This window comes from Parus major, chromosome 1A, assembly GCF_001522545.3.
Source record: "Parus major isolate Abel chromosome 1A, Parus_major1.1, whole genome shotgun sequence".
Lineage (NCBI taxonomy): Eukaryota > Metazoa > Chordata > Aves > Passeriformes > Paridae > Parus > Parus major.
The window spans coordinates 71,004,970-71,070,173 of NC_031773.1; the positions used below are offsets into that span (position 1 = coordinate 71,004,970).

The following is a 65,204-nucleotide window of genomic DNA, read 5'->3' on the forward strand; positions in this document are numbered from 1 at the left end:
AAATTTGCCCTAAACCAGGATACACCCCCATCAATCTCTCCCCCTGTACTCATGAAGTCATAAAGTGATTTGCTGGGGAAATGTAAACTTGGAAACCCCACTAACTGCTCAACTACAGGGAAAAAAAAAAAAAAAAAAAAAAAAAAAAAAAAAAAAAAAGCAGTGGCAAAGAGCAATAGCACCTTTTAAAAGTTATTATGATACCAAATGCAAGGCCAGTGTAGAAATGTGTGTTGGTTAAATTATCCTGCAGATGTCAAAATATTTCAGACCATGTCAGCAAGGAAGCAGAAGAGTTCAGAACTAAGTTCCCCGGGAGGGCACACAAACAATTATTCAAAAAGGAAGCTTGGGAAATGTGGGGAAATGCTCAGTAATTACTTTTTCATTTGCTTTGCTTCATTCAAAACAATTCAACAAGGGAACATGACACACAAAAATTAGATCAAAAAGTAATTAGCTTAGTCCAGACTACGTTCATTATTTATGAAAACCTACTACCTGTGCAAAATAAAACCAACAGATTCCATGCAGACACATGAGATTTTTCTGGTGAAATACAGGAAGGTGCACCTTAAAAACTATGAACAAAGGGGAATGGAAATAATGGGGATTTTTAAGCAGTAGCCTGACTCACATTAAAATCAAGGAATTTTGACTTCAAAGGGAGATGGATGGAGAACAGTAGATTAGAAGGAGCTGCAGGCCAAGGTTCTCCTTCAGCCTCTTTGAATAAATTCCTCCAGCCCAAGGCCTACATTTCTTTATATAAAGCAAGTGTTTTGGCATTAAAGAAGGAGTAGAGCCCTGCAGAAGTTGTCCCAGGTAGTAGGTGTCAATCCAAACTGTGAGGAGCAGGAAAGAAAAAAATAGGAGGAAAATGAAGACCACCAAGATAAAATTTTCCATCGTAAAGGTGGGGGCAAGCAGCCACCCTCCACATCAGGAACTTTATGGCTGGGTGCACAGGTACCATTATAAAACCAGAGGTTCTGTGGAAGTGATAGCTCGAAGTGTGAAAAAAGGGATTTTATGAAACAGAGGAGAGAGGTTACAAGGAGCAATGCAGTCTGTATTCCTGAAGCAGGAATTGGCCCAGTCAGCTCTTCCCTCCTGTGGGGCTGAGGGTCAGACCAGTAGTAAACTGCAAACCAGTCTTAGGACAGAGCTCTTGGAAGAAATGCTCTTGGAACAGTGCAGGTTAAAAGTTGATAGCAGTTGTCTTGCTTCACCCAAGCCAGGGAACCAAATGAAAATACCTTTTCTAGTTTATTTTCCACCTCCCTCCTCATTTCTCCACAAACAGTAGCAGGAGGATCTTGCCACTCACATTTGCACTGTCCTTAGGAATGTGTGTGCCTATTTTAGGACAATTTGGAAGCCCTTGGGAACATTCCTAATTAGTAAACATACTTTCTATTTTCTTTTCCAGTATTCCCTGTGGTTTTCTATCATCTTCCTTTGCCAGCCATTGTGTACAGAGCCATTCATGATCCAACAGCAAGGCAATCCCTGGAACTCTGGGAATCCTAACATGGCATTACCATTCAAGGGGGTAATTATTCTTCAAAACTGAAAAGCAAGAGCCTCTACAGCCAGCTCTAGGCCTTCTGTTCCAGTCCAGCTGTTTTGCCTGGAAGGCAGAAATAAGAGAACTTCAATAGATTCTGCCCTGAAAACTCTCCAGTCTGTTGTCCAGGGGACAAGGAGGAACAAGTTCACATGAGTCTTTTGCTGTTTACTAAAAATACTGCCAACATGATGCTTCTGATAATTTTGTTTGCAGTACTGGTTAAGAAAGAAGAAGTGCAGATGAGTGAGGAGATATAAAAAGACTTTGTTTTTCTTCCCCTTTGTGACATATTGTGTAACTACAACCCTGGAGAGAGCTGCCAGTGAGAAGCATCAGGGTCAGCTGTGCTTTGCCTGGGTGGGTATCCAGGGAGAAAGCAATGCTGCTTACCTCACTATCCCTCCCACCTGCCATCCTCTCTGAGTAGGATGAAGTTATAATTTAGTTTTCTTGTCCATGGATTGTCACCCTACCTAGTCAGTTAACAAATTACACTCACTCAGTAGTCTCTTGTCAGATAGCAAAACTGTTTTGCCCACTATGATCTCGTGCTGAATGTAAATTTAAAAGATAGGGCTTCACTGCATAAGTAGCTCAGGTGATCTGATTTAGTTTTGCTCAAGAGTTACACTTTCCCCCCCAAAAGGCCTTATCCTTTTGAGATATTCAAACCCAACGGGATGAGGCCCTGCACAACCTGCTTGAGCTGACCCTGCTCTGATGTTATCATCTGCTGGGACCAGACAATCTCCTACTATAAGCAAAGAGCAGGTTCAGGAGCACCTGATGAAATTGGACAGGCACTATGGGACCTGATGACATGCATCCCAGGGTCCCCAGGGAGCTGGCTGATATTGGATCTAAGTCATTCTCTATCACATTTGAAAAGGTGTGGCAGTCAGGCAAAGTCCCTGATGAATGAAGTTCTTCCCCCATGGGCTGGTGGGCCACTGAAGAGGCTCCCCAGGGAATGGTCACAGAATCAAGCCTGTCTCAGTTCAACAAATGTTTGGACAGTGTTCTCAGGCACAGGGTGGGATTGTTGGTGTGTCCTGTGCAGAGCCAGGACTCAATGATCCCTGTGGGTCCATTCCAACTTGACATAATCTGTTGATTCTACGAATAGAAAAAGAGAAACATCACTCCTATTTTCAGAAATGGCAGAAAGGAAGACGTGGGGAACTACAGAGCCTTGCCCGTGTGCCTGGGAAGGTCATGGAGCAGAACCATGGTAAGGGCAAACTGTGCCTGACCAGGCTGGTGGCCCTCTGTGAGTGGGTGACTGCACTGCTCAACAAGAGAAGTCCAGCTGGTGACATCTAAGTAGACTTCTGCTTAGGCCTAGAGCCTAAGGCCTGTGACACAGTCCCACATGACATCCTGGATTCTCCCAACTGGAGAGACATGGATTTGAAGGGTGGACCATTCAGTGGATAAGGAATTTGCTGGATGGACAAGGCCAGAGAGCTGTGGTCAAGAGCTCCATGTCCGGGTGGATGCTGGTGGCAAGTGGTGCCTCTCAGAGCTCTCGCTCAAGCCCAGTGCTCTTCAATATTTCTATCAATGACACACACAGTGCAAGTGCACCCTCAGCTTCTAACTGGGACTTCTTCTTCTCTCCTCAAACATGGAATCAAAAATTACTCCAACAACCAACAATTACAACAGTTGCAACAAAAAATATCCCGAAATCTTAACACCAAAGAGACTTACTGAAGGGGTTTGAGTGATGTCCAGTAGATCATTTGGAATTCATACAAGAAAGCTGTTAAACTCTGTGATGCACTCAGGGTTTGTGTGGATTTTAGGCCTTTCTAATGATGTTGTCAGGATAAATATGCTGTGTCACCCACACATCTCTGCTATATTTATCCTGAAAACACTCCTGTGAGGAAGGGCAGTCCTGTTTACCCATTAACTCATGGGGGACAGAAACTCAGATGTCTAAGTGACTTGTCCAGGATCACACTTGGATTCTCCAGATCCAACGCTCTTGTAACTATGCCTTCTTTCCTCTTGCCTACACAAGGGATTTGTGCCTCTCCTGTCCACTGCAGCTCCATGAGGGCAACATTGAAAGGCAGACAAGCAGAGAGGCCCCTGTCATGTAACCCTTCAAGCAACAGGACCTCAGTCACTCTGCCAATGGAAATTTGCAGTATGGATACTGAACAACCAGTTCATACTGAACTGTATACCAGCCCTCTCATTCAGGTTTTAGTCTCCTGCTCTACAACAAGGAGGTGATAACAGGGGCAAAGTACAGTGCTGTGTGTGACTGTGGCACTAACCAGGGTAAGGCCTGAACAGAGATGACTGGTCTGAGAACTTGTGCCTTGCCAAAAGGTTCTTCTGGGATTTGCATTTATTAATACTATTGGGATTGCTTTTCCCATGGGATCCACAGCGACCTGAGAGGATCATGAAATAGGAGATATAAGGCAAGTGCCATGCAACGGATTTCTGGAGGAAACATCAGTGGGCCAAGTGGGTGCTCAGAAAGGGATGGTCAGTCCCTTGGTTAAGCCTCTACTCTCCATGAGGCCAGGATCTGTCTGTGGGAGACTGCCTTTCATGCTGGAAGCTGCACACTGCATAAGCAGGACTCTGGAATCTCCTTTTGGACAAACTGGTGCTTCAGCAGCCCCACAACATTCTCTAACCCAGCCCTGAGCACTTTGGTCCCATGGCTTGCCCTGCTTTGGCACCTCACTGCGGGGGAGAGAGGGAGAAAAGAATATTGGCAGTGAATTAAGGGCAGGGAGTTCTCCATCAGCTGAGTCCAGTAATTTGAAGGTGGCTCACTCCATTTTGGAAACTCTCAGGCATCACCACTGAAGTGGTCCACCATTGGGAAAGGAGTTGAGGAAGGCAAGGAAAGCTCAGTGGAGGAATTGAATGGGTTGCCATACACATGGCCCGAAGGTCTGAGTGCCCAAGGGAGCTCTCAAGGCTTTCTGTACGTCAGGTGGAGGCACAGCATCATCAGTATATCTGTGATCCTTCTGTGATTCCCAAGGCCACAGATGTGCTCATGGAAACTGAGCTTCAGTCAGCTCCTAATGCAGATTGTTCTCAATACAGGACAGAGAAGGGATGGGTCAGCAAAGAAGGACTTTTTTCAACAACAGAAAAATTTGTAGTTTGACAGGCTTGTAGTAAACAAATTATCAGGAAGGTCATGGCTCAGATCCTGAAACTTTACAGCGGCAGCTACTAAAGAGTAATGGTGGGGATTCCCCGAGTATGCTGAACTGGAGCTATAATTAGACCATTTAGATATTATCTTCCTAACACAAAATTGCTCAGCTTGACAATGCCCACTGCTTCTGCTGATTCTGGAAGTTCGCCCACGTATTTATTTACACTAAAGGAAAGATCTGAACTCTGTTTTCTTTGCTGCAGCAAAAATCCCCTTTATGTCAGGGGATCCCTACCCCAAGTACCCCAAGTATCCAGACACTGGGAATGAGAAAATATCCAATTATTTACAGTGTTCTCCTCTTACCTTCCCGCTCTGCTCTGATGAGCTGTAAACAATACAACACACTTTACAAATTGTGTGTGCAGAGGATGAGTAATTGTTTTGAAAATAATAAATACTACATAACCTGTCCCTTCATGTCTACCAAGAATTGCCTTCAACTCCCAAACAAGCTGCCAATCACTGCATTTACACATAGGGGATGGACCAGACCTTCCTCCAAGCTGCTTTGCCATCCCAATCTCAGTGAAACTAGGTCAATCTCTTTCAGGACAGTTCTGAAAAAACTCATGCATGTAACAGCCTGAACTCACTTCCAAGCAAAATTTGGTTTGTTTGGCATTTAGGCGTCATTCTGTCAGCTACACTCCCAGCCTGTTATTCCATCTGCCAGCAGAGAAAAAAAAATAGATGTCCATTTTGATCTGATTTTCATACTAATGAGAATTATTGGACCCAGGTGCTTCAATATCATTGCCTTGTAAAGTAAAAACATCAAAATTATTTAAAGTGGCTGTTAATTAACACCTTGCATCCCCTCTAGTCTCATCATGAAAGTTACATGGAAGGAGACTACCCCACCTCCCTGGATAGAAATGCAAGCTGAAGTCACACAGATTGCTTCAGGCCATTCTCACCTAACTTGCAGCCCTGTTCCACTGCAGGCAGCAGAGTCTGTATCTTCTTAGCAAATTCACACCTTCCACAGTTGGGAAAATAGAAGGGAAGAAAGAGATACCTTGTTTGAGAGCTGATGACAAGAGAATTTGAATTATTTTATTTTGCTGTTGTCAAAAACAGGTTTGCAGAGGCTTACTCTACAGGGCAAATCTTGAGTTCATTGCAGGATGAGAAGCCTAAAAATAGCTTTTTCCTACATCATTCTTACTCTTGTTGAAAGTGTAATTTTTTACTTTTGCAGGACAGAGGCAACCTAGGGTGACAAAGCCAGGAAGGGAAGAGCATGGTCACTTAAAATAGGTGTAACAAAAGATGAGGATATTCCTACCGTGGAACAATTCCTGGGTGAATCACTTATGAAGGAGTTGAGATTTCAGGTCTCTCTGACAGACATTTGCAGTGAAGCTTTAAAAGGATGAGTATGACCCCCTGGGCAGAGAAGGAACCTGTGGCTGCTGCTTTGAGGAAGTATTATTTTGAGCTGTCCTCTGTAGTAAGAGACCAAAAAAACCCAAAAAACACCCAGAGAGAAGTGGGCTCTCTCTTGACTCTCCCATGGCCTGGCCAGAGCAGCTTATGGCTATAGCATCACTCTCTGCCTATTCTTTTAGTTGTCCCTGACCTCTTGGTGATGGTTATAAACTGCAGGGGAAGTTTCTCCTCATTTGACATCTTCTGCCCCCTAAAAAACACCTGCCAAGGTGTCTGCAGGAGTGGACATGGCTTACACCTTACCTCTGGATGGCAGGAGTAATTTTAAACCTTTCTTCTGATTTTATTTAGTCATCTGAGGAGTCCAGCTGGATGTATAGCAATGGTACTGTTAAGAATAATTAGAAGATTGTTAGCCATGTTACAGTTACTGTTTGTAAACCCCTTACCTTGTACCCCTGTCCCAAATTGCTTTACCCGGTGTTTCTTGTTCTGTGTTCAGCCAGGCCCTGCCCCCACTGCTCCTAGACTCCACATGGCAACACTGTACCCCTGCCCCAAGTTGCTGTACCTTGTTCAGTTGGGCCCTGAGGAGGAGGATGACATAAGGACTTTTATGTAAACGAGAGAAACCAGAGACTCATGGGACGCACACAGACTGATAAAAAACCCCGAGACAATGAGCCACACAAAAAGGAAGGAATAAAAACAGTACCATCAAACAAGAAAGACCCAGAGGAGTCCGCTGACTTCCCTCCAGAGGCCGACATAACCACGACTCGACTAGGATGACACCTTAGACTACAATAGTGAGAAAATGAGTCTTCCTGGGGACTCCTGTGAGGAAGGAAGGCCCAGCTCTGTCTTAGTGTCGAAACTGCATGGATCCTCCTTTTCTGCAGTGTCCAGTGGGAGCAGTGGCGTGACCTCTCGGGCCCCACCCCAGAGCTGTCCTGTTCAATAAAGGCCTTTTTAAAAGGAGCTGGTCTCCTGGCCCATTCATAACAGTACCATGAACAGATCCGGACACTTGCTAAGTGCAGCCTTCAGCCTGTGTACGTAGCCTTGTGCAACTATGCTTGTTTAAGAGATTACAACAGCCTGTCCCAGCTGCTCTTCAGTCCTCTGCCAAAGCTGCCCACCACAAGGTGAGGCTGATTACCTATCCATGAGCAGCTCAAAATGCTTTCCAGCCTGAAGGAGAGAGACCAAAAAGGACTCACTGCTTAGACCACTTCCATTAACCTGGCCTGTGTCAAAGCAATCCAAAACTTTGTTTTACAGATACCTCAGTACTTGGTATAAACAGTAGACCTCTGAGCTAAATCTGGTTTTAAACCCAGAGAGATTGAGCCATTCTCACTGATAAACTGGAAAATTGCTTTATAAATGCTATAGCAAAGTTTGTATCATGGTGTTTCCAGGCTGACTGCAATTATCACATTTTCCTAAAATTTTCAGCCATGAGGTGGATGAATGAACCAATTCTTCCCGTTTTTACGGGAAGTGCAGATCAGTATTTACTACACTGGAAGGATACAAGGTAGGGTCCAGCACACAGGATCCCAGACATGACATTCACAGGTTGGCACAGATTCACCAGAGACGTGGCCTGTGCAATGTGGGTCACATTTCCAGGCAGTAAACTCATGTATGAACTGCAGGTGACAATGGCACTTCCCAGATAATGCTGGGAAGAGTCATGCAAGGAGGTAAAACTCACATCTACCCCACTAGTGACACATCACATGGCTTGTGTCACACAGCTGGAGGCATCAGACATCCTCTGCCATGGGATCTTACCGTGTTTCCTTGCTGCTCTTGAAGGTAACTGACCAGTCTGATTTAATGAAATGTAGGAAAACCCAGTCAACTTGGTTCGCCACACCTTTGCCTTGTAGGACTCTTCCAGCTTTGTATGAAGTGGATGTAAAAGAGCTTTTCCTTGTTATTAGGTCTGGTTTGAATGCCTTTCCATGCACCAATTCCATTCCTTTATGGGAAATTATTTGGCTCCAAGCTTGCCAACACTTAGACTATTTGTGGTTCATTTACACACACGTGATTGGTTCCACTGAAGTTCACAAAAGACACTGGGGTAAAACTAAGAGCTCAAAATCAGGCCTTTCAGGATGATCTGCCCAGCCTGGATGAAAGACCATGTGAGATTTTATTTCACATTTACCAATGGAAGATGGGCATTTGCAGATGAATATACAAATGCACACCACCAGACTACCTGGTAACCATGGCTTCAATTTTAATGCACTTTCAGAATATTCAGATAATACCATATGGTTGGGGGCTTTTTTCCTCCTGATATTGCCTGTAGTTTCCTCAGAGTTTAAGAATCTGCTTTTTTTTTTCTCCATGCTATTTCTGCTTGTTACTCTTTTTAGTGCAAATCTGGGTGCTCAAAGGAAATTGATTCAAGCTTGGATTTCCACTCCATTTTACCTCAGCTTTACACCATTATCAGTCATTATCAGTCTATAACCTTCAAGTCACTTTTTTCTCTTGCAAAAGAGACTTGAGAGGCAAATCCTCTCAAGGATCTAATTAGCCACCGACTACTAACATAAGTTAACATTTCCAAACCCATTATCTCAGTGATTTAGGAGCCCATGTCCTTCTTTCAGAAGAGACTTAGGTAAGGATGCAACAAGGAGAAAGAGCTCTGTTTGAGCTGTTTTGGGCAGATAGTTCAAAACATCTGTCAATAAGCTCCACAGTCACAGCTGCCTTTGAACCAGGGGCAAAGGAATCAGCCTGCTCACGGTGGGATATAACTGAGATGTTTAAAATCTCCAAGACTGACAAAATAGAGCAAGGAGGAAGGAGAGAGAACATGCCGGCCTGGAGAAGGGAGGGTAGGGGCTACAGGGCAGAGCTGGGAGTATTACAGGGGAAGCTCAGGTGATGGTGATGGTATGGTGTGGATGGGGAGGAAGGTCTGGGATGGGAAGAGCACCACAGCTGAATTTTAGGACTGGAGATGCTTGAGGGAGGCCAGCTGTGATGTCATGGCATGGGAAGGAGCTGAGGAGCAGTATCCAGGTTTATGGGAAGAGCCAAGAGACTGTTGTGCTTATTCCAGCATTCTGAGTGTGCCTGCACTGCACCACAGATCCTTGGTGTGTCCCAGCCCTCCTCCTCCAGGGATCTGGAGGCCCCGGACCTACCAGAGGAGGCAGCAGCCTCCTCCCAGCCAGGCATCCTTTGCCTGGATAGCAGGGTGCAGGAAACACTCACAGGCATCCCCAGGTCATGCACTGAAATGAAGGCAGGCTGCAGCCTGGGGTTGGCCTTGTTTAATCAGCTCTGGTGGCACAATGAAATTCCTTCCTCCATATGAACTAAAATTCCTGTAAGGCGCAGAAAAGAGTGATTCAACCAGAGAATGTCGGAAGATAGCTGCAGACAGTGTTTCTGTCTGGGTATATGCCTTTACTCAGGTGATAGTAATGCCACCATGGCCAGGGAAGCCATGTGCCCCACCTGTCAGGGACTCAGTTAGTGTAAGCAATGTAAGCTCACCACAGAGAGGGCTCTAGAAGGGCTCTACCAGTGTGTAAATGCCCTTTGCCAGCACACTGTGAGATACTCCTCATCAGATTTCATAATTAAAAATTAATTAGAAGAGCACCAACTACATACATCAGTCTGCAGTGAGGATTGAGGAGAGATGTTCAGATTAACACCCAGGGGGATGTTCTTCCCACTTCCTTGGCATTCATGCAGGCAACTCCTGTTAGAGTTAACAAGACTTAGCTATTACAATGGCCTTTGCTTGCCACCTGTCCTGAGAAAAGGATGGTAGAGAATAAGGCTCTGGTCTGCCAGACAGAAAGAGCAGCCAGAGAAATGTAACAGGACCTAAGGTACCTCATGTCCCTCATCAGCATCTGTCATGGAACATGCTAATGAAATTCTGACTGAAAGACATGAAACCACAACTGGGACTCGGAAAGAGCCTTGTGTTTTATTCTAAACAGCTTTAATGCTCTCCTGCCTAAAGGAAGCCCAGCCCATACTGTAAGGGAATGTGAGGGAATGTGCTGAGGCTGAGCCAGGGCAAAAGCATCTCTCCTTGCTCCTCCCTTCTGCTCAGATATCAGACTTGGCAGCACAGGGGACAGGACTCTAGTCAGTCAAGCTCCAGCAAGAAACCCTCACTATGAAAAAAAAACCCTAAACAACAACCCAAAAACTTTCACATCAATTTCTAAATAAAACCATAGACAGACAAATACAAGCTGGGACACCAAACTTCATCAGAGATCTTGCTTCCAAACATGCCTCTGGCTAAGCCTACTGTGAAATCACAGCACCAGCTTCCCCTGCATGCACAACTTTATTTGTAAAAATCCTTTGCTCCAGGAGCTCCTGAGAGCAGCAGAAACAGTGACATAAGGACTACTGCTGTATTCCTCTTACATTTTTGGTGTGTTCCTCCCACTTTTGCCCCATTTCTTCAAAGACATCTGTGGTGGTGTTGAAAACCGGTGGCTTTGCTGCTCGCCTCCGAGTTCTCCAGACGTGGTTGTGCCTGCTGAGCCACTGCTATCAACCCTCTCTTTCCAGCTGCAAGCCTTGTGACTCAGATTCTCCAGAAAAACCCTTGGCTCAGCATCAGAAGCAGGAGGGATTAAAACTCATAAAAAATGAGCTCGTACCAGCCCTTTTTATAAGTCTCTAATGGAGGGTCATATGAGCTGGTCAGACCCCCTGCCTTCCCCTTTCCCCCCCTTTCCCTTCTCTGATCTTCCTGTTATTCTTGGCCACAAACTGCTGGGCGTTTCAGCTGGGGCACTTGGATCAGGAGAGGATATCCCATTCAAAAGCCCAAAACCCAGTGTGGCCTTTTCCTGTTTGAAGCAGTTGGGGAAAAAAAAGTGGGTTTTTTTCTTTTCTTGGTACAGTTTTCCTGACCTACATATTCCAGTGTGCTGTAACTTCTGCTCTATTGATGACCCACATTTTCAAACTGAAAAAGAAAAACCCTGGGAGGACATAATAGTAGATGAGTATGGGAAGCAGGGACCCAGCCCTGTGAGATCTCCAAGCAGCTAACTAAAAAGTAAGGGTGATTTAGCAGCTTCTTTTTATCCCCCATCCCCAACCATTCAATCCAGCTGCTTCTACTTAAGAACCAAAACAAAGCACAGATCTGCTAATTCAATTTCAGATTGGGAGAGGTTTTGAACAAATCAGTCAGGCTGCTCTGGACTGTTCCCCTTTACCCACGGCACACCCAAAAGGGGAGACCCAGCACCCTCAAAGAGGTCTGTGCTCCTGACACCCCCCAGTAATTAGACAATTCCAGGATCTGAACCCCCATGTGGAAGCAGACCACCCTTGACAAGCATCCAACCTGCTAGGAAAACGCCTCCATCCCAGATGGTGGGATGGACCACAGCAGAGGTGGTGGAAACCAAGCCAAATGATGCTGAGGGGGCACCAGGAGTGATTCCCTGAGCTGAAGGAGATGGACACAAGGGTAGAAAGGGGAGCTGGAGGAGCACGGCTCTGCCCTGGGGTGTCACTGTCCTTCAGGATCACCCTCTCCCAGCTTTAGTTGCACCCCAGGAGCTGATGGGCCACAAATGCACAGGCCTTCCCATCCCATCTCCCTCTCTTAGTGCCAGCCCCCTGTCTCTGTCTACCCTTCATATGCTTCTTCTTGACAAATCAGGATTAATACAGCCAAGACCAAAAGCATTTTCCTTCATCCAAACTCATTCTTTCTTTACTCACCTCTTCCTCTGCTCTCTGTTGCAGCTGCCCACCCTAACTCCACCTCTGTCATGGAAACTCTTCTTCCAGGAGCTAACAGATTCCTTCTCCCTGCTTTCCCTGCATTTAGCAAAAGCTTTTTCCGTAACACATACCAAACCCAGCCTTGTCCTTGCTGCTGCAGCAACAGACATGCCCAAGCCTTTGCTTTTTGTGCCAGGATGAAGAACGTGTTCATTTGGGACATACAAACCACCACCTCCAGCACTGTAGTTGTCAAATCTGATCCCTTTTCTTTAGAACTCAGGGAATATAGTCCACAGTGGCTTCCTTCATGGGCTTCTCACTGGCAACCACAGCTGTGATACCAATTTCAGTTGATGGGTACTTGTTCTAGTTCACCACAGATTTGTGCAAATCAATTTAGATGATCAGCAGCTGTAAAAATGTTCAATTCAATGAACTCCCATGTCAGAAAGATGATTTCTGCTGGCTGAACATCCATACCTTGGGCTCTGTAAATCATTTTCCTTTTCTTTCTTTGAAGCTATTTCTAGGCAGCTCTGTGCCAGAATAGTACACAGTAGTGTCATTTAGTAAGACACTAAATACAGTTCTAGACTCTAGATGGCTCTTAATGGAAAATTAGCTTTCTTTCCACACTTTGATACTATCCTCCTTCTTTTACCAAAGCATCTGAGGCTTCAGCCTGTCCTAGAGCAGTTACCCACAAGTGGAAAGGGCTCTGACCAGAACTTGGGGAGACACCCTGAGTGTATTCAGGGCACAGGGAGGGACTCCAGGCACCACAGGCACAGCTGACCAGCAGGTCACAGAGGAGCCAGGACTGGGCAAAGGCTCACATGCAGGGATGTGGAAACATGAATTTTAGAAATAACCTTTAGATACCTTTTAATTAAAAAAACCCAAATCCTTGTTGAATTGGGGTATTGATTTACCTCTCCTTCCGCCCCACCCTATCTAGTCTTAGACTGTAAGAAGAAAGGGGATCCTTTTTTCCTGTGTGTTCAGTGAAGAATTTCAGAGTCTCACATGAGAGGCTTGGTTTGGAAATACGAAGTGTGCTCAAGCACGCTACGACTGCAAAGCACTCACTTCCCAGGAGGATAAAGGAATTCACCCTCAACATAAAGCTGTGCCATGGGGATGACTGGCTTCCACTCATGGGTATAATTCTAAGGAAAAATCAGGGAGGGCTGGATTTCCTTTTTGTTCTGTGCTTACATCACTTCAGCCAGGTCACCTGCAGACAGGCTCTTCTGCCTTTTACTTCCTGCACCAGCTACACAAATCCCTGCATGATCCCAAGTGTTTAATGGGGACTTCCCTGCTGATTATCTGGTGGTGCTATGGCTGAGCAAGGTAAGGAGGTCAGTACTGGTGGTTTTCTTTCCCTCTCTCTGCTTACAACATGCCCCATTTTTAGAGACAGTGAGCACCTTCATCCCGGTCCCCACTGAATCCTATGGGAAATGAGAAGGAATGGTGGGGCTGATGTGGGGCCATGGTGATGCTGGAGGGAAACACCTCCAAGGAGGGGCCACCATCCTCCTATTACAAGAAGTACATGTCACCCAAAGAGGGGACAAAGGCATGGGTTGGGCCACTTTATGAAATCTTTCCCTAAATAAAAACCTGAAACAAGGAAAGACATGGTTATGCCAAGCCTATGTGATTGCAAATGTCCAGGAAGAAGGAAAGGAATAAACAAAAGGACATAAACACCCCAACAGTGGTCTGCAGGGATTTCATGAGCTGACACCAGGCCAAGCAAGATGTCCCAGGAGCACAGTGGGAACACAGCTATGTGGCTTCCACACCCCAAACACAGGCCAGTGCAGGGGCAACACAGGCATGAAAACAGGCAGAGCTTGACTCCCCTAACCTGCTGCTGCCCCTTGGACTGTCTAAGCAAGCAGCACCAGGTCTCAGCATACCCCTGGCCCTTGATCCTCTCCTACCCAGCTTCTGTCCTGCTGCCAGAATGGGGTGACACCACCTGTTCAGGATTTGGTGACTGAAGGGTGGCCAGGGAGGACATTATTTATTATTAGGGAGGAGATGAAGAGAAGAGAGAAACCTGGTAATGTGGGAGGAAACCTGGAAATGAGTGGTGGTCCTAACCAGCAGCAGTGCTGATCTGTTCTGAGATAACCAAAAACTCAGTGGCAAATCCCTACTTTTGTGGTTTATTTTGAGACCTCAGTGGCTTTGAATATGATGTTTGTGAAGCAAAGACCAAGCCAGGAGGGATCCCAGACAGGGGGAACTGAAGACTTACACATAAGAAAGGGGCACAGGGTTCCTACAGTCAAAAACAAGATCACTACAGCAACAAGAACAAAATCCCCATTGGTTCTAGCTCTGGAGTTGAACTTCTGTGTTGTAATGCCCAAGTGAGAGTCTACTTTCTTTATTTGATCCCAGGTCTGTGCCCACCCCAAACCATGGTGTTGATTCCCCAGCACCTCAGAGGCCCAATTTGCCCAGCCCAACCTCCCCTTACACACTACACTTAATATGTCTAATGAACAGCCATCTGTAAAGGCCTGGAATCAGCCCACTGTGGAAATGAACAGAATTTAGGACCTGCCCAGTGATGGGTGTCTCTCTACCCTTGCACATCTACTTGTCCAGCAAAATGATCTGTGAGGAAAAATGGTGTTCTTTGGCTAAAAATTCCTTGTCAAGCCCTGACTTCCTTAGGGGATTACATCCAGAATAGCTTGGAGATTAATCTTCCACAGTTTAGTGCAAAAAATATCTAAGGATCCCTTTGAGAAACATAGAAATTCAGTTTAGGGACCCTAGATTTTCCAAAGAACCTCAAAGGGGCCTCCAGGTTTTTACCCTATTCCTATGATTTTGTTAAAAATAGCAGAGACTGTTTGGTGTTATGTGTCCTGCACAAAAACCAAAGATACTTTCTCTAAAGTTAGAGAGCTAGAAATCAGGAATCTAAATCTGTTTCTCTCGTTTTCCCCTACCAGTAAATGGCCCAAATGTCCAGAAGTGCTGAGCAGTCATGGCTCACATGGCAGAGCCAAGACAGTGCTATGCAATCTGGCAGCAAAATTAAGTGAGCCACAAACCTGGAAGCCCAAATGACCCATTTTTTTACAAACCATGGTTTCCTGACCTGGTTGTTCACAACTGCAAAAAAATTCATGTGTGGATCCAAAGCTTGCATCTTAAAAAAAAAATCAGGCTGGAAATTTCACCATGAGAATGTGAAGAGGCTTGAGGTTTCTCCCCTCTCCAAGATGACTAATGAAAAGCTTTCAGGACACCGACAGAAAGAACTAAAAAAAACAACAGTAAGGTGCCACAGGAGTCACATTGCACACAGTGATGCACAGCAGTAACCCACAACCGTCCTTTAGAGGCTGGGAGGGAGCAGGTGGCAAATGAGCCAATGTTTTGGTGCTGTAAAAGCTCTCAACTGGAACAATAGTCATCAGGCTCCAAGAATATCAGCAGCCTCCTTCCAGCACAGCAGAGAGAGTGAGGGCTCTTGCCTGCAGGCTGTTGAAGCACACACACCACGTTTAAGATCCCTGAGATAAGTAAACCTGCCAATGCCATGTTTTGACTGGAAAGAAGCCTCTGACATTAGAAGGAGAAGTGGTGAAAGGATGAATTTCCTTCTTCCACCTCCTCCCCATCCTGTAATCTGTGCAAATTTTGGGAGCCACGTGTAAATTTTCATCATTTTAATATGCTGTAAAATCAAAGGAAGCAAAAGCCTGAACTACTTGAGGAATGGGAAAAAGGTTCTTTTCAAATCAAAAAAGGGAGAAATCACAATACAACTTCCGAGAGGATCAAAGAAATATTTATGTCACCCTTATCATGTGCACTAAGAAGACTTCTGGGAAGCCCTTTTGAGTCACTACAATTTGCTATCTGGCCAAAACATGATCAATGTTTTTCCAGATATACCCCTTACCAGAATTGTATGCTGTTTTATCTGCAACCACTGAATTAAAATAAGCCTTTCCAGAAACACTGCTGACAACACAAAGAAACAGCTAGAATCATACATGCTCACTTGCTCAACTATCTGTACTACAGGCTTCTCAAGAGTCTTCCTCATACACAGGGCCTCTCAAGTACTTCAGCCTCACGAGTTCCAGCTGTAAGAGGGAAGAGAGATCAGCTGGTGTAACAGTATATGGTGTAGAGAGAGGAAGGAGGGGAGTGTGTGAAGATGAGAGAGTCTCAAGAACCACAAAATCACAGACAAGAGGCTGGAAGGCACCTCTGGAGGTCTTCTCATCCAGCCACCCTTGCTCAAGCAGAAGCACTTAGGGCCAGTTGCCCAGGACCATGTCCAAATGACTTTTGAATATTTCCAAGAAGGGAGACTCTACAACCCCTCTTGGCCATCTGTGCCACTGCTCAGTCAGCCTCATAGTAAAACAGCTTCCCAGGACACTTCTGCCACCTGAGCTAAGCATCAGGTAGTCAGAAAGTTGTCCCTGTACCACATCACTGGTACATGACTGGACATGCTGCCCTCAGGTTTCACTGAGACTTTTCAGCTAGAGGAGAACAGCAAACTCTGGTTCCCTTCTAGGTTTGAGGCGACTGTACTCTTTGGACAGATATTTCTTGCAAACCATTAGACATAAGCTCCTCCCTGTGTTGTCCTGTTTTATATCTTCTCTTTTTCTGGTTCCCTGTTCCAGGCCTTTTTTTCCCAGTTAGCTAAAGTAGATCTCTCCTCTCTGTTTCCTAGCAAGACAACCAGACCTCCCAGCTCTATTCCCACTCTCCCTCTGCTTCTGCTTTCACTGCCCATCTTCAGTTTGCCTTCTTCCCCAGTCTGGCCACCAGTGAGCCTTTCTCTGATTCAGCTTCATGTTTAACCACCTGCTCCTATTCATCACCTTCATACTGTTTGATTCATGCTCTGACAGCACAGTCAAATGCTCCAGAAGACATGAGCTGTTAAAGATCCTACTTTCTGGTTGTTTTTAGTATCCCCTACCTCTGTGACAACAACAGCCTGACTGCTCTTCACCTGAACAAGAAATAGCTCATGAATCATCTGGGTAGGATAAATTAGGACCATCCCAGAAATACCCTGCCTGGCTGTAGGGCTGAGCTTTCTGCCAGACTTCAGCACCACTGGCAGAACATGACAACATCCCAATAAAGATAATAATTAATTAATCTTTCACACTCTGAACTTCTGGATTTGCACGGCTTCCTTATTCCAGGAAGCCAGGATCTTAGCAATGCCCACACATCTGTCTTTTGTCTGCAGAAGAATTTATCCCTGTTTTCAGAGGCCAACAAGGAAACTGGGTCTGTTTAGCATTCTTACCTAGTTACAGTCAGTACGGTCTGTGCTGCTAGTGCAAATAAATATTTGCCTCTTGCCTAGACTTCAGGAAAGATGCTGTGTGCCAATTTACTACTTTTTAATAAATATTCAATTGAAAAACATGATTACTTCAAATCTGGCGAATGTTTTTTGGAGACTTCCAACTTTCTTAATTGGTAAATAATGCTACATGTGCCTTGTTTATTGTTTAGCACCATGTCTTTTGTTGCAAGAAATGGCAACAATGGTTTAAATGCTTGATCCAGAGGAAAGTGGGAAGTTTCCAGCCTCAGACCTAAGTCTGATCTCCCTCTCTATCATGTTTTTTCCTCTGTACTGCCTAACATGCTGGGAGCACTCTCACATTATAGGCTTTCCTGATGAATAGGTCATGCAGGAGTACGGGAACCATGAGCCAGTGGAAGGGATTTGGGATGGAATACCAGAGAACTGAGTCAGCCCATTCCTGTGTCCCACTTCAAGTAAACCTCTTCTCTTGGCTGCCTCTCAGCTTCTTCATATAAGCAAAATATGGATCACAGCCTTCTCTGCTCCTCACCAGGTGCATGGAGCTGCAGAGATGAAAACTGTCTTCTGGCCAGTCACCCGTGACTGGGAACACTGCAGTCCTCTGCACCGAGAAATTCAAAGAAATTTGGGGGAGAGATGAAAGCAGAAGCAGAAGGTCCCCAGAAGTTTGGACCTTGGTGGCAGGCAGCAGAGTGGGAGAGGATGAGAGGGCAAGGGAAGGAAGGAGAATGGGGAGCACAGAGCAGAGGGAGAGTGGAACAAGTGGGAGACAACATTTCACATCCACAGGCGTCAGAGACACTGGCTGTTCTTATAAACAGGGGTTAAAGGGAGGAATTAGCTGGAGAACAAAAACAACAGAGGTCAGGAAAGAAGGGAAGGAACCTTGGTTGTTTATGCAGGAGCCAGTTTAGGACTGGTTTTGATTGTGAATTTTCTCATTCTTTATCCCATTTGTTTTTAAAAAATCCCATCCTCATGACTTCTCCTGGGAAAGCAATCAACAATACAACAGCTAACGGAACATCTTTCCTGAGACTGAGGCTAAACTTTCCTTTTGTGTATCCTCTGTCCCAGCCTTTGACTCCTTGTTGCTCATGATGTGCCATGTGAAACACTTCCCCCTTCGCCGCTGCCTTAATACACTGAAATGCCAGCAGTCTGGTCCAGCCTCCCACTGCTCCCTTCTCCAGCCCGTCCTCTTCTAACAGAACAATGCTGATGTCACATCCATCTCTTCTGCTCAGCCAGGCAGGGAGCCCAAGGACATCAGTACAAGAAGCCTTGCTGTGGTATTTCCATCACATACCTGTGCTAATAAACTGATGGCACCACCACTGCCATGGTGTTCTCTAACCTGACCAGCTGGCTGACTGCTCTTCCTTTTCTTCCTATTACAGGCAAAAATTTGCTTCTGTCTTTTACTACCAAGCATGAATACCCAGCCTGTAACCTAAAGACACACTGTGGGAATGAAAAGGCAGCAGATGAAGGTGGTTTTTTGCTCAGAGTTTCTAACCTCCATCTACCTTGCACCAAGACAAAAAGCTCCCCTCTAGCATTTTCTGGGGATTAGTCTAGCAGTCATACTTCCATGCCTGTTTTTTAATCTTCCTTTACACTTCTGCAGCAATGCACATGCCCCAAAGACTTAACTTGTCCCAGCTGAGCTGTTTCAGAGCTCATAATGTGAAAACAGGATAAAAACAACCTTCTGTCTCCCTTGACAGTGCAGGTTTGCTGCAGCCCCTGATGAAAGCACAAGCTGTGCTGATGAAAGAGATGTCCAGCCAAATGACTAACTGCTTCAACTGGGGACTAGCCAGAACTAGGAGTAAACTTTTGGGCTGGAGACTAGGAAATCTACATCGTGAAGGATGTTACAGGCCTTTGTCTGGCATACTGCCCCTGGTGTTTAGGAGAGATGAGGTAAGTAACTGAAACGTGGAAACCAAAGTAAAAATAAAGGTGTCCCAAGAAAGGTCCTAATCTGATTAATGTTGTGTTTGGCTCCTGATTCCCTTCTTTTCTTTCAATGTGTCATATGATGGGTTAAGGGATGGGTACCTGATTCTGAGAGCTCCTTTTGGCAGAGGAAATCAGGGCAGGTTTTTTAGTGAGCATGTTCTGTGAGGTGTAAGGATTTTTGCTTCCCTGGGAAGGAGCAGGAGGGAAAAGAGGGAGACCTTATGCCTGGTCAGCCCTCACGAGACTCCTCTCCTGCCTCTGTTCTTGCATACTTGGCCACCCTCAATGGGAAGATAAAGAGAGCAGGAGAGAGACAACTCATTTCCCAACACTTGTTTCATTCAAACAGCCTTATTTTTGGTAATGTTACACCAAAGCTGCAAACAGCTCAAGTGGCAGATGGTGCTAAAACTCTGTCCTGGGCATGTTCCCAGCTGGAAAGATATCACAGGACTCCAGCCCACCAGGAAGACAGCAACACCGGTATTACAGCACTGGAGCAGAGCAGTGCCTCACCCACCCAGCAGCCTGTCCCAGACAGTGACCAGGGCCAGGTGGTCCAGGGGAAGGGAGAAAACACCCCCACACCCCTATTTTCACAGCATCATGCCTTGCCCTGTCAGACACTGTGCTGAGGCATTAAGACAGAAGGTACTTCGGACCCCATTCTAGCCAGCACAACCACTGGTGCAGCTTGGCAGCCAAAAGCAGACACACACTGGCCCCAGGTGTGAGCAAAATTGATGAAAAACAGTCAAAATTGAGCAGAGGCTCTCCTAGTGACGTGGGTACAGCTCCTAGTGGGAGCCCTGAGGCATCTGGTTGCCCAGAGAAGCTTTGGCTGCCCCAAACCTGGAAGTGTTCAAGGCCAGGCTAGGTAAGGCCTTGAGCATCCTGGTCCAGTGGGAGGTGTCCCTGCACATTGTAGGGGGGTTGTGACTAGATGATCTTTAGGGTCCTTTCCATCCCTTAACATTCTAATTCTATGAGTCTATGATCTCTGAGGCCCAGCTTGTTCTCCAGTAACTTGACAGAGCTGGGGCTGTTTCCATGGTAGGGATGGTAGGGAAACTAATCCTTCTGGCTGGCTGAAAATGAGAACTACAGTTTGAACTCCCTACCTTCCTATTAGCCTCAGGTGACCATGCAGGATCTCTTCTGCCTCTCGGAGTTTGTAGCCTGTACAAGACAGCAGGTCACCTCTTCACTATATGCTTCTCTCCCCTTATGCCCTGTTCTGCCCATCCCATCCACACTAGCGATGAGGGATTCAGTTCAATTCCCAAGTACTTCAAAGGTCTAATCATGGAGTGCAGTACAGGCTCCAAACCACAGTGTCTCTTGGGTTAAGGCTGTCTCCTATGTTTATATGGCACATTTCACTCCATTTCACACAGAAAATAGCCCTTTTAGCAGAAACTCAATATGTGAGAAATACCACATCCACTCTACTAAAATATGACCACCTCTTAAGTGCAGGCATAAAGACAAACAGAGGTGTGAACAGAGCTACAAACCCTGACCAAAAGCTTTGAACCCAGATCCCATGAGTTCTAAAAAATTCATGAGTTTAATGTGTGTAGTATACACCAATCCTTCCCTTTTGGGCACTATGTGTAGCAAGTAATAAAACATGGAATTCCAGGGCAACATATACAATGAGAACATTTTTCAGAGTTTTAGATCAGAGAAGTTGCTATAGGGCATTGGCTATGTGCACACCAAGTATCCTTATCCCCTTATCACTTCAAACCTCATTCAGAGCATTAGAGCTGGCCCAAGCTGCCCTATGCAGCATCTTAATTATTATTTAACTAAAAATCTATTTAGCTCTTGAGGTTGTAGAAAAAATATTTAATAAGGTTTAGATAGGCCTGTGTGATTACAGGCAACTTAGGCCAAGCACAGTTTGGTCTTACAAATCCAAGATCACAGCTGAGCAGCCAGTGAAATTTATCCTCACTGACCCCAGATGTCCTCTCACAGCTTTGGCACATTTGGTGTAAGGAAAAAAAAACATTAAAAAAAAAAGTTTGTTGACGCTGCTCCTCAGCTGCACCAGAGGTTTGGTCTAGCTCTGCAACGCCACTCCGACACGGGCAGCGGCCAGGAGTGGGGAACTGCAGGGGAAATGTGATCCCACTGCGGAACCTACAGAGCTCCAACCCCTGCCAGGCTCTGCTAGCTCAGGCATCGTGGGTTGCGACAAAAGGACGGAGGAGGCTCAGTCTGCTGCACTTCCCAGGAACAAGTTTATTAGGGCAAAGGGAATGGAGGCAAGGGTTCGGGCTGGGACGACGGAGCAGGAGAAAGAGCCCCAAGCACCTCTGTGTATCGGGTTTTATTCAGGGGTGGACACAACTCAGGGTCCAATCAGGGATCGCAGAGGGAGGAGTAAGGGGAGGAGTCTACAATATCAGGGACCAATGGGAACACAGGGAAGGCGGGAACATAACATAGCAATCAATAACTTATCAACAAAGGGATGAAAGACACAGAAGGACCTGGAAGGAAAGGTGGGGTTTACAATGATGGATGGGGAGAAGGGGATGGGTGAAAACAACTGACAGGGAACTTTCAGGAAAAAGGGGAGGGGTTAACAATATTGACATCTGGGGCTAAACCATTTCATAATAACAGGGGAGCAACAAGAACATACCAACTAATACTTAACAAAATTAAATAAATAAACGAACTGCAACAGTTTGTGAAAGCTGGCAACTGAGTAAAGGAAATGCCCCCAATGTGCAGAAGGCAAACAGAGCTCAGTCATGTCCTGTAATCTAGTGGCATCCAACTGGTCAGGCAAGGCATGCACAGTTTTAGCCTTGATCAAGAGTGTCATAGCTCTTTGAGCAAGAGGGTAGGCAAAGGGCTGAAATCCTTTAGAAGCAGGCTCATCAATTCTGACACTTGTGGAACATTGGTGGCACTGGTGACCATCTGAGAGAAAATTAAACCCTCTGGCTTTCCACATCCTTAAGGTTCCTACCAGCTTTGGGAGAGTGGGTAAAAAAGGGCAAAAATAATGTCAGATTAGGAGAAAAGAATGGTTGGAATCAGACTGAAGCTTTGATGATCATCTAGTCCAACCCACCCTGCTATGGTCAGTGTTAAGAATAATTAGAAGATTGTTGCCATGTTACTGCTTGTAAACCCTTTACTTACCTTGTACCCCTGTCGCAAATTGCTGTACCCCGTGTTTCTTGTTCCTTGTTCAGCCAGGCCCTGCCCCCATGACCAAGTTTCTGTACCCGGTGTTTCTTGTTCTGTGTTCAGCCAGGCCCTGCCCCCACTGCTCCTAGACTCCACATGGCAACATTGTACCCCTGCCCCAAGTTGCTGTACCTTGTTCAGTTGGGCCCTGAGGAGGAGGATGACATTTATGTAAACGAGAGAAACCAGAGACTCATGGGACACACACAGACTGATAAAAAACCCCGAGACAACGAGCCACACAAAAAAGGAAGGAATAAAAACAGTACCATCAAACGAGGAAGACCCAGAGGAGTCCGCTGACGTCCCTCCAGAGGCTGACATAACCATGAGGGGACTCAATTAGGATGACACCCTAGACTACAAGGCCAAGAGAAGGAGTCTTCCTGGGGACTCCTGTGAGGAAGGAAGGCCCAGTTCTGTCCTAGGGACAAAGCTGCATGGATCCTCCTTTTCTGCGGTGTCCAGTGGGAGCAGTGGCGGTGTGTGCAACCCCTCGGGCCCCACCCCAGAGCTGTCCTGTTTAATAAAGGCCTTTTTAAAAGGAGCTGGTCTCCTGGCCTGTTCATTACAGCCTGGGGGCTTGTCCGGGATAGCCACACCCTGAAGAGGACCAGGGATGGGACAGCCGTCCACCCTATTGGGCCTCTGGGGGACAGCTGGCTATACTGGACCCAGAAGGACAGCCTGGGACTGACATCGCAGAACAGCACCGGATTGGGTAAGCCACTGGTGGCGGGAGTAGGAGGCGAGTGAGTGGATGTGTGAGTGAGACAGGGGCTGGCAGCTCAGACCCCCGGGATGAGTGTGGACTGCCACTACTGCGGTTCCAGACTCCTGCGAGGGGGCCGGCCGGGAACGGCAGGATGCGAAAGAGGCCCAATTGGGCCCAGAGAAACGAGTGAGGCGTCTCCTGGGGATAAAAGCCCTCCCTCTGAGTGTGCAGAGGGTACCTAAGTGTATGAGTGGCACACATAGGGGTAGGCCCCTCTACTGAAAAGGGCTAAACGGCCTAGGCTGCTCCGGGCGTGTGGAAGGCCTAGGTGAGTGAGAGTCACACGCAGGCAATCTAGGAAACTCCCGGGGTGGTGTGTGGGGGTGCCTAGGTTAGGTGTGAGTGAACACACCCCCCCTCTTGGGTACTCGAGACGACCTGACCGGGGAATTGGAATTGGGGGTCCCCAGGCCCTACCGGCACCAGGCAGTCAGCGAAGAGCCCTTGCTTCCCAGGGTCTGTGACACAGGACGTGCTGAAAGACTCTAGTTGTCGCAACTCAGTCTCGGCTCAGGCGGTTCCTAGGAAGGGAGGTCGTCAACCTGCTGCCGGAGAGCACAGGGGCAGGTAGTCTGCGCAGGCGGGCAAGGCAGCTAGAGTAATACACGCACACATCCCTTAGCCGAAGCCATCCCCTGGTGGGCAGAGTGGCTAGAAGACAAGGGGGAATTCTCCCACCACTCACTTCCAGTCAGCCCTCGCGCAGAAGCTATTCTCACTGGGGAAGGGGGATAGTCAGGGAGCGGAGGGGCAGGGGGTTCCGGGGTGAGCCCTGCTGACCAAATCTTGTGGACGGCACTGAGACAGGGACGGGGGAAGGTCCCAGGAGCGCCTAGTGCTAGGGTCCCCTCGACGTCGACCCAGGAGTGCTCATAGTCTTCACTGGCAAGGTGGTCAGGGAGGCGAGGTGCGAGGAGAACGTGATTGAGGTGTAGGGAGGGGCAAGCGGAACCTGCAAGCCCCACTGGGACCTAACCCCAGGGGGAAGCGGAGACTGCAAGCCCCAGATCAGGGTGTAGGGAGGGGCAAGCGGAACCTGCAAGCCCCCCTGGGACCTAACCCCAGGGGCAAGCGGAGACTGCAAGCCCCAGATTGGGGTGTAGGGAGGGGCAAGCGGAACCTGCAAGCCCTGTTGGGACCTAACCCCAGGGGCAAGCGGAGACTGCAAGCCCCAGAAAATTTGAAGTGCAAGTGGAAGGCCGGCCAAGTGTAGGAAAGGGTGCGGATTCCTGTGTGAGAAGATTGAGTGTATTCCCTAGTGTGAAAGGAGAGAGAGTGGGTTCATAGAGTGTAAATGGTTTTTTTGTTGAAGTTTGAAATGTCAGTTGCCCATCATTAGAAATTTTCAGTTTGAGTAGGGGCACCTTTATAAAGTTTAGTTTAAGTAAGGGCCAGTTTTAAGTTGGTTGGAGGTTGTGTTGCCTGTCGGTTCCAGTTTCGTTTGGGTAGAGGCACTGTAAGTTGTTTTTCTTAGTGAAGGTCCAGAGATAGGAGGAGCAATGGGACAGTGTTTAAGTAAGAGAGTAGGTCCCAAGGGGAATGAAGAGGCCACCAGAACCATTCCCCCTGGTAGCCCACTAGGGCAAATGTTAAATTGCTGGGATGCACAAGAGGCCGCCAAGGCCCTAGACCGGACCAAGATGATCCATTACTGTATAGAGGTCTGGCCCAAACTAGAGATACAAGGACAGTGGCCTTGGTATGGTACTAAAGATCCTTGGATGTGCTCCCAACTGTATCAGCATCTGAAAACTAGAAGAGGCTCGAGTCCAGAAGAGATCAGTTATGCAGCCATGTGGCTGAAAGAAAGAGTGGACACAGAGATGGTGAAGGTATGCAAATTAAAGGAACAGAAGAGGGAAGGGAAAGAAAGTAGGAAGCAAAAAAAAGGAGGCTAGCGAAACAGGTAGTAGATGGTACCCCCTAGATCACCTACCCCCTCCTCCTGCATACCCAATAGCACCCCAGACTTCTTCCCCCAATTCTCTGACTTTTTCCTCTTCTGCATCACCCCCGCTAGACCCTTGTATTTCCAATTCAAACCCTTTCCACCCGAACCAATCCCCATCTACATCTTCAGCCTCCTCTAATCTACTTGTTACCTCTCCCTTACCTCTAGAAACCCCTATATCAGACCAAGTTTCTTCTCCCTCGCCTAGTACTGTCCTTTTGCCCCCTCCCAACTGGGAGTTGAGTACCCCCAAAGTTAATACCAATCCTCCTCCTAACAACCAGCAGCTCCCTATGATTCCCACCTCTAGTCAGGAACAGGATCCTGGAAATGGACCCTACTGTCACACACGATCTAAGACAACTAAGCTCCTTCCCCTAAGAGAAGTCCCTATGGGAGGAGTAGCTGGAGGGGTAGGGTATGTCACTGCCCCATTGACAGCTTCAGAAGTCCAGGGATTTAAGAAGGAGCTAGGGAACCTAGCTGAAGACCCAGTAGGGATAGCCAACCAGGTAGACCAGTTCCTGGGTCCAAATATTTACACCTGGGGGGAGTTAAACTCTATTTTAAACATCTTATTTAACCCTGAAGAGGTCACCATGATCTGTACTGCAGGGATACGAATCTGGGAAAGGGAGAATAGATCAGGATATAAACACCTATTGGTGATAGTTGACCATCTAACCCATTGGGTAGAGGCATTCCCCACAAAAAAAGAAAGATCAGAAGAGGTCGCCTGGGTAATACTGGAAAGTATTATCCCCAGATATGGGTTGGTGAATACCATTGACTCAGACAGGGGATCCCATTTCACCTCCCAAGCCTTACAGGCCATTGTAAGGGCTCTAGGAATAAAGTGGAGACTGCACACTCCATGGCACCCCCAGAGTTCAGGTCAGGTGGAACGTATGAACAACACATTGAAAAATGTGTTAACAAAACTAATAGCTGAGACCCAGATGAACTGGTTATCTCCACAATGTTTAGATTTGCAGATACCCCAGAAGCTTTCTTTACAAAACAAATTTATATAAATTCAGTGTTGCTGTATCTGCAGAACTTACTGTAGACATCACACAGTAGTTTCCACCATATTAAAATGAGTTAAATTTTAGGTTACAGTATTGAAAAGGAAGGTAAAAGTAAGAGTTTTTTTATTAAAGAAACAAAAATGCAAACTATAGCTGATGTCATTCCCCAACTGACCATTTTATCCTGGTCTCCTGAGGAGACAAGACATAAGAGGTCTGGAAGTTGTCCCCTAATCACTTTTAAGCTCATGGCTCAGAATCCACCTGCTTTGAGGAGCAAGGGGTCATGCCAGTGCCCAGGCCTCCTTGGGTATTGTATCTATTCCTGATGCACATGTTTTGTCATCTGGCAACCCCTTTCCATGGTGCACACAGCAGAAAATGTCTGGACTATAGAGCAGCTAGAGTTCCTGCTGTCCAAAAAGGGGCAGAAGAAAACCAAAAGTTCAGGAGCATTGTGTTTCCAACCCTGCTCACACCTTTGACATCTCTGCACAGGAGTGAATGAAGACAGATGGAATTACAATACATAGCTAAATAACTCCTCTCCAGAAGTACACTATCAATTTGCACAGTTGTGTTGTGTAGTCTTGCTGATCGTCACTTGAGAAAATGCTGACCAAAAGGCAGGAGTGACTGAATTTTGCTGCTCAAGGACTGAGGGCCAAAAGTCTGTTTTAAAGGTGGCAGTGAGCAGCTCCAAGCATCCCCTTCAAACACCTCACAGTCACAGGGAAGTCCTGTGTCCATGGCCAGAAGAGAACTTTGCCTTTGTTTTCCTGGATCTCTGTTGTCCTGCCAGGGTGTGCAGGGCAGGTTCAATGATGGCTTTTTCCACCTCCCTACCAAAACAAAGGCTCCTGGCTGTGCCTTTACATTTGCCACCCCTCCACATGACCAAGCATTTTTCCCCTTCTCCATACAGTGTCTGATTTCCCTGCAGTAGCATCTATGTTACATTTACACAAGTATTTTTGATTTTTATAGCTACAACCTTCCTCTTTGTTTTATACATGTGCTTTCTTTTTCAATATTTGTTCAGGGATATGTCAATAGGCAAAAGGCCAAATGACTGCTCCATCCCCAAAATGGGGTATACTTGCTCAGAAATATACTTAGCTGTATTTTCTATAGGCTAACTATACACACACTCTTCATAAGGCAAAAGTAGCTTTGTTTTAGTAGGTGAAAGACATTGCAGATATGAAAACTAATAGGGAATCTGTTTCTGGGGTGGTGGGGGAGGAGAAAGTTCTATTTCCTGAAAATCTTAGAGGTCCTAGTTTCTGTGACTGAGTTTTAAATACAGTGCAGGAGGATAAATGGAGTGTGAAAGATTTCCTAGCCCCTAACTTTTCCTGTGTTTATATCTGGGTTTTATCTTAGAGTCAATACTCCTAAGCCTATTTGAAAACTAATCTCCAGTGAACAGGTGAATAGATAATGGAGTGGTGATTCCTCTGTTTCATTTATCTTTTCACATATAGAGTTAATTGAAAGTAGGAACTCCATACCATTTTTCAAGGCACACATAGAAAGCACTTGGTGCCATGCAGCAATTTGTTTTGGTTCACTGGCACTTCATAAAGGCTACAAGTTATAGAATCTACAAGCCCTTAGCTTTGCACAGAGACCAGAACTGATAGAATAACGTAGCTGTCTCTTTTCACATTTATCACACTTGCCTTAAGTTAACAATCCCTTCCCACCAAACCTGCCATCATCCTTCATTTTTCTTTGGGTTTTGGTCTGAGTTGTCACACAATGTCCAGGAATAAACACACTGTACTTTTTAAACATAATTTAAGTCTTATTTAAATAATAAGAAATAGGAAGCTGCGAAACTCTACACAGACAAAACTGGGGGGGGAAAGGGTGTTTATAAAGACATACTGCATTGGTGTCCCTGCCCTTCTTAGTTTACTTCTCCCATCTAGAACTATAAAGGCAGCATCACATCTCAAAGTGATGATCCCAATGGATCAAAGGGCATGAAGGAAGCAACTGGTACATGACTGGAAGAGAGACATTCATAGAACCTTATTTCTGCTGCAAGCTCCTGCTTCCTCCCCTTGTCCTCACCTGCTGACGTGAACTGTAAGGCAGTAGCTGTGCATCAAATCAAAAGCGAGTGATATCAAAGGATGAGTGATTCCAGAATTTCAGAATGGATGGCAATCCTAGCTCAGGGAATAATCCTGCAGGGAGTGATCCACTGTAAAAAGCACATTGTAAACCAAGAGCAGAACCTTGAGAATGAGGTGGTGCCTAAACATTAATTTCCTTTGTAAATCTTGCGAAACTTCAGATCATGATTGAAAATGGCTAAGAAGATGACTCATAGCATTTGGCACAAATACCTCCACGTGCCAAAGATAAGGCATATGATTACACACAGCTGTGCCAGAAACTGTATTATTAATTTGAGGTTCCTAAAAAATAAAATCAGGAACACAGAATTCTGTTTCCAAAGAGTTCCATTTTCTGTGAAAAAAACTTGAGCCCTAACATTGCTGCTTCCATAGGAAATTACTTTGACTACAAGAAAAACAGTTGTTGCCAGCAAAACACATGGTTTCATAGTTTGGGATTTGTTGGGGGTTAGGTGTACTTACTTTTGTTATGTCTCACCTATGGAATTTTTACCCATCAGTGGGGGAGAAATCTGACTGCTGGTACTTGCTGGGTGCTTGAGAAACACAGGGAGTTTGGCTGGGCCCAAGAGGTAAGGGGAGCAGGAAGAAGTGAGGGTGGGGGCAGCTGAGGGCTGGCTGGTTTCTTCAGCTTCAGAGCGAAACACTCTCTTGGAGCTGTTGCAGCTTGGAGAAGGGAATTTTCGCCATCACCCAGATGGAGCTGCTGCTTCTTCTCCTTCTTCCCTCTTCCTTGGTGGCCTCACACCCCCTGTCCTGCAGTGTGGCAGTGCCAGGCACCGCCACGGAGCTGCTGATACACCTCAGCCACCGGCCCAGGATCTCAGCTCATCCCTGCTGTTCCAGCTGAGTGTTCCTCAGAGCCCTGCAGGAGCACCGGGACTGACTGCCCGAAGGGGTTTGTGAAGCAAAGCCTCTCCTCCATCCCTTCCCATCTCAGCCGAGAAAGCTGTCACGGGGTCCCTGGTTCTGTTTAACTAACAATAACTAACGCTGTAGTTATTGTTGTTTGTGTGCCTTGTTATACATACTAGTAAAGAACTGTTATTCCTATCCCCAGATCTCTGCCTGAGAGCCCCTTGATTGCAAAATTATAATAATTTGGAGGTAGAGAGTCTGCATTTTCATTCCAAGGGGAGCTCCTTCCCTCCCTAGCAGACACCTGTCTTCTAAACCAAGAGTGAGTTTAAAGATGGTTTGGAAGGGGGAGATGTAAAGCAAAGTTTTGGCCTCTGCCTTTGCAGGGGTGATACCAAGGCACATAATATGAAAGTATGGTGTAAGTCTTATCATTTGGGGTGGAGAAAAGAGCTCTGCTGCCTGAATTTAACAACAGCCATGTCTCATAGAATTAATATTTTTATCCCTTTCTCAGTTGAAATCTTCATCTTTCTAATCATTAACAATAGTTTTCTTCCTGGCTTGTAATCTAAGGAACACTGTTGCCTTTTTCCAGCTCTTCCTTCTGTTTCTGCTCTTGAACACTACAGGAACAGAGAAGAATAAAAACAAGCAGCCTTTCAAATTCAAATCCAAAGGCAAAGTCCCCCCCAGATGCTAACAAAATCCCTGCCCAAGTATGCCTGTGTATCATAACCTGAAAAATGGAGTAAAGAATACAGTCCTACCTTCCCACAAAGGCATTATTCAGCCTGCCTCACAAGTCTGCTGAGAGCAACATGGACATTAAAACATGAAAACACTTTACTTCTGAAGAAATGTTATCGATTACTAAAACTCAAGGAAATAAAATGTTGATTATACGACATATAAATGTCTTTGTGCTCTAGGATGACCCTGCTTGAGCAGGGAGGTTGGCCTAGATGACCCACTGTGGTCCCTTCCAACCTGGCCCATCCTGGGGTTCTGTTTGTGACCAAATCTGGCCATGACTGTCAATGATCAGTCCATCACAGCAGCACCTTCATTCCTCCACTGATGTAGAATGTGAACTCTCCCCATGCACACACCACAAGGGTCATCTCCAGGCACTCAAGCCTGGCTTAGACACTCACACCCAGAGGGGCTCTGGTTCTTCTCCTGGAGCACCTCAGCTTGTCCAGACCCTCCATAATATCGGCCAAGGTGCCACTAAAATCCACAAAAATGCTCCCATCTACAAAAATACTTCCATCTACAGCAGAAGGAATGTTGTTAAGCTGCTCAGCACCATCTTTCCTGTCCTGAAAGACTGTTATGACAGATGGAACCCCAAGTTATGAACTAAGAATTAAATTAACTGAATGGACTGTTATAGGGAAGGTCTATGACTGAGGGAATGTGGGAATGTTACCTGTGTGGGTTTATGTATGTATGTACCAAAAGACAGGAAAGATGATCGGGCATTGGGAAATGTGGGAGCTGGCATGACTTAAATGCCATGGAATAAGGGGTAGATATTGTCCTGGTTTTGGCCAGGATAAAGTTAATTTTCTCCCTAGTAGCTGGTACAGTGGTTTGGATTCAGGGTGAGAAGAATGTTGGTAACACAAGGATGTTTTAGTTAGTGCTGAGCAGGACTTCTCAGTGTCTCGTGCTCTTTCAGTGGGCAGGACACAAGGAGCTGGGATGGAGGATGTCCAGGACAGTGACCTGAACTGGCCAAAGGGATGTTCCACACCACAGAACTTCACAGTCAGTGTAGAAACTGGTGGGAGGTGGCCAGGAGTCACCCCTGTTCAGGGACAGGCTGGGCATCAATCAGCTAGTGGGCAGCAACTGTACTCAGAATTATTTGTTTCCCTTGGTTTTTATTTACCTCTCACTTGCATTTTCATTACAATTAGTAATAGTCGTAGATTTTATGCTGTTTTCATTATTAACCTGTTCATATCTCAACCCACAAAGTTCACCTCACAGCATGCTCTTAGGAGGCCCAGAAATCATGGGCTGAGAAAGAAAGGATCCCACCAGTAAAGCTTGCATTTCAGAAACATTTTGGTCTTGTTTTACAGATGTTTTAATATACCCATGCAACCCAGATGAAGCTGTGAGAATACTGACAGTGCAGCTCTGGGGCCCAGACCTGAAAAGAATCCTGAAAAAAGTGAGGAGCCCCATCCTGCTCCAGGTTCTGCTGCAGTGAACTTGTACTGACTCTGTAGGTCCACAGTTTCATGCTGGATGCAACCATAAATAATGGCAATGACAACTGGCATTATATACATATGATGTAAGCTTAGAGGAATTAGAACCTTTGTGATTGATGACATAACTAAGCACATTAGGAGGAAACTTTCCACAGGGAAAGCTTGTTCTGTAATTATCCTCTCTGCAGGCATTTTATCTTCCTTTGAAACACCTAGAATTAGACAGTCTTAAAGACAAGGCACTGGATTCACAAGCTGTGCTGGAATAGACAAAATCATTAACAGAGCAACACAGGGTCTTTTCACATTTGGTTCCTGTGTGTTAGTAAAATGTGCTAATAGGAAAGACTTTAACTGTTTGAGAAATACCTCCTTTCTTCCCAACCCTGATTCATAGTTTCAGTCAGTTCCTCCTACGAACGAGAAAAATTTCTAACACAGAGATTCCTGTAAAGCACCTTTCCCTAGACCTTTTGCCACTTCCTAAGAGCTGATTGCCTCAGAATGAGCTCAGTTTTAGCTGCCAAGGGCTTGGCATGGGGTGAAGAAGCATCGGATGTGTGACTGTTATCGGCTGTAATGACAGCTGGCCGTGCCAAGGATCCCAATGGCAAAGGACAAGGTTGTGTGCTGTGCGCAGTCCCAGCAAGAGTTTTGCAGTTTGGAGTTTGGAGTTTCTGGATGCCACCTAGAGGATTATCCTTGTCCCTGTGCTCTCTGTGGCTTTTTGTTAGGAAAAGTGCTTTTCCAGCGTTCCTAGGCCATGCAGGGGGTGAGGAGCATCTGGTGGGCTCCTGCCAGTTTTGCTCCTGTGGGCTGCGAAGTGCTGAAGGCTCACATTGGATGAGCAGGTGGAACCATGCAGAAGGATGCAGAACCACCAGTGGGACCTGGCTGGGGCCCAGGAGCCACTACAGTCCCATCACATCTCATGGCCATCCCCAGATAGTGTCTCACACTCTCTTTTCCATCTTGGAGCTCCACACACCTCCAGAAAACCACAAATAATATTTGGAAATCAACTCACGTACCAGAAAGATGACCCAGACCTGGCCCTCTCTGGTTGAATTTCCTGTGGCTCTGGGCCAAGTGTTTGCAGAACGTTGGTTCTGAGCCACTAAGGGCAGGGAATAAGATTTATAAATTATGCAGGACTCAGTCCACCTCTTTGGACCTCATGCTTAGGCATGTAATCAGTGTCATCAGCTGCAGAACAGACACTTGTCTTCCACCTAGGAGGAGGGAGCTCCATCCCTCAGTATCTGAGTTTACTATGGCAGTTTTTTGTGCAGAACCACCTAAGTGTCCTGTCCCTGACAAGCTCTTGCTACCATAACCACTGAGAGACATTCTCAGAGTAGGCACTTGGTGTTTGATTGTGAGGGGATGCTCAGAGCTCAGGTGGACTAGATACAACCCTGCAAAGATAACATGGGGTGTTGATTATTCTAGTCACACCTGGATTTGTGTTTGCTGTGGCTGGAGCACCCTTTGAGGTCTTGAAGACCAAAGCTGAAGCTTCAGGTTTTGCAGGAACTCTGCCTGACTGCATGGACGAGAGACAAATCACCAGCTGGTACCTCTCAGCTCTGTTCCCAGACTCTTTATGCCCTTTAGAAATCAGTAGCACAACAAATCTGGAATTTGGCTGTTTGCTAATATTTCTCTGAGAGGTTTTGGTTTTTGGGTTTTTTTTACTATCCACTGCTTGTGGGTAGGGGCTGAATTTTGTGGATCCAGAGAATAGGAAAAAATTGAATTACCTTTAAGGTATATTTTCAAGCTCTTCCAGAAACTGAAGACCTGATGCAGGAATTAGTATGTGAGTGTATTTGGTATATTTATGCCCTTCTGATCTGTGAAATCTGCAAAATGCCTGGATTTTGTCTGTCTTGCTACATCCCCACCTCACCTGCCAGAGGTGGAGGTAAAAACTTCATCTCTTCTGTCCCCATGGCAGCCTCTGGGAAACAGGAAATCCACATAGTGGTTGTTTGCATGGGATTTGCCATTGTAGGAAAGACAGTATTTTTGTTGACTGTGACCATTTCTCAAGCAAGAATTGCTTAAAGAAAAGGGAATGAAAATACCAGGCAAGAATCATGTGACTGGTCAGGTCATCATCAACTTCCAGCTTGGCTGGCACTGCAAAATAAATTGTGGTAAAAGCAGTCAGGACAGATACCACCTCAAGGGTAAATTAAACTTGTGATCTATACTCTATTGGTGGCCACCAGACTTTGTTATCATTTTTTTCAGGCCCCTTTTCTCAGTCTTTTTTTTTCAGGCCCTTTCCCTTGTTTTAGGCGATAGTCATGGTGGTTTCCTCCAGGTACAACTTCTGTGCTGTCTTTTGCTGCTCTACCTCAAAGGACATTTTTCACTTCTGTCTCGGTTCTAGAAGACAGGTGTCTGCTAGGGAGAGCAGGAGCCTCCCTTGGGATGAAAGAATGTAGACCCCCTCCCTCCGAATTATTATAAATTTGAAATCAAGGGGCTTTCAGGCAGAGATCTGGGGATAGGAATAACAGTTCTTTACTAGTAGAACCAGGCAAACAAACAAACAATAACTACAGCAATAACAAGAACACAGAACCAGGGACCCCGGGACAGCTTTCTCGGCTGAGATGGGATGGAGGAGAGGCTTTGTTTTCACAAACCCCCTCGGGCGGGCAGTTCTGGTGCTCCTGCGGGGCTCCGAGGAACAGTCGGCTGGAAACAGCAGGGATGAGCTGAGATCCTGGGCCGGTGGCTGAGGTGTATCAGCAGCTCCGTGGCGGTGCCTGGCACTGCCACACGTCCCGGCAGGACAGGGGGTGTGAGGCCACCAAGGAAGAGGGAAGAAGGAGAAGAAGCAGCAGCTCCATCTGGGTGATGGCAAAATTCCCTTCTCTCTCCCGCAGCAGCTCCATGACCCAGAAAAACAAAATGTCTTTCCCCGAAGCTGAAGAACGCCAGCCGAAAACTGTCCCTGTTAAGAATAATTAGAATATTGTTTACCATATTACTGTTTGTAAACCCCTTACCCCTGTCCCAGGTTTACTTACCTTGTACCCCTGTCCCAAATTGCTGTACCCCGTGTTTCTTGTTTAGCCAGGCCCTGCCCCCTCTCCCAAGTTGCTTTACCCGGTGTTTCTTGTTCTGTGTTCAGCCAGGCCCTGTCCCCACTGCTCCTAGACTCCACATGGCAACACTGTACCCCTGCCCCAAGTTGCTGTACCTTGTTCAGTTGGGCCCTGAGGAGGAGGATGACATAAGGACTTCTATGAAAATTAAAGAGACCAGAGACTCATGGGACGCACCCAGTCTGGAAAAAACCCCGAGACAACGAGCCACACAAAAGGGAAGGAATAAAAACAGTACCATTGAACAAGGAAGACCCAGAGGAGTCCCCTGACGTCCCTCCAGAGGCCGACATAACCACGAGGGGACTCGACTGGGATGACACCCTAGGCTACGAGGCCAAGCAGAGGGAGTCTTCCCGAGGATTCCCGTGAGGAAGGAAAGTCCAGCTCTGTCCTAGGGACAAAGCTGCACAGATCCTCCTCTTCTGCGGTGTCCAAGTGGGAGCAGTGGCGGTGTGCGTGACCCCTTGGGCCTCCACCCCAGAGCTGTCCTGTTTAATAAAGGCCTTTTTAAAAGGAGCTGGTCTCCTGGCCCGTTCATCACAGTCCCCACCCTCCTTTCCTGCCTCCTTTCCCCCCCTGGGCCCGGCCACTCTTTGTCCTTTATCGGTCACCCACTAAATACCAACAGTTAGGTTGTCTCCGCAGCTAATGGGTAAAAATTCCACGGGCAGGCCAGAACGACAAAACCAAAAAAAAGGGACACCTAACCCTCAACACTATCCACCCCGAATTTTTTCCCATACCAAAATGTTACATCAAATATTAAACCTTTAAATTATACATGAACACATACTACTTTAACTATATACATATGTACATGCAGATACAGATACAAGCACAGTGTCATGGGTAATTCACCCTAAAACCAGGTCCCCTTGGGGTATGCACTGGGACTCTCCATCTTTTTGCATCACCCACCAAGTGCAACCCGGTCCCTGAGTAAAGACAACCCCACGGATTGGACTGTCTTTGCTGGAGGCAGAATTAACCCAAACAGTTTTTCCCAGCATACCTCTCATATGTACCACTGGAACCTTATCTCCATATATCGTTCTAAAGGGCTCAGATTGGGCAGGGCCTGCTCGGTTAGTGGAACCTCGGGTGTTCACCAACCATGTGGCCTTTGCTAAATTAATCTCCCAGTTCCTGAAAGTTCCCCCACCCAGTGCCTTCAAGCTGGTTTTAAGCAGGCCATAAAAAGTTGCACCGTTCAACTTTTCCAGCAGCGGGTACATGGCAGGGAATATGGTACACCCACTCAATGCCATGTTCCCTAGCCCAGCTGTTTATAAGACTGTTCTTGAAATGAGTCCCATTGTCTGACTCAATCCTCTCAGGGGTGCCATGCCTCCAATGGACCTGCTTTTCAAGTCCCAGGATGGTGTTCCAGGCAGTGGCATGAGGCACAGGGTAGGTTTCCAACCATCCAGTGGTGGCTTCTACCATCGTGAGCACATAGCGCTTGCCTTGGCGGGTTTGGGGCAGTGTGATGTAGTCAATCTACCGGACCTCCCCATACTTGTATCTGGACCACTGCCCACCTCAGAAATGAACCACCCAGAGTGGGTGGGGATTCTGGTGAAGGAGATGCATGAGATGAGCCAGATGCTAAAGGAGTGCATTTCCTCAGCTGCTGGGAAACCCTCCCCCTGCCTCAAAGAGGGAGAGTCTGATGGTGCTACAGTGGAACCCACAGACGTTACAACCGTCCAGATTCCAGCTGAGCCACAAGGGCAGTCACAGCCAGCAGCAGTTGCCCCTGTGGAAATGAGGAAGTCTAAGATGAAATCACAGCACCCTCTTGATAAGGATAAGAAAGGAGGGCCCTCACAACCCACAGGGGAGCCAGAAGTTGAAATCATTACTGAGTCTCTGACATATGACAGTCTCCGTAACTTGCAAAAAGACATTGTGAGCCGGGGGTGTGAGCCCTATACAACCTGGGTAAGCTAAACAACATGGTTCTACCTAACAAGGTTTCTAAATCCAGCATACAAAAGTTAGGTTATTTAAGAACTGTTATTCCTTTTTTGCCCTTTCCCTCTCAGTGCCCCACGTTGGGCGCCAAAATCTGTCTCGGTTCTAGAAGACAGGTGTCTGCTAGGGAGAGCAGGAGCTTCCCTTGGGATGAAAGAATGTAGACCCCCTCCCTCCGAATTATTATAATTCTGAAATCAAGGGGCTTTCATGCAGAGATCTGGGGATAGGAATAACAGTTCTTTACTAGCATAACCAGGCAAACAAACAACAATAATTACAGCATTAACAAGAAAACAGAAACAGGGACCCCGGGACAGCTTTCTCGGCTGAGAGGGATGGAGGAGAGGCTTTGTTTTCACAAACCCCCTCGGGCAGGCAGTCCTGGTGCTCCTGCAGGGCTCCGAGGAACAGTCGGCTGGAACAGCAGGGATGAGCTGAGATCCTGGGCCGGTGGCTGAGGTGTATCAGCAGCTCCGTGGTGGTGCCTGGCACTGCCACACGTCCCAGCAGAACAGGGGGTGCAAAGCCACCAAGGAAGAGGGAAGAAGGAGAAGAAGCAGCAGCTCCATCTGGGTGATGGCGAAATTCCCTTCTCTCTCCCGCAGCAGCTCCATGACCCAGAAAAACAAAATGTCTTTCCCCGAAGCTGAAGAAAGCCAGCCAAAAACTGTCCCCACCCTCCTTTCCTGCCCCCTTCCCCCACCATCCCCCCCCCACCCACTAAATACCCACAGTTAGGTTGTCTGTGCAGCTAATGGGTAAAAATTCTACGGGCAGGCCAGAAAGACAAAACAAAAAAAAAAAGGACACCTAACCCTCAACAACTTCCTTTTTGGCTTTTTGTTTGCTTGTAGGTTTGGCTGTGGGCATCTTTTCCCAAGTATAGCCAGGAACACAGTTCAGCCATCTAAAGCAGAAACTTGAGAAAGCAGCCAGGTCTCCTGCTAACTTTGCTTGGATATTATACTCCTTGAAGGCATCCAGGAATTTTAAGGGCAAATCGATCTTAAATTTGGCTGGGTGGCAGAAGGGGCTAAGTTTTCAAATGCCTCTCACCAGGCTGTGCTGCCAGGAGTGGGTTTCAGCACGCAGAAAAAAGCTTTAGTTCCCAGTATTCTGCATGCTTAGCTCTTCTGAGCATCTGGCCCTTTGTTTGCTCTTCTCAGTGGGGTTTGAACTTGTTTGAAAAACCTCATCCCATGTATTAGATTTCCCTTGTCCTTTGTCCTATGAAAGGACGAGGAAAAGAAAGCAAGTTTTGGTTTATCCAAAGGGAGGTTCTCAAGACATAGATCAAGGATTTTCATTTGGGAATTCATGTAAGACACCAGCTTGAAATTTTCTAGGATATAATTGAAACTAAAGTTTCAGAGAACACATTCTGAACAGTGATGGTGATCTCAGACTAATTTTCTGCTTGAGAATATGAAATTTAATTACTAGCGAGAGGTTAGGGAAGAGGTTGGAGATTAATGAAGACTGGAACACTGCACACTGGAGAGAAGAACAATGATGTTTAATGAGTGTTCTTTTCTTCTCCAAAGCACTTTACAGCCATTAACTAATTAACAGTATAATTTGCAGGTAGGAGTACAAAAGTGTAATTCAGAGCACAATGTGGTGATGGTTCCAGGGGAACTGCTGTTCAATTGTAAATCTCTCACTAGGTGTGTGGGAGTAAATTATGCAGATATTTCCAGGGGATATTTTTCTTCCGTTTTGTTTTCCCCAGGCAAAAAACATTTCATCAGGGGATGTAGAAACTAAAATACCACACCACACAGTTTAACACTTTTGCACATGTGTTTTCATAAGAGAAAGCACTTTAGTCTAGTAACCAGTCCTCTTATCCCTAAGGACTGTTGGTGTGCAAGATAGGCCAGGAAAATCATTTGTAGCTTTCTCTTTTGATGAGGCCTGGAGGTGAGGCCTCTTAATCCTTCTTTCACATGCACAGATCCTTCTCACTGCCAGCTAAAGGGGGCATTGGATGTTTCCCTCTGGCATCACCATGTCCCTCCGGGCAAGACTGAAGTAATTCAGGCAAAACTGAGCCAGGGAAAGTCTCAGCTACAGACAGGGACTTACCCCATGCTTCCACCCCTTTTCTCACCTTCTGCCATCCCATGAGGGAAGGTTACTTTGGTATTAGGATCTGAGGCTGGATTTGATCCTGGTTACCTGTGTTCTGCTGTGGACAACAAGAACACTGTCATGCATTACATTGAGATCCAACAATGTGCTTTTAATTTAGGCTTCCAAAGGCAGCAATAAAATAAAATAGTGATATATTAGAACCCAGGCATGGGGTTTTGTGGACATTGTAGCCTCCAGAATGGAAGAAGCAGAGTTTTTACTGCTGTTTCTGACTCCTCAGTTGTGCAAAGAGATAACCAGTACAAAAGTAGGCTTCTCCTTCTTCTTCCCAACCCTTTTTATATAGACATATTCCATCTCCATTCTCTCCTTTTTCATGTGGACCTGGAATGATTCTGCTCTGTTTTCTGGTAGAGTCTCAAATTAAAAAAGCAGGTCCGATGCAGGCTTTTTTCCTTTTTTGTCCCCACCACTGGCAAGGTTGGTACTCCGTGCCAGCTCTTCTCTTCCAACATTTGTGGCTTGACTCTGGCTGTTACGTTTAGACCTTGGCTCTCCTGGGAGACATTCATAACTCCTTGCCTCCTCTGCTAAGAGTCAAAGAGAAAATTGATAAAAATGCTATCATTATGTTGTCTTACTTGTGAAGCAGAGAGTCCATGCTAGGTGGCTGGGGAGAAAGTGGGGAGGAAAGAAAAGCAGATATTTGGGCAGGTTTATTTGAACAACAGAAAACTTTCCCTCACAGGTCTCTCTAGCCAGGATTTTCTTCTGACAGGCTCCAGCACTCTCACTTACTTGTGCCAGTGCAAGTACCCTTTGGGGTTCCTTAGGCAGGCCAGCCAATTCCCATGGACTCTGTGGCATCTTAGATGGAGGCTACGTCATCTAAACATGGCTCTGGGGAATCTGCATCCTCCTGGCTGCTCAGTTGTGAAACCAAGCTTCATCCTGTGGGCATCTGAGCAGTTGGGCTCTTGCTAAAATTCTTCATAGGCAGAAATGGGAATACCAACTCTTTCAGTCTTTCCTCATTTTCATTTGCTAAGCATAATTCCTAATGCATTTCCTTCCCTAAAACAAAATTAAGGTTAGCTATAGAGCAGCCTTTTTAATTGAAGAAATAAATAGTAATAATCACATTTGGTAATTTAGATTTTTTTTCCTTACTGCTGCACCAAGAGACTCGAGAGGGCTATGGTAATAGCAGGATTAGCTTTTCTGCCAAGTTAACAGTTAACAGTGCATTCTCCTTGGAATCATATCCTGCTCCAGAAATTTGACTTAGGGCTAGCTCAGGTAACACTGTGCCATGCAGACACATCCTTAAGGAAGCTGGCTTCAGGAATATCTCTGCACAAACTTGGCAGTTAAAGCCTACAGAATTCCAGTGCTGCTGCCAGTAATGTTCTGCTTTGAAATTAGTGCAAGACTTCATGCTGAGAGAACCTGATAGCTGTTGCCAATTTGACTGTGTAGAAAGCTCAGGTTTAAATATAATCCTGAACTGGAATTGAAACAAATCCATTGCTATGAATACAAAAAATTTACATCAGGTAAACCCTATGAATTCCAAAGATAAATACTCACCTAGCTTCCATTTCAGCTAGTTCTGCCCTATGACCTGAAAAAAGTATGTTGGTGGGTTTTTTTGTGCAAGATTGGGAAGCAGAGAAGAACTCCTGTGTTATAATCACATTTCTGTAGTTAAGGATGACAAAAGTTTGCACCTGAAACAGATTCAGCTGCACATATGGATGAAAATGCAAAGAAAGGATGTTCTCCCTGTGAGCCACAGTTCATAGTCTGTGAGCAAGGAATTAGTTATAACTCAGTGACAGTACAAGCTTCTATGCAGCCCTTGAATCTGCAGTTTGACCTAATAAGCAGAAAAGAAGTGCCTCATATACATAGTTCTTCTGATGTTTTTTTACACCATATTTTTTGTTACTTTTAAGGAAGAAAAAAACCTCAGCCCCATTTCTGCTAGGAAAGCACTGCAGCAGTGGATCTCAGCTGTGGAGTGAAATGTTGCTTTGCTCATCTTGCATAAGAGGGTCCAAAGGCCTTTGATCTCAGCTGGATAAAGGCCAGCACATTTCCTTTGCTTTGCTTGGTATTACATAACTTTATGTGAGACAGCCTAAAGGTATTAGGTTTGTTCATTCAGGAGCTCTAGAGAAGTCAAAGTGATTTCTTCAACACGAAAACGAGATTTGAGAGATTTCTTGAAAAGAAGCTGTTTTCAGTGTACTACCCTAATTCTGTTTGTGCATTTTCCAAGTTATTACTCAGCAAAGAAGGAAGTCAGAATGAATATGCAAGCTGCTGCAAAGAAGTCAACTTCTTGAAAGCAAGAAGAGATTGGAAACATCTGGCGAGCTTCTTCAGCCCTCAAAAATTGGGTGTGCAGGCTGTGGACACTTAGGGACATCTCACAGAGGTGTGATCCTGACAGCAGCAGTGACAACAGAAGATACACACATTGGAATGGGGTCAGGCCTAATCAGCTGGAATCTCTTTGATGAAAAATTGTTTGCCTTAACAAGTTTGGACACTACAGAAATTGGCTAAGACTACCAGGTGAACATGCATTAAAAATCACGCTCGTGAGAAAGTGGTACACAATTACACAATTAAAAACAACTGTATACGTGTAATGATGTGCTTGGACAAGTCATTATACCAGCTGGGGCCTTTCATATTGTCACATATTTACATACTCTCTTTTTTTTGGATTTAGCAGGGACAACTTACTAAGTTTCATCATCCCAGCTTTTCCGGTTTGGCACACTTCAAAAAAAAAAAAAAATTCCCAGCCCTTTCTGTGATTTTTTATTTTTCAGGTACAGCATTTTGTGTTTGCAGTTCTTAAAGGCATTGGGTGTCAATGTAAATTATGTAAATGGACAAAGGTGAAATTATTTGGGAACATTTGCCTTTATATCAGCAGCCATTTTAACCCCATACATCTGCCCCACACTCAAGAATTGAGTTGTTTAACTTATATGTTATGTGGAAAATTTGAAGGCATATTCTTGTCTCCTTCAAGTCTTTCTTTTTACTAGCTGGGCCAAATTCAGCCCTTAATTTGGGCTGTGCTGTTCCTCCCAGGTCAATGAGTTTGCACAGGGAAAGCTAAGATAAATTTCACCCATGGATTTGTCCACAGTGGTTTGAAATCTCTGCTGCATGTAAGAATGAAGGAGACAATTTAGTTGTTGTTTTGTGCTTTTTATTCATACTGCTAATCTATCTGTGAGACTAGAAAAGGGCATTAATAACACTGAAATCTGAAGCATTGGCTTCTTTTCTATGACATTTGTTAACACATACTTTTCCATGACCAACTTTTTATTTCCCTTTTTTATTCCCCTGACTGGTTGGGATAATTGAAACTTTACAGCACATAATAATCAGTGGGTAACCTAGGAAAAGAAACCTATAAAATATACGTTCTAAATTATATTGCTGCATATGGCCTTAAGATGCATGCAGTGTTTAATGTAATGGCTTGGAAAGAGCTCTGTAAATGTCTCTGTAAATATAAAGAATGACATGAGGTGCTGCCTTTTGTCTCAAATCTAAACAAACTCAGGCTTCTCTTGAGCAGTAAAAATTAACATTCTTGTGTGTATGTGTCAGGTGTGTGCAAGAGAAGTGGTGGAAGCAATATATTATGGGCAACATCACCAGGGTTTTCTGTATTTTTTTATTCCCATTAAAAGCTGCAAGTGTTAAGACATAAATAAAGGCGTTAGTTGGATTCCCCCCAAATGGCACAAGACAGTGATTTCAGTCTGTTTCTGAACAGGCTTTGTGGGCTAGGCCACTCTGTTACAAGCTTTTCATTTTATTGGGATGTAGCATGAAGGTGTGGAGCTGGGTTTTTGTATATTTGGGTTAATTTTTAAATGCTGGTTGTGATTGGAACAGTATAATCTATTTTTTTTTTAAGTGTGGTCATTTTCTCTAATTAAGAAAAATTGCACCACTGTTTCTCCATGTGTTTGCAATTTTAAAGCAGACCAATGACACTGTGCACCTTTTGGGGTTGTAGCAGGGTTAATTGCAGAATTACTTTCTGACTAGGGTGATATGACCTGGGCACAAAAGCCCTAAAAGTCAGCCACTCATGAGGTTATGATGAAGTCTTTAAGTCAAAAAGGAATGCTTCTCTTTATTAGGTGAAATAATGACTCAATGCACTGCTGTCCCAAAAAAACAAGGAAGATATTTTTGTTTTTCATATGAATTCCAAAACACCTCTGTGCTTAAGCCTATATTTAAAAGGAATTATCACCTTAAATTTTTTGAAATCAGGACACTGAAGTGTCATAGGAATTACTAAAGCAATTGTTTAAGTTATCAATAACACAGGTTTTGGATACCTATGCAGGTAATGGGCTTAGAGTGGAATTTCAGTGTCCTGAGACAGAGGTACAGACCATGGCTGGACACTGGGCCTGTCCATGTTTATAGACAACCTCAGCTCTGGTGGTGACTGAGGGCCCAGGCCTAGGGTAGAAAAGGGTTTTGTGCTGGTTAGAGAAAGTGATGTCTTTCTGGTTGCCAATTCATTAAAGTCATTTTTGCATTAAAAAAAAAAACCACTAATTCATTAATAGTTTCATAAGAGACAGGATATTGGAGATGAGGCTATAGGGTAACACAAAAGAACAAGGAAATGCTGTTTTCATCCCAGTGTTTGCAATTAGTGTTTGCAATTTACAAAACCAAATTTATATCAGAGGGCCTAACCCTATCCTGGTGTGCATTGGCATCTCCACTGCTCTGTGGTGAAACTGTCTTGATTTACACCAGAAGAGAACTGAAGCTGAAGTTTTGTTCTGATCCTTTTTGTTCCTCTGCTCAGAAAAAATGGACAAGCAGCTGTGTAATGAACAAATAGCTGCATAAAGCCATTACCTCCTTTCTACATACAGTGGTTTTAAAAGGGAAAGTAAAATGGTTTCTGCTATAGTCTTCTCTGTGTCACAGCTAAAAATAACAACAAACCTCTGATGAGTGTCTGAGCTTCATCACCAGCAGGGTGGATAAAGTATGTCTGTGTTTTGTTCCCAGGCTGCTGGAGAAGCAGTGAAACTTGGAGCATTTTGCTATTTTGTTCAACTTGTGAATTCCACTTTCTTGTGTAACAGTGTGCACCTGGGAACATGCCAGCATGTAGCAAAGCTATAATAATACTACTTTTTTTGATAGTGAGTGTAAACACTCCCATTCTTGAAATGAAGCAGCAGACCTGATTAAAAATGCAACACACCAGAGCCACCTGCCTTGGACGTGCCAAGTCCATCCCACAACAAAGCTATTGAGGGCTTTGACTCCTGGCTTTGGTTGGCTGCAGGGGTTTGTGGCCACCCCTCAAACCCCAAAGTGGCACTTTCTCATGGTGGATGTGTTCAGACTTGGGCTATTCAGGACAGGGCGGCAGCACTGGTGTGATGTCTAGTGTGAGGATTGCACAGCAGGAGGCTGTGGCTGGAGCCCACAGCATGCAGCATCCTCAGCATGCTGACACACAGGTACAACTACACCTGCCTGAGCCCTCCTCTTCCCCTGTGGGAATGGAAGCTCATCTGTGCCTCAAGGCCATGTGCCCAGCAGCCACATCCCAGACTCTGCTCTTACAGTGGTATCCAACACCCTGGTGCGACCAGCACATAGACCAGGGAAATCAGATTGCAGATTTTTCCATTGAGATAAATGTGTCCCATGTTCAACACCACTAGAGCCTGAAAGTAGGACAGAGCAGGTCCCAAACACTTTTTTATATTTTATGCAAACACGGAAATAATCTCACATATAGATTATTTCATTAAATTCCTTTCAGCAGCAACTGGAGAAGATTGTCTCACTTGGGTGAAAAAGCCAGGAAAATATATCCTCCATGTGATTCTAGTTACTTCAGGGTGATGCAAGTACAGCTTCTTCTACTTAAAGCAAGTCCTCTGTAAGGCACCCTTCCACAGGGTAGCATTGGCTTCCTGCAGCACCTAACAACTTGCAGTAGTAGATGCTTTATTATTTTACCATTATCTTTTGGAATCTGGTTTATAGGTTTTGGGAGTGGGCCTTAATATCACAGAAATTTCTGACTGGAAGGGAACCTAGGAAATCACCTACTCCATCCCCCTGTGCTAAAGCAGGGCCAGGACTTGCTTATTCCAAAGCTTGCAAATTGCTGTGAGAACTGATTTCTTCTGCTCACGTGGCAAATCTCAGGGGGAGCCAAAGTCAGCAATGTTCCTCACAATATCCTGAGAGTCTCTGTTATACAAGAGGTTTTCTTTCAGGTGTTCATTTTGCTTTGCTTGTTTTGTTTCAGTGCTGTAGACACAGTTGAATTCCACATAAGCAACCTGGTGTGTCGAAACATTTGGTTGTCAGAGGTGGATATTTGCAATGTCATCAATAAATGCTGGTGCACAAATATGTTTCAATAGCAAAATAAGCTGAGTTTTCTTCTTATTTTAGGCAGGTTCTTCTTGTTTTGTTTCTGTACTGCTCTGACCTAGACTCCCTCTACTGATGCCCCTATGCGGTTCCGCTTTCTACAATTCATCACTTCCAACCACAAAATATTGTCCTGGGCTGTGGGGTGCTATAAGTTAAGCTGACCTACAACTCAGAAAATGTGTTTTTGCAGTGGATATTTCATGGTTTCCCACTGAGGTGTAACAAATCATATAGGAGAAAACTCTTGTTGGTTTTTTCCTTTTCTTTGTTAATTTTCTAAGTTTTTTTTTTCTATTTAGGAAATGCTGCCTCTCTTACTTTCAGCAATCTGTTCTCTTGGCAAGAAATACGGCTATCAGGTGTTTAAAATTAAAGTTGTTAAAATCAAATTTGCAGAGGCAGGAGAGTTTGCCCCAGTGTCCTGGACATAGTCCAGGTTTGGTAATTACATCTCACCTAACTCAATTTTTCTTTGCAGTTTCATGGCATTCCTCCTGCCCCGCTGAAATCTGCTCCAGGGAGCTGCTGTGCCATGGCATGTTAAACATCTGCCTGGTTTTCACCCAGGACTGGCCACACTTCAGTGTGTGATGAAGTGATTTATGATACATGGCATGCACATACACTGGTTTTCTTTTTACGGTGATGTCTACTGAACAGGAGGAGTTACTCAGAAGCAACACTTATGTAAAAAATAAGCTCAGGAACTAAGTGTGGATTTAAGGCTTCCAATTCTCTAGGTGCCTCTTTCACATGATCTTTTCCCAGCTCATCGCTTTTTCTTATAATGTGGTGCTGAGAAGTGGTGGCTCCATGTGATCAGCTGTGTTTATAGAATCAAAACCTTTGCCCTGCCCATTAATCCCCTCGGTGCAGGCAAGGAGCATTCCAGAGTGCTGAGCAGCCTCAGTGGAGAGGGTAAAGTCGGCACACACACACCTGCCAAACAAACATTCTCCCAGCTTGCTTGGAACAGTCCAATTCTTCCCACACAATTAGGCCTGAAAACAGGAGCCTTCCCCCGCTCCATCACTGCTGGTGAGCTGGTCACTGGAAAGGAGTGTCCCAGACAAGTGTTTGCTGCACTGATCCTAAAAATTAATGTGTGTTTGGCATGAAAAAAGTGGAGAAACACTCTCACAACTCCCCTGAAAAAGGGAAATTCACAGGATTTGGAGTGATGCATATCAGTTGCTTTTGGTGTCGTGTCGCTCTATTAGGAACGGCTGGGAGAGCGACATAGACTCTCTGTGGAGTCGATTAGGAGAATGTCTCGTAGTTTATTATTTCAGCTCTGTTTTATAGACTGATACGTGGAAAGTACAGAAAGGAAACTCCCATTGGTCAGCAAACCACTACACCACCATCATTGGTCAGTGGGGCACACACCCCCCGACCTCCTCCTGCAAAGAAAACAAGAGACAGAGAAACAACACCTCTAAGGCTGTTTTCTGTCTTTGAGGATTGTTTTGAATCATCCCATGAATTTCCCAGGCTAGCTTCTCAGGCAAGACTGCGAAGCTATATGGCCTGCAGTTTCACAAGCTCTCTGTTTCAGAGTTAGCATCCACAGGCTCATGCAAACTAATGCTTTACAATCATAGTGTTATAGTGAGCAGAAAAGCTTTATTGTGAATATTTTAAAATCTCTGCCTCAGATCTGTCCTTGGAGCTGGACCCATGCCACTAAGCATATGATGAATGAAATCTCTTAAAAACTCTCAGATAGGAAAACTCCCATACTAATTGTTTCAGATCATCTGTATCCTGTGTTTGGTTACACAGGGTAATAAAGGCCATCTGTCTCCCTGCTTTCCAATACATGGATTTATATCTGTGTGTAGAGCTGTTTTCACTAAGCGAGTGCACAGACCCTCCCAAATGTGTGATAAGAAAATGTGTGCACCCAGGAACAGCCAAACTTTCTGACTTTACAAGCCATATATCAAGTTCTTCATAAGGTTGTGAGCCACAGGATGCACATTTTGGTGTGTTGAGGAAACTGAGGACTCCAGGAATTAATGGGAAACACTTTTTGATCCCCTTTGCTCCTACCAATCTGTCAGGGCACAGGTCTGGGTAGGGTCCCAGAGCGGCATATCTGACACTGCCTACCCTGATGGGAAATGAGACATGATCTGAGTCCTTGTCCTTTTGCATGGTTTTATGGAATCTCCTCCATAACCCACTCATGTGGCCTGACAGAGCTGAGCACACAAGATCCCATCAGTGATGTGGGAGTCCTGTAAAGCAGAATGTCCAGGCTAAGGAAGGAAGGACAGAGCTGGAGACCAAGGCAGGAGAGGCCCATGTCAGGCACTTGATCTGTGCAAAAAGAGCATCAAGATGTCACCAGCCCCTAGGGTAAAAATTCTTATTTCCATTCAAGAAAAAATTGTGCTGTTCAGTGTACTTCAGAGCGAGAGGGTGTGGTGAAATTTCCCTTTTCTTAAAACTCAGGTTATTTAAAGAAGAATTAATATTTGTCATCGACTGGCTTGTCTGGCTGAGGGGCAAGGGGAGCACCAGGGGTAAGGAGCAGTGAATCACCCCCTGCTTCCACCTCTGGAGGCACCACCTCAACATTTCTTAGCAGGAAAAAAAAAAATAATCAAGGAAGTTATTGAGAATTGTAAATCAAGCACAGCAAGGATAAATAACTTTATGGTGCAGTTACATTAAGCTACAGTTCTCCCTTCTACGAACACACCTTTTGCTGAGATATTGCAATAGTAGACTTTAAAGGCAGCCAAGCAGTGCAGTACATTTCTTCACTCAGATTAAAAGCATTGCTTAAATTCTTGTGGCTAGACAATTTGTCTTGTCCTTAAAAAGAAAAAAAAAAGCCATTATTAAAGAGCAAAGCAGCACAAAGAGACTGGGATGTAGGATTGAGGGACTGCAGACAATTTTTAGCTCACTTGCTGCAAATCAAGATCAACCTTTTTACCTTTCCACAATCTTCCTCCCTTTGTTATTTGTGGTTACAATCAAAAAATATTCTCTCAGATGCTAGAATTAGATAATGTCTCTGGAAAAGTGTATCACAGTCCAGATAAACATAGCCATAAATAAAATATTTTATGTAACAATACCTTTCATCCAGGAAGGCTCCAGAGGGAAAACAACTGTAAAAAGCACATATTTATTATTTAAGAAATAATAAGATGTTTCACATCATTATATAAACCTATGGAGCTACAGGTGTATTTGTATCTCAGACTCAAGCGCTTTTTGGCCTGATACAAAGCAATCCTCTCCCAAGGGTGAACGGGAGCAGCAGGTGGGTGACACATAATGCTTGTGATGCCTTTTATATAACAAAGAAGCAACACAAAGCTTTTCCTGACAGAGGGGCCTTGCAGATGTGCTACAACCTCCCCCAGGACTGCCAAGGATATCTATGATGAGATTCTTGTAGTGTCCTGTGGCATTTTTTGCATCCCAGCCCAAGCACATCATGCTAGGCTCAGCAGAGGTGACTGCAGATAACACCTGTGATGTTTTAGTGCCTGAGATTTTTCTATCTTACTCTGTGCTATCTGTCAGCACAGATAGGAAAGGACTGGTTAAAATAACAGGGTCTGAAGGAAGAACATGATGGGGATGTTCACATATGTTGTCCAGTCTGGAGAAGAATAGGGCTGTTGCCATCACCAAAAAGCCTGGTTATGTCAACAACACATCTCCCATGACTGTGAGCCTCAGGTAGGGCAGCAGGGGATTGGTGAAATTCAACAGACAGCACATGCTTGGGTAAAAGAATACCTGAACAAATAAAGGAAGAAGCATCAGTCTCAGCATTGCCGTGAAACCCTGAACTCCACGTTCATCCACCCAGACACTTCTCAAGATATCCAAAAGAAAACATGGTTTTCTTGATAGTAAATGGTTTACTCTTCCCATGTAAGTAACTATTTTTCTGTAATTTGACATGGAAAGAAACTGTAATTTGGATTGCTGAGCTATTAACCTCCTTTCATCTACAGGATGTTTTAAGGCAATCCACACAAATGACTCAGTTATATATATATATACGTTTATGCACTCTGGCATCCAACAGATTGGAATAAGCAGATCCATCCATGCAGCCACAGAACTCATTTAATAGCATCAGTTGTATAAAATGCAGATCTTACTCTTGCCATTTTTCAGTCCCCACAGGTTCCAGCAATGTTCCTGTGCTTAGCAGGGTTTTGTGATCCAGCTGCAGTTTTGCAATTCCAGGTGCCACAATTTGCTTCAGCCCACTTTCAGCTTTATTTTTTTAAAAAAAACTTCTCTTAGGAAACAATAATGTGATCACCTGACAGCTTTGTGAAGGTGACTGTCTGATCAGTGTCTAAAAGTGAGGAAATGACAAAGCATCCAAATTGTTCTTACTGAGCAAACCTTTTGCAGGGAGCATGTCGGTTCATTTTTCTGAAAAAAAAAGTCAAACTCAGGGTTTCATACTAAATGCAAATGAGCAGACTGCTCTGCCTTGCATATTTGTATACTAATCCAGCCCAATGGGGAAAAAAAAAAAAATATTGAAGGCATTTTAAAAAAAATAAAATTGGTGCATGGAAAGGAGCTTAATACATTCACGTTATTTAGCTGTAACAAAGAGCAGCAACCCCAGATGACCTCCTGGCTCCTGGCTCCACCCAAGTTCCTGGCCCCTGTTCAGCGTCCTGGCAGAAGTTGCAGACATCCGCCACACAGTGCCAAGTAGCTGTTTTGTCTGTAGATATGTAATAGAGATTAGCTGAGTGCTGGGGGAGCTGCTGCACACACACCAGCACCTCCTCCCAGGGACCTGCCATCCCAGCTCCACCAAAGAGCTTTTGTTCCCCGCCGGCGCCCAGAACCTGCTCAAGTGCTTGATGGCTGGGTGAGAGAGGAGAATTCCCAGTTCTTCACCTCAGGGGGCTCTGCCACTACCCTCCCCAGCAAGGATTGACTGGTGCGGCTGGGGATGGATGGATGGATGGATGGATGGATGGATGGATGGATGGATGGATGGATGGATGGATGGAGTGGCCATCAGACCTGTGTGATGTGCTCAGCCAGGGATCACCAGTCGTCCTGATTGCAGAGCTGGCATTCGAATGGAGCTGGGAGCATAACCCCGCGCACACAGCTTGTCAACACCTCCTGGCTGCGACTGCTTCCAAAGATGTGCCCAGAATAGAACTGCCTTTTGTTTTCCCGTAGTAGGCTTTTAAAGAAAAATCTCAGTTTGACTTTACTTTTTTCCCTCCCCCTCCTTTTTTCCACCAGAGACAGGAAACAGTTTTTTCATGCATTCATAAATGCAAATTATGATTGGCAGAACATTACAATGCAGAAAAAGAGCTTTTGAAAAAGTTGTGAAGGAGCAATCAAAGCAGATTAAAGGTTAGGCCCTGCACCAGGCAAACCAATCTCCCTGAGTCACACACCCCCTGCTCAGGATCTTGTGTTTTTATCAAAGGACTGGGCAGACCTGCAATTTCACTAACCTGCAAAGTGGGAAAGGAAAAATGCTGGGCTCTTCTCCTTCTCCTTCTCCTTCTCCTTCTCCTTCTCCTTCTCCTTCTCCTTCTCCTTCTCCTTCTCCTTCTCCTTCTCCTTCTCCTTCTCCTTCTCNTCTCCTTCTCCTTCTCCTTCTCCTTCTCCTTCTCCTTCTCCTTCTCCTTCTCCTTCTCCTTCTCCTTCTCCTTCTCCTTCTTCTCCTTCTCCTTCTCCTTCTCCTTTCTTCTTTCTTCTTCTTTTTTGCTTTTTCTTCTCCTCTTTCCCCCTTCTGTCTTCCTCCTTCCCCTACCCCTTCTCTTTTCCCCCATTTCCTTCTTCACTCCTCCTTCCCTTTCCCCTTCTCTTTCTCCTCCTTTGCCTCTTCCTTCTCCTCCTTCTCATCCACTGCTGAGCTCCTTCTCATCCACTGCTGAGGACCTGAAGACCCAGAAGATTCTTTGAAGAATTCATCTTTTTTTGCCTCTCTCAAAAAGGTCTCCACTACTGATTACTGGATACAACCTTGGCATGAGAAGGGGCTCTCTCTGGAGGGCACCAAAATCACTTAGCAGAAACCTTGTTGTAATCATTTATGCTTTGTTCCTATGACTAAACAAACAATATCTTATGAGAAGAGGATAAAAATCAATAAAACACATTCAGCACTGACTACTAATTTGTAAATGGAAAAGTGGCAGGTGCCAGACTCACTTGCCTCTTTATCCTAAAATCATGGGTAGTTCAAGGTCTGGCTTAAGAATGGGGGAAGCCAAGATTCAGCAAGTGGGCAGAGCTGCTCTCCTGGCCCCCAGGCTCCTTGTTCTCCTCCTCTGGAACAGGTTGGGATTCATCTGGCAGAGCAGTTTCATGTGGGAGTATGTAGTATGTAGGCTCCCTCTAGGAATAATTAACCAAGGTCAAAATTGCTAGATCCTTGGATGGGAAACCATCAAGGAAAGCATAAGCACTATCAAAGTGATTCTGGTTAACTCTGTGGGAAACCATCCCTGAGCCAGAGATGAACTGAGACCTTTCCATGGCAGAAATGACCTTCATGACACTTCCACTCCTGGCAATAGCTTTAACCTCACACTGCACAACATGTGAGAACACAACTCCATTTCTTTCTGCAGCCTTGGGAGTACAAGCTACTCACCTCTGCTCTGCTCTGCTCACTCTGACCACTTGAGAGAAACTTCCAGCCTGTCCCAAATAGCTCAGAAAAGACAGAAAATGGAGATTCCAACAAGCACATGCAAGTGCACTTTCCCCAGAAACTGGGTTCTGACACTCTGAACCTTTGGTGAGCTTTAAGCCTGCCTATTCAGCCCTCCCCTGCTGAACTGCTGTTTGGGGTAGGATCCACCTCATGCATCTCATTGTATACCAGGACAGCAGGCACAGCCCCTGTGTTCTTGCCCAAGATATAGCGCATTTTGTGTTCTGGAGAAATTATCAGATGCACTTTGTAAAATGCTTCTGAAAATTTTGAGGAGGAGGATGTCAACAAATGGCTTCTACCCCACTATAGTAATTCCTCTCCTCATTTTTTTTCCAGTTTCATTTACAATTTAAAATCCTCCTCCTGTCCTCATCTGAACAGGGATTGCCTGATTTTTTTCCAGCTAATAATAACAAATGCATTCTGGAAACTTGAAGAGAGCTGTCTCGGTTTGGAAGACAGGTATCTGCTAGGGAGGGCAGGAACCCTTCTCAGAATGAAAATGCAGACCCCCTCCCTCCAAATTACTATAATTCTGAAATCAAGGGGCTCTCAGGCAGAGCTCTGGGGATAGGAATAACAGTTCTTTACTAGTATGTATAACAAGGCACACAAACAACAATAACTACAGCGTTAGCAACAAAACAGAACCAGGGTCCCCGTGACAGCTTTCTGGGCTGAGATGGGAAGGGATGGAGGAGAGGCTTTGCTTCACAGACCCCTTGGGCAGTCAGTCCCGGTGCTCCTGCAGGGCTCTGAGGAACACTCAGCTGGAACAGCAGGGATGAGCTGAGATCCTGGGCTGGTGGATGAGGTGTATCAGCAGCTCCGCAACAGTGGCTGGCACTGCCACATGTCCTGGCAGGACAGGGGGTGTGAGGCCACCGACAAAGAAAGAAGAAGGAGAAGAAGCAGCAGCAGCAGCTCTGTCTAGGTGATGGCGAATTCCCTTCTCCAAACTGCAACAGCTCCAAGAGAGTGTCTCACTCTCCAGCCCAAGAAACCAGCCAGCCTCCAGATGCCCCCATCCTCCCCCTCCCCACTGTGACCAGCCAAACTCCCTGTGTTTCTCAAGCACCCAACAAGTACCAGCCATCAGGATTCCCCAAAATTCCATTTTGTGTTGGACACCCAACCCCCAACAGAGCTATGCTTGAGACTACTGATATGAAGATGAGAGGGTGAGGGAAGAGACCTTTGGCTGTGATGAGACCCAGATGTCCCATTCTGGCTGTGTCCAGCGAAGTTACTGTCAAGTCTTTGTTTAAATTGGGTCCCATTGCAGAAGCATATTTATTAGCATAACAAAGCAATGCTAATTATTAGCAATGGCCAAGGAAAGGAAAAAATTACTTGCCTAATGGAAATGAATTTTGCAGCACAACCTGGTGGTACGTAGGGCTTGATCATTTAATGTCTCTCCCTATGCTGAAAGAAAAGAGTCTTGACACAGGCGCCAGTAGGTCTGTAGAGTCATTGGTAGACAGCCAGCGCATACCATTTAATGGAAGGACATCATTAAATATGTCTTTATTTTTATTACTTTGTAATATTATTATGCAGCTGAAATAAATCACAAGTTGTTTTTAGTGGGATTCTGTCAGAAGCCACAAAAGTAGTGAGCTGGGGGGTTACTTCTCAATCTCCCTGTAAGCAACTTTCTGTACTCTCTGGAAAGAGCAAAACCTTCACCTCAGGGTCAGCCCATGACCTTTTCCTCTTTTAATATTTATTAAATGTATTATTAAATAAGTACGACTTGAACTCACAGGATCTAGTTCTAGGCTTCTGCAGCCCCAAGTCTGAAGGCAAGCACAAGTGGCAGAGCCCCCAGATCAAACTGGAGGAACAGAAGAGGTCTGGTGGAGGCCAAAGGTGTTTCAACTATCCTGCCTCATTCCTGTGTGGCTCCCACATCCCCTCCTAAATCAGGAAGGTGCAAAGGTGCTGCATGCTCACACTTAGTGCAACATCAATGAACTGGAGAGGGAGTTTGGCTCATCCTCCCACAAGTCTTCAGGCATGCAGCAGAGAAGTGGAAAAGGAGATGTACAAAACTGTGCTTGGACCTTCACCAAACTGTCTGATTACCCCAAGAACCCACTCCTCACTTCCATACACCATGGAGGATGATGCACAGTGTTTGGTTTTAAAAAGGAGGGACATCCAAAGCTCTTGCACACAATCACACATTTTCTTGGCTCTTGCGTAAGTAAGGACTTTGTGGTGCAAAGAGAATCTAAATATGCTGGCAGGACACTGTTAGCCATAATGTGATGATTTTAGCTTAACGCATTTCAGTTTTCCTCTGCTCCCAGTCCCCTCTGAAGGTGGTGCTACATATGCAAGACCTCCCTTGGACTCTTCTTTCTTTTTTTTTTTCATTTGCATGTGGTGAGACTGTTCCAGAGGAAAAGAGAATGGCAGATCCTGATTTAGAGAGTTCTGTTGAACTACTGGCATTATTGTGTAAAACATTAGTTCCTTCTCATCACCTTTAAGATGCCTTTTTTTTTTCTTTAGGTAAATGGTAACTGGAGGTTTATCATTAACCACCTTGGGGTTTTTGTAAGAGTTTATATTATTCACATGAACAGTGTGTGTTGCAAGATCCCTTTTTTTTACTGTTTAGAAAAAAAAATTCACAGTTTGAGTTTTGTCTAATCTGAAACCAAACTGATTACAGTCTTCAAATAAGCTCCATCTCAAAGGGCTTGTTTGTCCAGTTAAGATACAAGTGTCACCTGCTTGGATACTAAAATGTGTGCATATCAAAAGGATGAATTATTGTGCTTCAAGTTCAAAAAGAAGCATTAACAGAAGGATGTTGAAGAGAGATCATTGAATTTTAAAAAGTCTTTATAGCCTGTTCTTTTCTGCAGTAAAGTTGTGTCTCAGTCAAGCCTATTCTTGCTGTGGCAAGGAGCAACACAGGCTGGTGCAAAAGTAGATCTGATGAGCAAAAGTCTTGAAATGAAATTTCAAAATTTCAGCCCATACTTCGATACTCCTTAGAAAAGCCCTCCTATTCACAGCCAAAAACAAACTGGAAGAGCTCTGTTAGCTTGTACTCAAAGGCTGAGTACTCAATCTCTTGGTTTCTAAAGAAGTAACACCCCTGTTGGCTTCCATGTGCTTCTCTGTCCACAGCACGTAGCTCAGGTTCACCACCCAGGTGTGAGCAGCAGCAACAGCCACAGAACAGACAGAACCTGCACAGAGGATCTTCTCTCTGAATGAAAATTGGTTGTGGGAGGAACATCTCTGAGCCATGTGTCAGAGGGAGACAGCACACCTTCCCTAGGCCCAGCTTCTGAAAGGTTCTGCTGCTGATCTCCCAGATCCCTTTATCTAGAGTGTCTCTCTAGGATGAGAATTCCTTCCACAGCCACAGCCAGGAGGAAGCCATGGAGGGGAGGGAGGAGACCTGGGGTAGGGACACAGCCACCCCAACAACTCCTCACCACCAACACGTGAGGGAGCCTTCCAAAGGACACGTCTCTGGGAAGAAATATCCAGCATTGGCTGCTTCTCAATTAGTCCTTGACATCCTTTTAGGGAAAGTTCCTTCCATATTTCTTGCTACCCTACAGCTCCTGTTTCTGAGCTGGAAGATGTCTCCTTACCACTACTTTATATTCCCCTGCTATGCACATGCACACAGAAACACAAACACCCAGAGATGAACTTCTTATTTTCATTTGGGATGTGGATTGCAGAAGGATTCTGTTCAAAAACCTAGAGGGACCTGTGCTCCCAGTCTGACTGTCTCTTCAGAGCACTAACTCCGCCCTCCTTCTTTTGCTATGTTTGCCAGTGGAAAAAATTAGCAAATCCTGTTTACAAATATTTTTGCCTCTTGGCCCTCTGCCTAATGATGTACTATTAAGGCTGTCGTTCCACTAAACAATTGCAAATGTTTTTGCATGCATGCATTGGCTTGCTTTTGAGTTCAGAGACTCTTATTGCACCAACTGCCACTGCAACCCTTTGCTTAATTTAAGTGAATGCCCTAGAATTCAAGCTTGTCAGGAAATTTCTCCTCTCTTACCCCACCAAAATATGCAACAATAAAATTCCTCCACTAAGGTGTTTTCCTGCAGCTTTTCTGTCCCAGCCTCTCCTTTTCACAACTGCATGTCCCAAAGCCTTACACTAACAAAGGACAAGGTCAAAGAGGCTGTAGCCAGTGAGACCTTGGAGGAATTTGGGTACCCAGTGACAAAAATTGTCTTGGAGAACCTTTTTCTTAGCTGAATCCTGATCCCAGAAACAAGTAATCTCCATTTCTGCCGAATCTCCCAAAGTTCTCTGAGCAGGTTAGTGCCTAAGCCAAGTTACAAGCAGGGAAGGAAACTTCTCCTCCTCTTTTCCCTGAGACTCCTAACCCAATAACCATTCTCAGGATATATTTTCATGGTTCTCCTCCCTGCAAAAGGCCATCGTAGCCAACATTTTCTTTTAAAGTACAGAATGAAGTAATAGTCTACGTTCACTTTCTTTTTTCTTTACCGACTGCCCCATCCCCAAAATTTCACAGGTGCTCATTCACTCTCTTTAACCTCTGTGCAAATAAATTCATGCTTCTGTGTATGGTGTATGGTCATAAATGTGAGGGTGATACAGTTTACCAGCATTTCAACAGCAGCTGAAGCAGCCAGTGATAAATAGATGTTGAAGAGCAGTCAAAGAAAGCAAGTTTCATATCTGTAATTGCAAATGGTAGCATGGGAAATGTGATTTTGAAATAACAAAAGAAAGATTTATGTCTCTAATGAAAACAGCTCCAATGTCAGACTCAGCACAACTTCCCAGAGAAGATAAAAACACAAGAATTATCTCAGAAATGACTCAGTGAAAAATTCTGAATAACAAATTCAGTTGAGAAAATTCCTCAGGCAGTTTGCAAATAGGAAATAAAGGAGGACATAACAGATTTATTAATCACTACGATTTATGCACCTAGCTTTGCTAGCAGTGCAATACAGTAAATTAAAGCACAGTCAAACATTCTTCCACATTGTTTGGTAAGTGAACTTCCATCCTGGTCTAAGACACTGCTAGTTTTAGGCCACTCCTGCCAAGCTCAACTGCATTTCTAGGATCATGAAGTGCCAACACACAAGACCTGTAGAGTCTTCAGGAAGAGCATTTCAGCCACTGATTTTTGTCTTTGCAGCTGAAAACTGAAGCTTAGAAAGACATGACTGCAAGCACATAAATCTTGTCTGCAGAGCCTCACCTAGATAGTGACCAGAAGGATAACAAAGCTTGTTGTCCAGGTGTAAATCATCTGGTGCAAGATTGCAACATGAAGGATTATTCCAGATTCTCCCCATGCTGGGCATGTCCTAAATGCCCATTTTACAGAATGCCCATGCTGGGACAGGCTGTGAGGAGAAAGTTTGGAGACAGAACCACAAGGCCTATTGAATATCTTGGCCTTGACCATCCTGTCCATGTGTTCTGAGTCAGCTCCAGGACTGTCTTTAACTAATCAGTGACAACTTATGACAGAAGTTTGTAATATTTAGATTCATATTAAGAAAATGTATGATGTTGCAAGAGTCAGGAATTGGGTAGGGTTTAAATACTGCTTCAGAGTCACAGGAACACAGAGGCACCCAGAGCCACAGAGCCTCCCCTTGTATTTCCAGATTGTGACACAAATCCCTAAGGTTACAAAGATGGAAAATAATTTTCATGCAAAATCTGATTCAGTCTTGCACATTCCCTGTGAAAGAAGCAGTTAGTCTTACTGGGGGTTAGAGTCAAACCTTTTTCTATAGCTAACTCTCGTAGCCTGGCCTGAGTTTCCCTGCTGTGATCAAGCGTCCCTAATTAATGACAAGGAAGCAGCCAGACACACACTTTGCCAACTCCGTCATTACCTCCTTGTCCTGGATGCTGCCAGGCCCCACAGGCAGCTTTGGCCAAGTCTCTGTCACGCCTAAGAAATGGAATTTAACCTTCCTGGTGACCTAACCATGGCATCCCCACAAACGAGGTGTGCCTAGGGGCACTGAAGCCAACCAGACAGCTCGTTTCTTTCTTTACAAAATGACACTGGCATCATTGTCCTAGCTGGAAATGAAGGTGACCTGATTCCTTAGGACCTGGGTAAAGCTCTGTAACTTTACTGCAGCCCCATTCAAGCACTGTTTCCAACCCACATTTGGAAAAAAGGTTTGTCCTGGGGATGGTTCAGTCCAATATATTGTTAAATATCCACAGCTGTTGAGGACATTCTGGCAGTGGGCCCCTGCTCCCCTCTTGCTGCCTTCTCACACTTCCTGCACTCAGGCTGTGCTCCAGTTCAGGTCTCCCTTCCCAGATCCCTCAGGGCTGCAATCAAGAAAGGAGCATCCCACCTGCCCCAGAACCAGCATCCTTTATCTTGCTTGAAGAATGTGCATTGTTCCTGTGTTTTAATGCTGAGGCAGAGCCCAGAGCGTGGAACACTAGGCTGGGTGCTGTGAGCTGGGGATGTGCTGAAGCAAGGCAAGGACAGACAGGGTGCACACCAGCAGCATGTCTAAGGTGCAAGTCAGTGCTGGTTTTAAATAAATTTCCCTCATCCTCCATGGAAATGCTGTGTCCAAGGATCCTCTGCAGTCCTTTACAACAGCTTTGGATCCCACCACCACATCCTTTCACAGCACCCACTTTTAAACATGACCCCAAGGCCTTTTATCACTTAAAAAACAGAACCTGAGATTTTCAAAGTAAATTACATTAATTAACTTCCTCTGCAGAAGAGGAAAGGGTGAAGCCTTCACACAGCTTAATTGTTGGCTTGGAGCTCCATGACTTCACTACCAACATTTCACACTATTTTTCATCAGGTCCAAATCAATCTCAACCCTCCATTACCCTCCACACACATGCTCAGCATGTAGAGCCCAAAATGACAGACTGTATTTCAGCCTAACTCGTTGAGAACAATTTTTTAATCATTTTTCTCCTCCACAGGAAATAAAACTACAGCTCATGCATGCATGAACCTCTACCACCAGCTACCAGTTGATTGAGAAATGGGGGGACCACACAATGCACCCCTGCAGCCACAGTTCAGGTGATACAGCTCAGCGTTAATGCAGGATTATAGAGTGTTGTCTGTTCTTGAGCATATAAAACATTGCCCACCAAATGCAGCTCAAAAAAAGGCAAAGCAAAATAAAAAGTGTACAAACAGGCATGAGCAAAGCATTAATTCAGCTGGTTCTGGACTCCTTTCTCAGTATTACTGCAATGTGGCTTCTGAAAGAAAACAAGTGTATTGAATTAGTGCAAGTGGAAAATGGGTTCTTTGACCAAAATGGAACAAAATAGCAGGGGTAGGAGGGAGTTGTATGGGCAAGATTCTTTAAATAATTTTGGGGGAGTTTCTTTAACTGGAGAATTGGAAAAATAAATTTGGAGATTGGCAAATTTTCGTCTAAACGTTTCAATAGCCAAAGACTCAATTCTGGCTTTAGTTCACTCTTCAATGATGATATCCACTGAAAAATGTCAATAATATGAGAAAAAGCTTTTGTTGTTTTCATTTTCCACAAAAAAAAAAGGATTCATCTTCAGTGCAACTCTCATTTCAGTCTGTACTTGTCACAAGCTGGATGGACAGAGATTTACTCCCTCAAATAACTCCCCTCCACTAAAATCTGCCGGGGGAAGAAAGAATAACACAAAGAAGAGGGACAATACACAAGTCACAATGAGGGGTAGAACAGAAGAAAAGAGGGTGAAAGCACCTAGCAAAATGGCACAGAAAGAGAGCAGGAAGGGTGAAAGAAAGAACAGTGTTATTTTTTTCTCCCCCTTCCATTACAAAGAGTTTAATTTTCTTTTCTTCATCTATTGTAGAAAACCCCACATGTTCATGGTTTTAAATGGTAAAGACAAAGCCTGGGAAAGGGAACAGAGTAGAGTTGCATGAGGTCACAGCCTGTTTCATGTCCCAAACCTGAGCCCACACCTTTTCCCACACTACTTTATATTTTACTGTCTCTGATGCGCTGTCCATCAGCTTTCTTAGCAGTGTATAACAAGGTAACAGAAAAGCGGAGCCCACAGTGCTCCTTGGGGAGCCAAAAGAGATCTAACATTTTGGAAATGCTTACCCACATACAATAGTTCAGAGAAAAGCTGTTTGAAAACAGAGGGTTCAGGAGTTGGGAAATATTTCCAGAATGTAATCTATAAAACCTTAGATTGGCTTTTGCATGTGGAATTCGTTGTTGTTGTTGTTTAGAAGTAGTTCATTGTAGAATTGTACTGGTTGTGTTTTTTGTGTGTTCCAATTGAATGTTTAATTGTCATGAGCATTATCCCTATTTTTGTAGTCTCTTAGTCATTTGTTTGTTGCTATTGATGCATTGTTTGTAAGTTTAATATTCTCTTTTAAGTTTGTTACTTTCGAGGTTTTCAAAGCAAATCCCCTCACCAGCAGCATCTTACAAAGAGTTTTTAACCTGCCCCAGAAGACTTGTAACTTGACACCACGGCAATGGTGCATACTAATGAGGAACTTTCTCTCCAAAACCTCAGTTACCCCAAGGCCAGCAAATTGTTGGAGCAGAAGATGTTACCAGCACCCATCAACAACAATTACAGGGGTGGGACTGCCAGCAACAAGCTGAGGGGACACAGATTATAAAAGGACCTGTGAAGTTTGAAGAAATGCCCTTTAACTGTGGATTAGCTGCAGCTGAGGACCCGACACTGCAGACTTCGGTCTACATCTCTTAGAGACTTTTTTATATAAATTTGAGTGCAGATTAGCTGCATTCACAGCAGTGCCGCTGAGTTCTTGCTTTGGGACCAAAACGCCGGTTCTGCCAGAGAATTCCTCAATCCTCAGACCTTTTTTTAATTTCTTTTCTTTTTTTCTCCCTCACCCATTATCCCTTCCTCCCCTTTGCTTTTTTCCCTTAATAAACACCCTAGTTTATTTGAACTCCCAAAGTTGTGTCTTTTTCCTCACACAGAAGAAATCATTTTCTGTAGAATATTGCTTTCAGAATGCAATGGATAAACAACAAGCAATGGATAAACATCAGTTGAAGGAAATGAAGAAGCAAGTTTTACAGACACGCAAAATGAATTCATGCCTTGTTTAGTTTTCAAAATGTTGTTTTTCCCCTGAAAATACATCTTCATTTGTGGTGCACGTTGCTCTATATTATTGAGTACTTTTTCCTTAATACCCCTGTTCCATTTATCCCTCAAGGTGTCCTTATCACAAAACCATCCAAGCAGGTAGGGTAACGGATGAACTGTGCATGTAGACAAACACAAGAGGTGTTCCTGCAAAGTTTTATTGGTCCTGCCTGCACTGCTGCCAAAGAAACTCCTCTCCAAGCTGCTATCAGAGTTTGGTGACTGTCAGAAACCTGTCTGGGATGCTCCTGGACAAGCAGTCACAACATGGCAGGGCTCAGAGTACTCCAGACATGGGGTTTGCACCATTCTTTTGGAGGACAAGATGGTTATAAAACCCCTTTGCTGTCCAGCTCTGGTGGCTTACAGAGCACGTGGGTGGAATATTTGCTGTGTCTGCCTTGGCCCCGTGAACACATGGCAAACAGGGGAGAGGAAATATAACTGAGGGTTCCTGGGTTGAGGTAAGGGCAGGGAGAGGTCACTCACCAAATAACATCATGGGCAAAATAGACTTGGAGATATTAACTGACTTTACTCCTGACAAGGTCAGAGCAGGACAGTAGAGAAGTAAAATAAAACCTTAAAAATACCTTCTCCCTACCACTTCCTCCTGCCCAGCTCTACCTCCTCCCCGAGTGCTGCAGGAAGACAGGGAATAGGGTTCCAGTCAATCCATCACAGGGTGTTTCTGCTGCTGCTCAGGGAGAGGAGTCCTTCCTCTGCTTCACCATGGGGTCCCTGCCACAGGAAAGAGTAATCCATGAGCTCCTCCAGTGGGTCCATCTCACAGGCAACAGCCCTGCACAAACTGCTGCCATGAGAATCACTCTTCCACAGGGTCAGTCTCTCAGGAACAGGTTGCTCCAGTCTGGCTCCCTCACAGGGTCACAAGTCCTGCCAGCAAACCTGCTCCAGTGTGGACTCCTGTCTCCATTGTGCAGGTCCTAGCACAGATTTCCCAGGGGGTCACAGCCTCCTTTGAGCATCACCCTGCTCCAGTGTGGGCTCTTCCATGGGCTGCAGTGGATCTCTGCATCCCCAAAGACCTCCATGGCTGCAGAGACACAGGGGAGTCTCCTGGAAATGTTTTTTAACACCCTACCAACCTCCCCTGTTATTTTACTGCATTTTCCTCCTTTTTTTTTTTCCCTGCAGCAGACAAGACAGACAGTTTCTGAGAAGATTTCAACAAGGTTTTACAGAAAGTGAATTTACCACTCCTGACTGTGAGTACTCTTGGTGGAAGTCTCAGGGTTGCACTCATGTAACCATGGAACAAAAATGACATTTTGACTATCTAAATACTTGTAGGCAGTCCACAAATAAATAATTATTCACAGAAATTATGGGCAGTATTATCTCAAACAACAAACACATTCAAGAACATCCAGGAAAGCTCACAGTTTGCAAACAGATAAAAGGCCAAACACTTCCATTCAGTTACTTGCTGTAGATTATTCACGCAGCTCTAATAACTGTCCCCTGTCTCCATAAGCCTGCATCAAATGCAGTCCAAAACTGGGATGGTGGTGAAAGTTCCCACTCTGTTATCATGAAAACCCAGAGTTGAAGCTTTTTTCTTTTTTTCCCCATTCATTTCTACCAAATAAAATCAAAAGATGGGATTATCTTCACAGAGTTTGGTTTTGAGTTGCTTCATTTCAGTGGCATGCAGATATTTTCCCTGTGGATGACCAGGAACACCTGTTGAGTTTAAAAGAAAAGCACAAAATCCCCATGAAGCTGTGTTTTTATTTGGTTAGATTTGGAATTTTTCACCCTCTGATTTTTAGGTTCTGACAGCAAGCACAGCCTGCAGGGAGCATTGCTTGGAAGCTGTTAAAGAGCAGCAATTGCTGCTGAAGGGGACTAGTTGCACAGGATATGATAAATGACCTCCTAGTGGCTACAATTCATGCAGCCACCAGGCTCTGGGCCAAACACCCTCAGTGTGTCTCAGTCTCCACAGAGGTGGCACCCACCCCACAGCTGTTCCTCCTTCCCTTGCTTGTGCCACAAAAACCTCCAACACCATACTGGAGCCTCAGCCACTGGGCTGCACCCAGTGAGCACCCCTCAAGCAAGAGCAGCAGCCAACCTCCTGTGAGGCAGAGAGCTGGAAATGAGCCCTGCCAGCCTTGGAATGGCCAGCAGAGATGTTCTGGCAGCAGGCAGCTCAGGAGATTGGTCTCCCTGGTTCAAGCCCACGGTCTTCACCCTTGGTACTCAGCCTGGCTAAAGAAAGAAATTTGGGCTGGTGATATGCTCTGCTATTCACCTTGAAATGTTCCCTCCTGGAATTGTTGGTAACATCTTCATGTTTTCCAGGACCCAGAGAGTAGTTTGGTCTCCTTCACCTCAGGGGTTTCCAGCAGTGCTGTGCTCTTCACCTGTTGGGGGGTGGGTGTCATTCTTTTTGTTCCTTCTCAGTTATGGAATTTTTTGTACATTAGTTCTGGGGAAAACCTGATGGCTGGTACTTGTTGGGTGCTTGAGAAACACAGGGAGTTTGGCTGGCCCAGAGGGGAAGGGGAGCGGGAAAAAGTGAGGGTGGGGGCAGCTGGGGGCTGGCTGGTTTCTTGGGCTGGAGAGCAAGACACTCTCTCGGAGCTGTTGTGGCTAACAGAAGGGAATTCGCCATCATCTAGACAGAGCTGCTGCTGCTGCTTCTTCTTCTCCTTCTTCCTTGGTGGACTTGCACCCCCTGTCCTGCCAGGACATGTGGCAGTGCCAGCCACCGCTGCAAATACACCTCAACCACCGGCCCAGGATCTCAGCTCATCCCTGCTGTTCCAGCTGAGTGTTCCTCAGAGCCCTGCAGGAGCACCGGGACTGACTGCCCAAGGGGTCTGTGAAGCAAAGCCTCTCCTCCATCCCTTCCCATCTCAGCCCAGAAAGCTGTCACGGGGTCCCTGGTTCTGTTTTGTTGCTAACGCTGTAGTTATTGTTGTTTGTGTGCCTTGTTATACATACTAGTAAAGAACTGTTATTCCTATCCCCAGAGCTCTGCCTGAGAGCCCCTTGATTTCAGAATTATAGTAATTTGGAGGGAGGGGGTCTGCATTTTCATTCTGAGAAGGGTTCCTGCCCTCCCTAGCAGACACCTGTCTTCCAAACCAAGACAGATTTTGACACCCAGTGATGGGGCCCAAGGGCACTGAGAGAAAAAGGGTGAAAAAGGAATAACAGTTCTTAAATAACCTATTTTTTTTGTGTGCTGGATATTGAAACCCCATTAGATGACCTCATGTGGTCTAGGTTACCCAGGTTCAGCCAGCACATGGTCATGGCTATACTTCTCCCATTTGTTGCACCTTACCTAAACATGAGTCCTATAACTAAGGCCACTGTGGCTGTTACCCAGGTTGTTTTATGGGTTAATAAGGTGAAGAATTCATGGATTTTTAACTTCCTCTGGAAGGCGGGCACGTGGATTCAAAGCAATCGCACAATAACTGGATGGGTTTTGGGTTACTTTAAAAATGGTACCCAGGATGAGGAAATGACACCAGAGGAAATTTTCCCCCAACCCTTTACCCAGCTCTTCAGGTCTACCCCACCAATTTTCAAAGGGTTCAAATCTCTAGATGCTAATGATATCACAAAATAGCTGGTGTTGCTGATAGGCCTATTCTATTTAGCTTTCAGGATAATCACCCTGACACCTACCCCAGAGACCAGGGATGCTGCCCGAGAACCTGGCACAGCCCCAGAGACTAGGGATGCTTCCCCAGAGCCTGCCCCTGCCCCACAGCCAACCTCAGAAATGAACCACCAACAGTGGGTGGGTGTTCTGGTGAGGGAGATGCATGAGATACTAAAGGAGTGCATTTCCTCAGCTGCTGGGAAACCCTCCCCCTGCCTCAAAGGGGGAGAGTCTGATGGTGCTGCAGTGGAACCCACAGACGTTACAACCGTCCAGGTTCCAGCTGAACCACAAGGGCAGTCACAGCCAGCAGCTGTTGCCCCTGTGGAAACAAGAAAGTCTAAGATGAAATCACAGCACCCTCTTGATAAGGATAAAAAAGGAGGACCTTCACAACTCACAGGGAAGCCAGAGGTTGAGATAATCACCGAGTCCCTGACATATGACAGTCTCCGTAAGTTACAAAAAGACATTGTGAGGCGGGGGCTTGAGCCTTATACAACCTGGTTACTTCGGGTCTGGGATCTTATGGGTACAGG

The 65,204-nt window shown here is 45.3% G+C and overlaps 2 long non-coding RNA genes across 3 annotated transcripts in view; both read right to left on the reverse strand.

Annotated features, from left to right (window-relative positions):
• Nucleotides 1–38,077: 38,077 nt before the first annotated feature.
• Nucleotides 38,078–50,747, reverse strand: LOC109022639. Its single transcript, XR_004497492.1, has 2 exons — nt 47,868–50,747; nt 38,078–39,751 (listed from the first exon to the last, which is right to left on the reverse strand). It is a non-coding gene; the product is annotated as an uncharacterized LOC109022639 (long non-coding RNA).
• A 10,209-nt stretch (nt 50,748–60,956) lies between these two features.
• LOC117244422 overlaps nt 60,957–65,204 on the reverse strand; it is a 39,593-nt gene continuing 35,345 nt past the window's right edge. For both annotated transcript variants that reach the window (XR_004497491.1, XR_004497490.1), the window contains exons 6-7: nt 63,298–63,409; nt 60,957–62,723 (exon numbers count right to left, since the gene is read on the reverse strand). This is a non-coding gene — a long non-coding RNA (uncharacterized LOC117244422). The remainder of the gene's footprint in view (nt 62,724–63,297; nt 63,410–65,204) is intronic.